The sequence below is a fragment of the Triticum urartu genome, chromosome 4, assembly GCF_003073215.2.
Source record: "Triticum urartu cultivar G1812 chromosome 4, Tu2.1, whole genome shotgun sequence".
Taxonomy (NCBI): Eukaryota; Viridiplantae; Streptophyta; class Magnoliopsida; order Poales; family Poaceae; genus Triticum; species Triticum urartu.
In genome coordinates, this window is record NC_053025.1 from 249,731,445 (window position 1) to 249,803,533 (window position 72,089).

Below are 72,089 nucleotides of genomic sequence, written 5' to 3' on the forward strand. Positions count from 1 at the left end.
ATTCCCTTTGTCATCGGTATGTTACTTGCCCGAGATTCGATCGTTAGTATCTTTATACCTAGTTCAATATCGTTACCGGCAAGTCTCTTTACTTGTTCCATAATGCGTCATCCCGCAACTAACTCATTAATGCTTGCAAGGCTTATTATGATGTGCATTACCGAGAGGGCCCAGAGATACCTCTCCGATACTCGGAGTGAGAAATCCTAATCTCGATCTATGCCAACCCAACAAACACCTTCGGAGATACCTATAGAGCATCTTTATAATCACCCAGTTATGTTGTGACATTTGATAGCACACAAGGTATTCCCCTGGTATCCGGGAGTTGCATAATCTCATAGTCAAAGGAATATGTATATGACATGAAGAAAGCAATCGCAAGAAACTGAACGATCAACATGCTAAGCTAACGGATGGGTCTTGTCCATCACATCATTCTCCTAATGATGTGATCCCGTTCATCAAATTACAACACATGTCTATGGTTAGGAAACTTAACCATCTTTGATTAACGAGCTAGTCTAGTAGACGCTTACTAGGGACACTGTGTTTTGTCTATGTATCCACATATGTATCAAGTTTCTGGTTAGTATAGTTCTAGGATGAATAATAAACATTTATCATGATATAAGTAAATATAAATAATAACTTTATCACTGCCTCTAGGACATATTTCCTTTAGTCTCCCACTTGCACTAGAGTCAATAATCTAGTTCACATCGTCATGTGAATTAACACCAATAGTTCACATCTTTATGTGATTAGTTGACATCGCCATGTGACTAACACCCAAAGGGTTTACTAGAGTTGATAATCTAGTTCACATCACTATGTGATTGACACCCAAAGAGTACTAAGGTGTGATCATGTTTTGCTTATGAGAGAAGTTTAGTCAACGGGTTTGCCACATTTAGAGCCATATGTATTTCACAAATTTTCTGTGTCTACAATGCTCTGCATTGATCTACTCTAGCTAATTGCTCCCACTTTCAATATGTATCCAGATTGAGACTCAGAGTCATCCAGATCGGTGTAAAAGCTTGCATCGATGTAACTCTTTATGATGAACTCTTTATCACATCCATAACCGAGAAATATTTCCTTAGTCCTCTTAGGTAACTAAGGATAACTTTGACCATTGTCCAGTGATCCACTCCTGGATCACTGTCGCACCCCCTTGCCAAACTCATGGCAAGGTACACAATAGGTCCGGTACACAACATAGCATACTTTATAGAACCTATGGCTGAGGCATAGGGAATGACTTTCATTTTATTTCTATTTTCTATCGTGGTCGTGTTTTGAGTCTTACTCAACTTTACACCTTGCAATACAGGCAAGAACTCCTTTGAATGTTCCATTTTGAACTACTTCAAAATCTTGTCAAGGTATGTACTCATTGAAAAATCTTATCAAGCGTCTTGATCTATCTCTATAGATCTTGATGTCAGGACCCCGATCCTAAGTCACACCAATCTAGCATGTTACAAAGCATATCACTTTGCGGCTTCACGCATGGTATTCCCACGGGTGCCACCTTACCTGGCCTGGGACCGTTTGCGCCTTTTGGCTCACGTATATGATAGTGTCGGTAGCATCCATATGATAGAGAACCCGGGCCGACATGACTAGTCGTAAATCCAAAGTGGCACTAACTTACAGGGACAGACATACATGACCCAGCAACGAACGTGTCGGTCATCAAGTATGAACCCAAGTCATAGCAAGCTACAAGGACTTAAAGGAACAACACATGACATTTCCCCGAAGGGACAGACACAAGAACGAAGAGGGACACATACCGGCCAGCCTAAGTGTTCCGGAGCAGTAGCAAGCTACCATGGCTCATGGAAGCACTAGGAGACATTTCCCGGTAAGAGATGCTACCAAGAATAAACAACTAGGTTGTCGGATCCCACACATACCAAGCATTTCAATAACATACACACAACATGCTCGATATGTGCAAATACAACATGGCATCACAACAAAACTCTACGACTCAAAGTATTTATTCATTAGGCTTCGAGGAGCCAGATATTACAAACATGGGTCTGATGACCCAGCATTCAAGTCATACAAGCAACAAGCACATGCAGAAGCTTAACTTGTTTGAGTACAGACAACAACAAATGAAAAAGGCTGAGAAGCCTGACTATCTACAAGACCCTGTCGAGGGCACAAGATCGTAGCTGAGGTAACAAGCTAAACATCAAAGTCCACGCGGAACTACTAGTGAGACTGAAGTATCTCCGCAAAAACATAAATTAAGCAAACGTGAGTACATATGTACCCAGTAAGACTTACATCAGAACTAGCTACGTATGCATCGGTATCAACGATGGGGTGGTGGAGTTTAATTGTAGCAAGCCATCTTTGACTCAGTGGCTATCCTGAACTACGACTGCAAGTAACTCCTTTGGGGTGGCGCACATGAGTCCACATATTCACCAATCAATACACCACTATTGGATCCGCTCCCGTCTCCCTACGAGAACGCCATCCATAGCACTCATGCTTATCTTGCACATTTTAGAGTATCCACTTTCACTTGTCTATGAACTGCATAGGCAACCCAGAAGTCCTTTACGGCAGACGCGGCTATTCGAATAGATCATGTTAACCCTACAGGGGTGTACTTCTTCACACACGCTCTCGCCACTTACCGCCATGTACATGTTATGTATCTCGGCAACCTTCAAGCGGAAGCCTGGCGAGGGTGTCGGCCATGACCTGACTAACCACACAAGTCCCTAGTCCAGGTTTATCGCCTATTCAGGTTCCATCCATAGGGAGTCCGGCCGAGGTTTCCACATACGGCCCCGAACGATGTGTGTAGGGTTCCCGAGGCACCAAACGGGCGTCCCGGTACACCGTGCAACATGCCTACCGCATCACAGTCCACCCCTTGGGTCAGCGTTGCGCACGACCTCGAGCATACTACAAACTCCAGAAACTACTTGCAACTCTCGGACAGAGGACATGGGCGGTTAATAAGTCGAGAGGGTCCATTGGTTTCGGGCCCAACGCGTGGTAGTAGCTATTCATGGATCACAAACACATGACTCATTTCCTGAGGACGGTTTCAATGAGACAACCCACCATGTACTCCTACATGGCCTCTCACCGCTACCTTTACCAAATCGTGTCCACACACTTAGCTCACACACAGTAGGACATGTTCATCACCATTCCAATTCATCCCCTATGAATCAGACCTGACTCAACTCTAAGCAGTAGTAGGCATGACAAACAAGCATGAATGAGTAGGCACATCAGGGCTCAAACAACTCTTACTCATGCTAGTGGGTTCCATCTATTTATTGTGGCAATGACATGTCATGCAGAGGAAAGGGGGTTCAACTACCGCAGCATGTAACAGATGAATCATTGTTGTCCCAATGCAATAAAAGAGAGCAGGAGCGAGAGAGTGGGATTGTATCGGAATGAACAAGGGGGTTTTTCTTGCCTGGCACTTCTAAAGATAGTATAGCTCTTCATCGGTGTCATCGAACTCATCGTCAAAACACGTCTATCGAGAGGGGACAAATACCGGCAGCAGAGAAGAAACACAACTAATGCAATGCAACAATATGATGCATGATCATGACATGGCAATATGCTGTGGTTTGAGCTAATGCAGCTAGCAACGATTTAAATGAAGTTGGTTTCAACCCAAGGTTCAAATTCAAACTCCACATGTGGTTATTTAAATGTCAATTAATTGATTTGACCTGATCAGCAGGTATAAGTTGTTCAAACATGCATAAAATGGTACAGATGGAAAGATTGGATTTTTCTAATCACTTTTCATATATAAATCTTTTCATTCTGAGCTATAGATTATTTTCTATGATTTATTGAAGTTTAGGCCTTTTTCTCGAATTTCTTGGATTATTTTTAATCCAGAAAATGATTAACTGTGTCAGCACTGCGTCATTGTGATGTCAGCAGGTACGAGGCGGTCCAAGTCAAACCTGACCGGCGGGTCCCACATGTCAGTGTCACAACTAATTAACAGAGTTAATTAGTGCTAAGTTAAATACTAACCCGAGTTAATTAGGGCCTGGGCCCGCATGTCAGTGACTTAGTGGGTTAACTAAAAGTTAATTAGCACTAAGCTAAAATTAGCAGGGCTCTGGGCCCACCTGTCATTGACCCATGGGAGGTCAAACCCCTGGTCAAACGAGTCAATCCCGCCGGCGTTGAGTCGTCGGCGAGGCCGAGACGACGGTGAGACTCGGAAATGCGCTACATGGCCTCGTTTGAAGCGTGCCTGGGTGCGTTGGAAAGCCCTTGCTCCCATGCGTCGAACGGGGCAGGTGCTGGGTCGCAGGGAGGCCGGAGCTCGCCGGAGTGGAGCCCGTGGCTGCTGCCGGAGCTCGGGTTCGAGCGGCGCAGCGCTATGGTGCATGGGAAGATGAGCTGGTGGCGGCGTTAGCTTGTTGCGGAGCTGCTGAGCACGTAGTCGTGCTCAGGCACGAGCTTTGCTAGCTCTGGTTACAACGGCGACAAGAACGGTGACGACCGGCTCTCGGCTCCGGTGGGCATCGGCGTTAGACGAAGCAAACGCGCCAGGGAAGGGGGATCGACGTAGAGGCTCATAGTGGATCCGATGGCGTTGTCAGAGAGCTTGGGGATGCGCTGGAGTCGGCGAATCGACGACGACAATCTCCGATGGCCACAGCTTCAAGACAAGGTCGGGGACGACGATACGGGGCTTCCGGCGTCGCTTGGCTTGGTGAGGAGGTCGAGGACGAGGTAGCCGAGCTACTGGGCACGCCGAGAGGTCGAGGGGGAGGCTCTGGGTGCGGCAACGGCGAGCGATGGTGACGGAGGCGTCCGGCTGCGGTTGTGCAGAGGCGAGGAAGAGAGCAGGGGGTGGGGGTGTCGGCTAGATCAGGACGGCTCTGGAGCGTACACCCAAGCATCCAGGGGCTCAGCGGCAAGCAGGAGGAGGCGTGGCGCCTCGCGCGCACGTGCGCTGTCCCGCCTCTGCCTACTGGCAGAGGTTAGGGATGACTCGCACCAGGCCAGGTGGGCTGGGCCAGCACAGGTGAGTGGGTCTGGTCCTTTCTCTCTCTCTCCTTTTTTGTTTTTGTTTTTCTTTTGTTTTTCTGCTGTTGTTTTTGATTTAGCATAAATGCCAAACCATTTTATAAAATGCTGAAAATGTTTATGGGCACCTCTGAAATTAAATTTTTTTGATGGGAAGGACAGTAGGAGAGGCTCCTACTGTGTTTTCATATATAATGGAGGTGTTTACACAGTTACATCATATGTACAAGTAGCCCAACCCTACCAAACCAAGGTGTTAGGTCTGGTTAGAGGCTAAAAGCAAGACACAAACCAAGTAAGCATAAATGGAAACTACTAATGTGTCAAAGATCAGCTAGGAAGGAACTTATGAGGGCAGAGTGAGCCCTCTTGGTTCTGTGCTGTAGTAGTCCAAAGTCTTCCTTGAACCTCCGAAACCAGGAGTTGATGGAAGGATCCACCCTTCTAAAATGCTTGTTGTTTCTTTCCTTCCATAAGCTCCAAGCTGCCACGAGGAAAATGTCAAGGAATAGGGGGCCGCTCCAGGAGTCTTTGGTGATTTGCAAAACTTGTAGTCGGCATTCAAACGTCGGCCAGAGGATCCCTAGTTGACTCCAACACGCTTGACTGAAGGGGCATGTAAAAATCATATGATCCACCATCTCTTCATCTGGGCCCCCACAAAGAAGGCAGCTGTAATCATTACCGATGTCATAGTGGCGCCGTTTGAGCATGTTACGTGTGTTGAGTCTGTCATGGAATAATAGCCAGCCGAAGACCTTAATCCTCATGATGCAATGAGAGCGCCAGAGACTTTTGAAGATGGGGTGGGCATGGGCGTCTCTGAATAAGTACTGATAGTAGTCTGTTGATCTGTATTCTGTCTTGCCCCAGATATAGTGCCAAACATCGTTGATGGAAGTGCTCGGGCTCATGTGCATGGAGAGCTTTTGGATATCTCGTACCTCAGATAAGGCCTGTGGCGAGAGCGGTAGGTGAAACGCCGCCGATAGGGACGTGGTCTCCAAAAAACCCTTAATGGAAATACCCTCATGCATGGCAAAGGAGCAAGCATGGGGGTGCGTGTTTTGGAGTTCATCGTGTCCCCAAAGATCTTTCCAAAGTAACGACGCGCCAGACACCACTTGTACCTGCGAGATGCCGCGGAAGATGGGGGTAAGCTTCAAGATGTCGCGCCACCAGAAAGAGCCGACCAATGGCACATCATGTGGTATCTTGTCGGTATAGTAGGCGTCCCATAGAAGTTGCACCCAAGGTATATCCATCTTGTTGTAAAACTTATGTAGGAATTTCATTAGTAAGGCTTCATTTTGCAGCTTGATGTTAATGACCCCGAGACCTCCATGCTTCTTTGGCTTACAGACCATTTCCCATGCAGCAAGGGAGTTGCATTTTTCACCTTGTTCAGATTTCTTGGTCCAAAGACATCTCCTCCTGATCTTGTCTAGCATCTCAATTAGTTTTGGCGGGAACTTAAGTGTGCACATGGCGTAAATGAGGAGCGAGGTGACCGTAGCATTGAGCCAAGATAGCTTACCGCCATACGACATCATTGCAATAGTGGAGGTGAGACATCGTTCAGCACTGCAAACAAGTGGCATGAGATCTAGGATCGTAGGTTTGGATGTGCCAAGGGGTAGTCTGAGGTAAGTGAATGGCATCGTCCCAACAGAGCAACCAAATAGATTTGCAAAGGTAGTGGCTGCAGCAGCAGAGAGGTTGATTGGTATGAGTGTGGACTTATGAAAGTTGATTTGCAAACTAATCGAGGAAGCGTAGTCAGTGAGCATCTCTTTCATGGTGGCCGCTTGTTGCAGGCAGGCTGGCATTATTAGAATCGTATCATCGGCGTATTGTATCACCGGGTATTCCTTTTGACCTGGGCACAGGAAGGGCAGTTGGATTCCTCCTTGTCTGAAAGCATCATTGATGGCCGCCTGGAGGAGGTCAGCAGCCAGGACAAAGATTAGGGGGGACAGTGGTCACCCTGGCGTACACCCGTACGGCAATGAAACCCCGTTAAGCAGCACAGAAGATCTGCCAGTGGAAAAGATACAGTCAATCCACGACAGCCACTTGTCGTTGACGCCCATGTGTTTCATGATGTTAAGCATGGGGGCGTGTTCGATCATGTCGAAGGCTTTGGCGAAGTCCAATTTCAGAAGAATAATCTCTCGCTTTGAGGCTTGGCACTGATGAATGTACTGGAAGGCCCAGGCGAGGCAGTCTTGGATCATGCGACCTTTGATGAAACCGTATTGGTTTGTGTGAACTATTTGTAAGATGACACGCTGTAAGCGATTGGCCAGAAGTTTAGTAATGAGCTTGAGACAACAGTTTAGGAGTGTGATCGTCCTGTAATCATTAACCGTCTCAGGAGAAGTCGTTTTTGGGATGAGAGTGATCAAGCCATCATTTATGCTTGTGAGGTTCAGGCTGCCCTCATAGAACTGTTCGCACAGAGAGTAGAAGTCATGTTTGATCAAGGGCCAGCAAGCTTTAAGGAATGCACCACTAAACCCATCCGGACCAGGTGCTCTATCCGAAGGCATATCTTTAATTACTTCATCAATCTCCGCATGTGTGAATGGAACAGTCAGTTGGTCCAGGTTTGCATGAGGCTGTATGATGTCAGGTAGATTGAACTTCATTTCAGTTGGTTGAGAGGTGCCCAGACGATCAGTATAAGTTTGAAAAAGTAGAGCCTCCTTCTCAGCGTGTTCATCTACAATTTCACCCACGTCATTTCTGAAGCTGGCAATGTTGTTGCGTCTATATTGTTCAGTGGCGACAACTTGGAAGAACTTAGTATTTTCATCTCCAAATTTGACCCAACGGATTGTACACCGTTTCTTCCAGTATATGTTTTGATAAATGAGGAGACGCAAGAGATGCTTCTTAAGTATGTTGCGGAAGTTCATCTCTGGGATTGTCAGAACTCTATTGTTTTCAAGCTCGTCTAATTGTGCCAAGGTCTCATTACAGTTGACGATGGCAACAGAGATGCGAGAAATGGTTTTGCTCCAATTCTTCAGGGCATATCTTAGTGCCTTGAACTTACGGCAGAGGACAATGGCAGCATTATGGGAACGAACTGGTCTATTCCAAACCTCCTGCACTATGTCAGTGAATCTAGGGTGTAGAATCCAGTACGGTTCAAATCTAAAGACTTTGCTTCGAGGGATAGTGGTCTGGATGGATACTAGGCAAGGTACATGGTCAGAGACGGGCTTACCGAGGGGTTTAACCATGGTGTTAGGGTAAGCGTTAGTCCAATGTAATGAAGTGAAAAACCAGTCTAATTGCTCGAGGAGGGGCTCCTGCTGCATATTACTCCAGGTAAACATTCGGCCTTTTATGGGCAGTTCAATTAAGCTCAGTTTGCGGATGATATCGTTGAACGTGCACATGTCATTCGGGCAGCCCCCAGGTTTGTTACGGTTTTCAGGTGCTCTGATATAATTAAAGGCGTCGAGCAAAAGCCAGTCTTGCGTAGGGGGGATGTCAAGAACATAAAGCCAATTTGTAAATGCCAGACAAGCATCACCAGAGCAAGGCCCGTAAATGTTGGCCAGAGTCCACGAATGAGCTGATAAGGTACTCGTGAAAGAAACAACCAGAGCGAAATCAGAAGAAAAAATGACATCGCCAGAAAAGACAGAACTTTTCCAAATAGTAACTAGGCCCCCTGAAGCCCCTTGGGAGGGAACAAAAGCAAATTTATCGAATTGTCTGGGACAACACGACTTAATAAACGCTAGATCAAAAGAAGTCTTTTTGGTCTCTTGCAAACATATAACCGAACAACCACTAGATCGGATTGCATTGTTCAGAGCAAGTTGCTTGTCATCGGAGTTCAAACCATGGATATTCCAACAGAGAACTTTCCGGTAGATGGGCGGAGGCATGAGGAAAGCGGGGAATTAGGCCCTGGAAACAGCAGACTCATCCTGAGGCTCTGAAGAATCAGTGGCCGTCTCGTGAGACGTACTCTGAACCGGCATTGGTGGGGCATTGAGAATTTCTTCAGACAATTCCACCGGAGGGATCGCGCATCTGTTGATGCCAATGTCTTGGAGCAGTGTAATTGGTGTGGGTGGTAAGATCTCATCCTGGGGAACCGCTGCAGAGGATGATCCAATCGAGGGAACCAGCCTGGGTTTGACCCGAGAGATCACAGGGCGAGTGTCAGTTACCTGCTGCGTCTTGAAGCCGTTGTACTTGTTAGAGCGTGTGCTCCGGCGCACCTCGGTAGTGGAGATGGGAGCTGCTGGACGGTTGCGACGGCCACGAGTGAGCACAGAACCGGACGGCAAAGATACAGTGTTAACAGCAGCCAGGTCAGGTGGATCAAAGGCAATTCTGTCAGCAAGCGGATTGGGCACAGGTCCTGGGCTAGCAGGCGCGGCAGGCACAAGTTCCATCTGGTTCTGTTGGATGTCCAAGTTGTGCTGTGAGGTCTCGCCTTGGATTTCTTCGATCATCACAGAAGAAGTAACAGTAGGTGCAGTATGGCAGTGAGTGAATGTGAGCCCAGATTCAGCAGATGACACAGTGACCTCAATCTCCATGTTGTTAGGCCTTAAGCCATAACCAGCACTCCACGGACCAATGGCAGCAATCATGGGGCGAAGAGCATGAAATATGTAGGTGTTGAGCTGTTGATGGGGGATAGGATCATGCAGGAGTAGGTTGATGAGGTCAGATCCTTCCGCAGACAGTCCAAACTGAATACCATTTTGGTGTAGAGCGACAGAGATGGTAACGGATTCAGGTTCAGTATGCTGCTAAAAAACTGGTGCAGACAGTGGGACCAAAACCAGAGCAGAGTCGTCGGAGCTATCCTCAGAAGCAGAGAAGGTGTCGTGCCAAGCATCCATAGCATTATTAGTCAAGTTATCTTCAGGCACCATACCATGTTGGACAGTCAATCCCTGTGCAGCTAGCCAGGCCTAATAGTTCATCAGGTGAGGAGGGAGTGGCGGCAATGGTGGTGCAGGTGGAGCAGGCCAGGCATCCCAGGCAGCATTGTTCTGACCATGCCCAGCTCCCTGATTAGCATGGCTAGCACCAGGAGCACCGTTCTGAACCAACCAGTTGTGGACCTGCTGCTGGTAAAGTTGCTCTGCCGTGAGCTCGGGTCCAAAAAGAGGACGGGGGTTGCCGTCAGGTGGCGGTGGTTCTTCACCAGGAGCAAGAACTTCAGGGATCAGCCCATTCCAGTCATTGCTGCGTAAGATTGTAACTTGCACTGTCCAACAGTCACGCGCCCCACCCAATTGCCAGACAACAAAACTCTTGGGAATCAAACGGAGACGAAGAACACGAGCTTTGAGCAGGATATACCTTCTGTCCTGGCGGGGATTGTACCAACTGACTAAGGAGCCATAACCACCCAGAGCTTTGGTGATGTAGTAGTCCGTCTGATAGTCATAAGGAAATCCAAAGAACATGAGCCAAACCTCAGGGCCAAAAGAAGTTGTGCGGCGATTCAGGGCTTCGTTGTGCGGCACGAAGGTGATGAGGAGATCCTCTTCCTCCAGCTCAATGGGGGTGGCGACCGCAGTATCATGCATGAATGAATCCACAAATCCAAAGATGCCAATGCCAAATGGATGATCAGATGACTCAGTTGTGAAGAGCTGGGATTCATGCAACAGACCTTCAACCATGGTGCGGATGGCCGCGCGATGATGCAGAGGAACGTAGTGGCTTGCTTCAGCGATGGCGAGGAAATCATGATTGAGCGGCGCAATGGGGCCGACAACCATCCCGCTGCGAACTAGGCGATCCGCCGGGCTGGGCTCGACGGCGAAGCCAGGAGGGAGGAACGGAACCGGATTTAGTGGATAGTTCGCCATGGGTAGGGGGTGGAGGTGGGCGGTGGCGACTGTAACTGTGACAGGACTGGACGCTGCAGCGGTGTGATGGAAACCGAGGCGGAAGATGGACCGTGAGGGGTAGGAAGGGAAGTCTGCGAATTCTTGGGCTTCCATTGCCATTTTTTCTTATACCGCAACTTAAGACAAAAACGTTCCACGTGTCCATAGAATCCACAGGCAGAGCATCGGACGGTTGCCCTCTTGCTGCGTGTATTTGGCATGTGAGAAATATTTGGAGCAGATCGATCATTACCAAATTGAACATGCAACTCAGGGCGGGTCTGAGATTTAGCTGCTAATGGGCAATCAACCGCCTTGTGCCCTGGAGATGAACAATTAATGCAAATCAATTGAGCATGGCAAGAATTCTTGTGGTGTCCCCATTGCAGACAGCGCAGGCAGAGCACTCCCCAATTATTTGATAATTCCAAAATTTCAACAGCCCAAAAATACTTTCAAGATTATTTGGACATTTAAAAATATTTATAGCATTTAAATGTCCAAATGCAAATACCTTAAGATTTAATTCAAAGATCCGAGGTGTCCTAGAAAAGTGAGCACCATTTTTGGCAGAGGTTCTGGACCAAGGCAAAGATGATGAACATTTTAGAAGGGCATTTCAGGTTCATTGAAAAGATTTAATTTTGACCCTAGTTGAATTTCATTTGCTGCTAGGGTTTAACAGTCCCCATTTCAAATTCATTTGAATTTTAAACATGATGACATGATGATCATGCAAAGACAACAGGGGCTGAGCTAGGGCTGTGACACTTGATGCCCAATATGTAGGCAGCTTCACCGAGGTCTTTCTTTGAAAAACTCCTTTCAAACACTCCTTTATGCTTTCCAGAAAATTCTACATCATTTCCGATCAACAATATGTCATTCACATATACTTATCAGAAAGGCTGTAGTACTCCCACTCACTTTCTTGTAAATACAGGCTTCACAACAAGTCTGTATAAAACTATATGCTTTGATCAACTCATCAAAGCGTATATTCCAACTCCGAGATGCTTGCACCAGTCCATAGATGGATCGCTCGAGCTCGCACATTTTGTAAGCACCTTTAGGATTGACAAAATCTTCTGGTTGCATCATATACAAATCTTCTTTAATAAATCCGTTAAGGAATGTAGTTTTGATATCCATTTTCTATATTTCATAAAATGCGGCAATTGCTAACATGATTCAGACAGACTTAAGCATCGACACGAGTGAGAAAAACTCGTCGTAGCCAGCACCTTGAACGTGTCGAAAAACTTTTTGCGACAATTCGAGCTTTGTAGATAGTAATATTACCATCAGCATCCGCCTTCCTCTTGAAGATCCATTTATTCTCAATGTCCTCCCGATCACCGGGCAAGCCCACCAAAGTCCACACTTTGTTCTTATATATGGATCCTATCTCAGATTTCATGGCCTCAAGCCATTTATTGGAATCTGGACTCATCATCATTTCCTCATAGTTCGTAGGTTTGTCATGGTCTAGTAACATGACTTTCAGGACAGGATTACCATACCACTCTGGTGCAAAACGTGCTCTGGCTGACCTACGAGGTTTGGTAGTAACTTGATCTGAAGTTTCATGATCATTATCATTATCATTAGCTTCCTCTCTAGTTGGTGTAGGCATCACGGGAACAGTTTTTCTGTGATGAGATACTTTCCAATTTGAGAGAAGGTACAATTACCTCATCAAGTTCTACTTTCCTCCCACTCACTTCTTTCGAGATAAACTCTTTCTCTAGAAAGGATCCATTCTTAGCAACAAAGATCTTGCCTTTGGATCTGTGATAGAATGTGTACCCAACAGTTTCTTTTGGGTAACCTATGAAGACACACTTCTCCAATTTGGGTTCGAGCTTATCAGGCTGAAGCTTTTTCACATAAGCATTGCAACCCCAAACTTTAAGAAATGACATCTTAGGTTTCTTGCCAAACCATTGTTCATACGGTGTCATCTCAACGGATTTAGATGATGCCCTATTTAACGTGAATGCAGCTGTCTCTAATGCATAACCCCCAAAAAATAGTGGTAAATCGGTAAGAGACATCATAGATCGCACCATATCTAATAAAATATGGTTACGACGTTCGGACACACCATTAAGCTATGGTGTTCCAGGTGGCATGAGTTGTGAAACTATTCCACATTGTTTTAAATGAAGTCCAAAATCGTAACTCAAATATTCGCCTCCGTGATCAGATCGTAGAAACTTTATTTTCTTGTTACAATGATTCTCCACTTCACTCTGAAATTCTTTGAACTTTTGAAATGTTTCAGACTTGTGTTTCATTAAGTAGATATACCCATATATGCTCACATCATCTGTGAAGGTCAGAAAATAATGATACCCGCCGCAAGCCTCAACACTCATCGGACCGCATACATCGGTATGTATTATTTCCAGTAAGTTAGTGGCTCACTCCATTGTTCTGGAGAATGGAGTTTTAGTCATCTTGCCCATGAGGCATGGTTTGCAAGCATCAAACGATTCATAATCAAGTGATTCCAAAAGTCCATCCATATGGAATTTCTTCATGCGCTTTACACCAATATGACCTAAACGGTAGTGCCAAAAATATGTTGCACTATCATTATCAACTTTGCATCTTTTGTCATCAATATTATGAGTATGTGTATCACCACGATTGAGATTCAACAAACCATTCACATTGGGTGTATGAGCATAGAAGGTTTTATTCATGTAAATAGAACAACAATTATTCTCTAACTTAAATGAATAACCGTATTGCAATAAACATGATCTAATCATATTAATGCTCAATGCAAACACCAAATAGTATTTATTTAGGTTCAATTCTAATCCCGAAGGTAGAGGGAGTGTGCAAGGGTGATAGTATCAACCTTGGAATTACTTCCAACACACATCATCACCTCATCCTTAACTAGTCTCTGTTTATTTTGCAACTCCTGTTTCGAGTTACTACTCTTAGCAACCGAACCGGTATCAAATACCGAGGGGTTGCTATAAACACTAGTAAAGTACACATCAATAACATGTATATCAAATATACTTTTGTTCACTTTTCCATCCTTCTTATGTGCCAAGTATCTAGGGCAGTTCCACTTCCAGTGACCATTTCCTTTGTAGTAGAAGCACTCAGTTTCAGGCTTAGGTCTAGCTTTGGGCTTCTTAATGGGAGTGACAACTTTCTTGCCATTTCCTTTTTTCCCTTGCCCTTTTTCTTGAAACTAGTGATCTTTTTAACCATCAACACATGATGCTATTTCTTGATTTCTACCTTCGCTGATTTCAGCATCGCGAAGAGCTTGGGAATCGTTTTCGTCATCCCTTGCATATTATAGTTCATCATGAAGTTCTAGTAACTTGGTGATAGTGACTGGAGAACTCTGTCAATCCCTATCTTATCTAGAAGATTAACTCCCACTTGATTCAAGCGATTGTAGTACCCAGACATTCTGAGCACATGCTCACTAGCTGAGCTATTCTCCTCCATCTTGTAGGCAAAGTACTTGTCAGAGGTCTCATACCTCTTAACACGGACATGAGTCTGAAGTATCATTTTCAGCTTCTTGGGACATCTCATATGCTCCATGGCATTCAAAACATTTTGAAGTCCCGGTTCTAAGCCGTAAAGCATGGTGCACTAAACTATCAAGTAGTCATCATACTGAGCTTGTAAAACATTCATAACGTCTGCATCTGCTCCTGCAATAGGTTCGTCACCTAGTGGTGCATCAAGGACATAATTCTTCTGTGCATCAATGAGGATAATCCTCAGATCACGGACCCAGTCCGCATCATTGCTACTATCATCTTTCAACTTAGTTTTCTCTAGGAACATATCAAAAATAAAACAGGGGAGCTATACGCGAGCTATTGATCTACAACATAGATATGCAAAAACCATCAGGACTAAGTTCATGATAAATTAAGTTCAATTAATCATATTACTTAAGAACTCCCACTTAGATAGACATCCCTCGAGTCATCTAAATGATCACATGATCCATATCAACTAAACCATGTCCGAATCATCATGTGAGATGGAGTAGTTTTCAATGGTGAACATCTCTATGTTGATCATATCTACTATATGATTCACGTTCAACCTTTTGGTCTCTAGTGTTCCAAGGCCATGTCTGTACATGCTAGGCTCGTCAAGTTTAACCCGAGTATTCCGCATGTGCAAAACTGTCTTGCACCCGTTGTATGTGAACGTAGAGCTTATCACACCTGATCATCACGTGGTGTCTCAGCACGACGAACTGTCGCAACGGTGCATACTCAGGGAGAACAGTTATACCTTGAAATTTTAGTGAGGGATCATCTTATAATGCTACCGCCGTATTAACAAAAACAAGATGCATAAAAGATAAAGATCACATGCAATCAAAATATGTGACATGATATGGCCATCATCATCTTGTGCCTTTGATCTCCATCTCCAAAGCACCATCACGATCTCCATCATCACTGGCTTGACACTTTGATCTCCATCGTAGCGTCGTGGTCGTCTCGCCAACTATTGCTTCTACAACTATCGCTAATGCATAGTGATAAAGTAAAGCAATTATATGGCGTTTGCATTTCATACAATAAAGCCACAACCATAAGGCTCCTGCCAGTTGCCGATAACTTTTACAAAACATGATCATCTCATACAATAACATATATCACATCATGCCTTGACCATATCACATCACAACATGCCCTGCAAAAACAAGTTAGACATCCTCTACTTTGTTGTTGCAAGTTTTACGTGGCTGCTACGGGCTTCTAGGAAGAATTGTTCTTACCTACGCATCAAAACCACATCGGTGATTTACCAAGTTTGCCGTTTTAACCTTCAACAAGGACCGGCCGTAGTCAAATCCGATTCAACTAAAGTTGGAGAAACAGACACCCGCCAACCACCTTTATGCAAAACTAGTTGCATGTCTGTCGGTGGAACCGGTCTCATGAACATGGTCGTGTAAGGTTGGTCTGGGCCGCTTCATCCAACAATACAGCCGAATCAAAATAAGACATTGGTGGTAAGCAGTATGATGATCACCACCCACAACTCTTAGTGTTCTACTTGTGCATATCATCTATGCATAGACCTGACTCTGATACCACTGAAGGGAAACGCATCATGCAATTTCAAAAATTATCCTATGCTCACGCAAGATCTATTTAGGAGATGCATAGGAACGAGAGGGGGAGAGTGTGTCCATGTACCCTCATAGACCAAAAGCGGAAGCGTTTGGCAACGCGGTTGATGTAGTCAAACTTCTTCTCGTTCCGACCAATCAAGCACCGAACATACGGCACCTCCGAGTTCTGCACACGTTCAGATCGATGATGTCCCTCGAACTCTTGATCCAACAAAGTGTTGAGCGAGAGTTTCGTCAGCTCGACGGCGTGGTCACGGTGATGGTGAAGTGATCCGGGCAGGGCTTCGCCTAAGCACTACGACAATATGACCGGAGGCGTAAACTGTGGAGGGGGGCACTTCACACGGCTAACAGATGTTTGTGTGTCTTCTAGGCGCCCCCTCCCCGCATATATATATATAGGTTGGAGGGGGGAAGAGGCAGCCAGGGGGGCGCCCAAGTAGGCCGAGTCCTACTTGGGCTCCCATCCCAATTCAGGCCCCCCTTCCTTGTTTTCCGGAGGGAGAAGGAAAGAGGAGGGGGGAGAGAAGGAAGGGGGAGGCCGAATCCCTCCCCTTCCTTTCTCTATTCCCCCTTTTCCTTCCTCTTCCTATTCGGCCTACATGGGGGGCGCAACAGCCCATGCTACCTGCTGCGTTTCCCCTCTTGGCCCAATAGGCCCAACTCTTTGCCGGGGGGGGGGGGGTGCCCGGAACCCCTTCCGGTGACCCGATATGTACCTGGTACCCTTGAACACTTCTGATGTCCGAATATCATTGTCCTATATATGAATCTTTACCTCTCGACCATTTCGAGACTCCTCGTCATGTCCGTGATTTCATCCGGGACTCCGAACAACATTCGGTCACCAAATCACATAACTCATATAATACAAAATCGTCATCGAACATTAAGCATGCGGACCCTACGGGTTCGAGAACTATGTAGACATGACCAAGAGACCTCTCCGGTCAATAACCAACAACGGAACCTGGATGCTCATATTGGTTCCTACATATTCTATGAAGATCTTTATTGGTCAAATCGTAATGACAACATATGTTATTCCCTTTGTCATCGGTGTGTCACTTGCCCGAGATTCGATCGTCGGTATCTTCATACCTAGTTCAATCTCGTTACCGGCAAGTCTCTTTACTCGTTCCTTAATACATCATCCCGCAACTAACTCATTAGTCACATTGCTTGCAAGGCTTATTATTATGTGCATTACCGAGAGGGCCCAGAGATACCACTCCGATACTCGGAGTGGCAAATCCTAATCTTGATCTATGCCAACCCAACAAACACCTTCGGAGATACCTGTAGAGCATCTTTATAATCACCCAGTTACGTTGTGACATTTGATAGCACACAAGGTATTCCTCCGGTATCCAGGAGTTGCATAACCTCATAGTCAAAGGAATATGTATATGACATGAAGAAAGCAATAGCAATAAAACTGAACGATCAACATGCTAAGCTAACGGATGGGTCTTGTCCATCACATCATTCTCCTAATGATGTGATCCCATTCATCAAATGACAACACATGTCTATGGTTAGGAAACTTAACCATCTTGGATTAACAAGCTAGTCTAGTAGAGGCTTACTAGGGACACTGTGTTTTGTCTATGTATCCGCACATGTATCAAGTTTCCGGTTAATACAGTTCTAGCATGAATAATAAACATTTATGATGATATAAGGAAATATAAACAATAACTTTATCATTGCCTCTAGGGCATATTTCCTTCATTCATTTGTAGTGCTTTTCAATTTCAGGGTCATTTAGCTCAAAATAAATCATTAAATGCATGAAAAAATAGCATATGAAGTCACAAAACGGTTGAAAATTGATGATGTGGCTTTGAATGGTGCCTTTTGAACACACAAAAAGTCTGGAGTTAAAATAAGTTAAAAAATGAAATCCCTTTGTAGTAGATGAGTTTTCGCGCAAAACCTTGATACTTCGAAAGAGATTGTCTAGTTTGTACACGAAGTGCATCTAGTTTCTGCCGTAATCCTCTCAACTTTTTAGCACATGCTATGTGGGTGAAATGATGATACCATGAAAACTTTCAACCTTTTCAGAGTTCATTTGTAGTGCTTTTCAATTTTAGGGTCATTTAGCTAAAAAATTAGTAAATGCATGAAAAATAGCAAATGAAGTCAAAAGGGTTGACAATTAATGATGTGGCTTTGAATGGTGCATGTTGAACGCACAAAAAGTCTGGAGTTGAAATAAGTTAAAAAATGAAATGCCTTAGTAACAGATGAGGTTTCGTCCGAAACCGTGATACTTCTAAAGAGATTGTCCATTTTGTACACGAATATCATCCAGTTTTTGCCGTAACCCTCTCAACATTTTAGCACATGCTATGTGGGTGAAATGATGATACCATGCCAACTTTCAACCTTTTTAGAGTTCATTTGTAGTGCTTTTCAATTTCAAGGTCATTTAGCTCAAAAAATGAACTAATAGCAAAAAGAAACTAAAAATCTTTTATAAAACTCTAATAGCAAAAAGAATGAACTAATAAAACTCTAATAGCAAAAAGAATGAAATAAAAAGAATCAATTAAATATAATATTCTTCAATAGGAAAAAGAATCAACTAAAAAGAATGAAATAATATTAACTAAAATTATCAAAGTATTTATTTGTTAAAAAATTTAATAGTAAAAATAATTTTCATAAAGTATTTTTGTTACAAACTTTAATAGAAAACTAAAAAGCTTTAATAAAACTCCAATAGCAAAAGGAATCAACTAGAAAGAATCAATAAAAAATAAAACTTATGCAACTAAAATCTTTCCCTATTCTTTCCCTAATAATAAAGTACGGATTGACTTTGTTGGGTTCACCGTCACAATACGCTTCTTCCCGTAGGTTCATGCTTTCACTTTGAATTTAAAACATATACATGAGGTGGTACTAAAGTAAAGTTCCCAGATATTGACTCTTTTTCCTCAAGCACCCACGATCGGTTTCCCAGGCACGATCGATCCTTCTTGACCGATGCCTGGTCAAATTGTTCTGGCCCATACGGCCCAATGAAGCCTGATGGCTCAGCTGAACAAGGATGGCCCAGTGCAGTCTGGAGGAGGCAAAAAAATAATGGTTGGTTTTGTGAATTGAATACGGGACCTGATGTGTAACACCCCGGATGTAACTTTCCCTATTTGTACTCCAACTCTTGCCGTTTCCGGCATTAAGTTATATTTATTTCCTCGGGTTCGGGTTTTGTCTCCGTGTGTTGTTGTCTTTGTCATGCATCTCATATCATATCATCATGTGCATTGCATTTGCATACGTGTTCGTCTCATGCATTCGAGCATTTTTTTCCCGTTGTCTGTTTTGCGTTCCGGCACTTCGTTCTCCTCCGGTGGTCATTTCTAGCTTTCTTTCGTGTGTGGGGATTAAACATTTCCGGATTGGACCGAGACTTGCCATGCGGCCTTGGTTTACTACCGGTAGACTGCCTGTCAAGTTTCGTATCATTTGGACTTCGTTTGATACTCCAACGGTTAACCGAGGGACCGAAAAGGCCTCGTATGTGTTGCAGCCCAACACCCCTCCTATTTGGCCCAAAACCCACCAAACTCTGCTCCATGTCCTAGAGCGTTCGATCACGATCGCGTGGCCGAAAACCGCACCTCATTTGGACTCTCCTAGCTTCCTCTAGGCCTATATATACACCCCTCCGTTTTCGGATCTTCGTCCTCCCCGAAACCCTAAAACTGCTCCTCCTGCCGACGGACACGTCCGTTTCGGGCCGGACGTGTCCGCCACCGCCCGCCGCCGCCACATGGCGCCGCCACGTTGGCTGCGCCCGCCGCCTCCACCGCCAGCCCGCCGCGGCCCGCGACCGGCCCTCCCCGGCCCGCGCCGCCCGCGCCCTCGCGCCTCCCTCGTCCCCGCGCCCGGTGGCCGGCGCCGCCGCGCGCCGTTGCCGGCCCCGCTGCACCGGCCGGCGACCGCCGCCTCGCCTCGCCGGCCCCGCCGCCAAGCTCGTCGCCGGACAGCCCCGCGGCCGCCGCCCCGCCTCCGTGAAGCTCCGCCGCCCCGCCTCCTCGTCGCCGGCGGCCTCTCCGGCGAAAGCTCCGGCCGCCGCGGCTCTTTTTCTTTCGGCGGTCCTCGAACAGCTACAGTGCCGCCCGTGCCTCGGTTTCCGTGCAAACCCTAGATCCAGATCCGGAGGTTGATTTTTTTCCAAAGTCCCCAGAATTTTTAGTTCAAGTGCTCATGTTCGAGCCTCCGTAACTTTGCATCTGTAGCTCCGATTTGGGCGTATAGCATATCAAAATGTTCATCTCAGAGAGTACATCATTTCATTCCATTGCATCGTTTTCATTTGAGCTCATCTTGATTCCCGAAATGCTATTAGAAGAGGGCTACTTGAGTTAATTGTCAGATCTGTTACTCCGTTTAGCACTTTTGTCATTTTTGCCATGATTATTGTGTGCATGCTATGCCTGTGAGTTCTTCATATGTTTTGTTAAGGATTTTGTCATCTATCCAGAGGTGCAACCCATGTATTTTTAGGATGTGTGTGGTGACTTGTGCAAGCTTGCAAAGTGGTGCACTTCCTAATTCTGTTTTCAGGGACTTAGTGATTTCACTAAGTCCTGGGATTGTTTAGTTCATGATGCCATATGTTCTTGTTGTTTCCTAGTGATCCGTGCCTCTTTTGAGGATGATCAGTAAGGAAGTTTTGTTAATCTTGTAGTGCTCTATCCATCCATATCTTTGTTTTCATTTATGGAGCAACCTAGCTTGAGTCAATCGAGCTCTACTTTTGCTTCATTGTGAATCTGGCCAGATCGTCAACTTGTTTGCGATTTTGCCGATGTTATTGTAGTTGATCCATGCATGCTATGCCATTGTTCTTGCCATGTCTAGCTTGTATTTTGTGCCTTATTGAGGGATGTATGCTTGTCTTTCCATGACTTGCACCGTGGTGAGTGCATCGAGCTCGTAAACATGCCTTCGTGAGTTATGTTTCAGCATGTCCCAGTTTTCACTAAGTCTGAAAACTGATTATGTTTTTGCTATGTTCGTGTGCTTGTTAGTATATTTTGTGATCCCTTTTGGCTCAAGGTCACTAAGGGACTTTTGTTAAGCTTGTTGAGTAGCTCCATGCCAAGTCTTTCTTTGTCACGTTCAGGTCCTGTAGCATGTTGTTTTGTTGCTCGGAAGAGGGCTATATGATCTGAAATTCCAGACAAGTGTTAATTTCACTAAGTCTGAGATTTGTTTGTCATTTGCGTTTTTGCCATGCTTGTTCGAACCTGTTAATGGATGATATGGCCGTAGCTCAGTGCTAGAATTTTGTTAAGCATCTTGTGTGCATACCTTCCATGTATTTTTATGCCATGTTTGGTGGCTATAGCATGTTCATCTCTTTGCTTTTAGATGCCTACTTGCTGTAAATTGTAGACCGGTGTCATTTTTGAAACGCTTGCCATTTCCAAACCGTAACTCCGATTCCGGCGTTCTTTATATCGTTTTCAAGCGATTTCATATCATCTTTCCAGTGGCACCCTTGGAATTCCAAGTTGAGGCCAGGTTCATGCATTTCCTGTCATATCTTGCATTTTGCATCCCGCATCGCATCCCGCATAGCATATCATCTTTGCATCTTGTTGTTTGAGTTTTGCACGTGGTTTATTGTATCCTTGTTTCTTGTTTGTCTTGTTTGGGTAGAGCTGGGAGACGAGTTCGCTAACGAGGAGCCCGTTGAGTTTGCTTTTGAGGATCCAGTCAACTCTGACAACTGTGCAGGCAAGATGATCATACCCTCGAAATCACTACTATCTTTGCTATGCTAGTTTGCTCGCTGTTTTGCTATGCCATTGCTACGATGCCTACCACTTGCTTGCAAGCCTCCCAAATTGCCATGTCAAACCTCTAACCCACCATTATCCTAGCAAACCGTTGATTGGCTATGTTACCGCTTTGCTCAGCCCCTCTTATAGCGTTGCTAGTTGCAGGTGAAGATTGGAGGCCGTTCCTTGTTGGAACATCTTTTATTTACTTGTTGGGATATCATTATATTGCCTTGTTATCTTAATGCATCTATATACTTGGTAAATGGTGGAAGGCTCGGCCTCTCGCCTAGTGTTTTGTTCCACTCTTGCCGCCCTAGTTTCCGTCATATCGGTGTTATGTTCCCGGATTTTGCGTTCCTTACGCGGCTGGGTTATAATGGGAACCCCTTGATAGTTCGCCTTGATTAAAGCTTTTCCAGCAATGCCCAACCTTGGTTTTACCATTCGCCACCTAGCCTCTTTTTCCCTTGGGTTACCGGAGCCCAAGGGTCATCTTATTTTAACCCCCCCCCCCCCGGGCCAGTGCTCCCTCTGAGTGTTGGTCCGAACCGGGCAGCCTGCGGGGCCACCTCAGGGAAACTTGAGGGTTGGTTTTACTCGTAGCTTGACCTATCTGAGTGTGCCCTGAGAACAAGATATGTGCAGCTCCTATCGGGATTTGTCGGCACATTCGGGCGGTGTTGCTGGTCTTGTTTTAACCTGTCGAAATGTCTTGAATTACCGAGATACCGAGTCTGATCGGAACGTCTTGGGAGGATGTCTATTCCTTCGTTGACCATGAGAGCTTGTCATGGGCTAAGTTGGGACTCCCCTGCAGGGATTGAACTTTCGAAAGCCGTGCCCGCGGTTATGGGCAGATGGGAATTTGTTAATGTCCGGTTGTAGATAACTTGAACCTTAATTCAATTAAAATGAATCAACTGAGTGTGTTACTGTGATGGCTCTTCTCGGCGGAGTCCGGGAAGTGTACACGGTGTTGGAGTAATGTTTGCGCAGATTGCTCTAGTTTCTCGCTCGTGCTTTGCCTCCTCTTCTCGCTCTCTTTTGCGAATGAGTTAGCCACCATACTTGCTAGTCGCTTGCTGCAGCTCCACTCATATTTTACCTTGCCTTACCTATAAGCTCAAATAGTCTTGATCGCGAGGGTGCGAGATTGCTGAGTCCATGTGGCTCACAGATTACTATTACACTAGATGCAGGGCCTGATGATTCCGCTCCAGAAGACGCGTATGAGCTCAAGTGGGAGTTCGACGAGGACTCTCAGCGATACTATGTTTCCTTTCCCGATGATTAGTAGTGGTGCCCAGTTGGGGGTGATTGGGACCGTGTCGCATGTTGGGTTCTCTTTTATTTTGGCGTCGTAGTCGGGCCATGAGTGTTTGGATGATGTAATGTTATTTATGTACTTGATTGACGTGGCGAGTGTAAGCCAACTATGCTATCTCCCCTTTTATTATCATATTACATGGGATGTTGTGAAGATTGGCTAACTTGCGACATATGCCTTCAATGCGATTATGTCTCTAAGTCGTGCCTCGACACGTGGGAGCTATAGTCGCATCGAGGATGTTACATGATGACAAACAAATACTGTCAATACCAGCTAAGGTACCACAAACTATGTGTTGTAAAGGAAGCCTGACCTGTATATTAGTCCCACCTCGGTCCCTTACGCGCAATCCTCTCAACTTAAATGCGTCTTTAAATTTTCAGGATATCAAGGAGCCTTCTCAGGAATCAAAAAGGAACGAAATAATTTGTCATGTTAAGATAAATAAGGAATGAAAGAGAATATAAAGAAGGAAAGGAGAATAAGCCGGTCCGTTCCTCCACATGATTGGAAAGAGAATAAGAAGATGAATCTTGCTCGTGAAATTAAGAAAGGAAGCAAAATTGAATCCTATCCATGATGGTCCTTAAAGGAAGTAAGCATAATTGATATTAATGAAAGGAAGGAAAGAGTCAAAGAGGCAGTCGGAATCGAATCTATTTAAGCCCCTCGCAACAGCCGCGACCACCGGCCATCGCCCCCGATATCGATGATGCCATGCGACCACTCCGACAACGAGTGCCGCTGATGCCACTGCACTTAATGCGCGACCATGGTGCGTCACATACTTGCCGAGTGCTGATTACTTCCAAGCCAATGCATGTAATCGAGAAACAGTACTATGTGATGACGCACGCATACAAAGCAAGTAGGGTCGACTCTTTCCTAGGTAAAAACACATGTACGCAGGAGCAGCAGCAAAAAATACAAGTTGCCGGCTAGTTTGGTTGATCTGTGTTAGCATAATGATGAATACACACGCACGCTACTTACGTATTATATTTACACAGCTGCATCGATCCGGCGGAGAGTAGATGGCTCGATATATTGCTACTGAGAACTCGCATGTAAGCCAACGGGACAAGTACATGCACCCTGTGAAATCAGTTTTCCATAGCTAAATTGATTGCACTGGAAGTTACTATTCTACAAGGAGTAGGAAATTGGTTTTTTTATGGTATGAAAGAGGAATTTCGTATTCCTATTATTCTGATTTTTTAGCTGTTGATTTATTTCTATCCGACTTTATATGTGTTTTTGCATAACTCGGAGAGTGCTAGAGAGATATTTTGCAAGAATTGGGATCCTCAACGCAATGCATACCCTAAAAGCATTCATGTTACCTTTTCTGTTCATCTCCAAGGTCAAAATCTTTTATTTTCATACTACTTTCGGTGTAGAAGAAAACCGACACTCACTTAGACTAATTTGCATATCAAGCTAGGTATGCGAAGGAGGAACTCAACAACTACATATGCAAGATCAATGTGAGCTCTTCTACAATATTAATTGTTGAATAGTTATGCAGAGGTGTAGCATTTTTGCAAAGATGGTTATGCTGAAAGTACATAATTCTTATTCATGGCCGGAATAATTGAAGTGCATCATAAATGAAAGAGTAAATTCGGTTTTTTACCCCTAAAGTTGATGCTTGTGACACAAAACATCACAAAAGGGTACATTTAGGTTTTTGCTTATGTTTTAGGCCAAGTTTTGGCTTAAATCATTAAATGCTTACTGGGATAGAAGAGTGAAGTGTTTTTGTTTCTTCCACAGCAATTGATGGGCATATTTCGGTGGTACCTTTCGAATGTTATTATGAGAGTTGGCGGTCAATAAACACAACAAAGTCTACGCTATTGGGAAATATGCCCGTGCGTTGCAACGGGAAAAAAAATACCACATCTCTAAGAATGATTCAAGACCCTTCACTCAGGTCCCGTTCTCTATTTTAACATAGCATCAACAATGTCGTCACTTATCCTCCCTCCCATCTTTCCCTTGCTTACGTGTGGTCTATAACTGCAATGCTTTAAGACTAAAGTAACATTGAAAATCCTATTATCCACAATATTCTCACGATATGCAAAAGTAATATTTGATTGTAATATTCATAATTTATTATCCATAATATTCTCACAATATCCAGGAGTTCAAAACATAAGAGCCAGTAGGTACCAAATATGAATATTTCTTAAAAACACGGGGGAAATTCCACTCAAACAACTTTTCAAGTGACAAAAAAAGCAGGGCAGCATTATTCAAACTATTTTGATTGAAAATATAGTAAACATGCCCGTGCGTTGCAACATGAAAAGAAAAATACCACATGTCTTTAATCCAATAACGACACCACATCTGTATTAATCTACACAGTGCTGGCATGGTTGAACGCAAAGCCTGGACGGATTTGAAACAGCCTTCGGCTGACATCACGTGAGCAGCCGCACCATGCGCAGGCCAACCCTGTCGACGTATTTCCCTTGCTAGATCTACATCAATTTCTTTGGCTCACTTTTTGTGTGACTCCTCCCTGCTTATAGCCATTGATCGATAAAGGCGAACTCCGGGAGTTGTTTGTCTAGTGATGTTGGTGATGATCACGACTACCGACGGAAGTGGAGGAATTTTGCCTTAACTTTTGAGCTTGGAGGAGCCAAACCAATTTATAACAGAAGCATGATAAATCACTTTACAAACCAATAAATCTGCCCATTGATTAACACAGTCGATATGGCATAATTTTAGTTACCCAATGGCTGCACCTGCCAATAGGAATTGAGCCCCCATTAAAATAAAGGAAGGACATGCATTATGCTGACTCACTCCAATTAAACGGCTGCTTGGTTGGTTTGTGTGTAACCCCGCGAAAGAGAATCAAGTCGTTGTGTGCCCTGCTAGCGCATTTTACTGAGTATCTTTTCGGTGCTGTTTTTTCATACTGTCCATATTTTTATTTCTCAACGATTTTGCTACGTCAAATGGAATTTGCTGCATATTTACCAAAAATATATCTGATTGATCTACATGCAGTTTTGATCGAGAGTCGACACACAACATTGCAAGCCCAGTTAATGTTGCTACAAGAAGTACGCAATGCTCCAAAGCTGGACCACCGTTGTTGCTGTAAGGCGGACCACATGCTGCAAAGCTCGACCACCATTGTTGTGAAGTCGGATGCCACTATTTCAACAACCTTCTTCTTTGGAGTCAATCACAAGTTACGCCTAGCGACAACTATGTCGTGGGTACAACTACATATAATTTAGTTTCAACAATAGAAGTTTTGGTGGATATGTTAATTTTTCTTCCGTTGTAACGCACGGGCATATGTGTTAGTAATAATAATAATAATAATAATAATAATAATAATAATAATAATAATAATAATCTCTAATAATAAAGCATGGATTGACTTTGTCGGATTCACCATCATAATAAGCTTTTTTTTCATGTCATAATACGCTTTTATAATTTATATGGACAAAATCGTAATATAAATAAGGTGATACTAATAGCATGTTCATCTGTGGCCAGGCCCAGCCAAATCCCCCTAGCCGCCGCCGCACCACTCCCCCACCGCGGCCGACCTCAACTCGCCCGTCGCCATGGCTGCACCTCTGCCCGCTCACGAGCCTCCACTCCGCGCTCAGCTCTACGACACCCGCGACGCAGCGCGCGCCGCCCTCCGCTGCCAAATCGGCGGCCACTGGGCCACGCTCTGCGCCGGCTACGCCGACCGCCGCGCGCCGCCGCCTTCCGGCGGTGGAGCCTCTCTCATGGAGGATTACACCGGCTGCCCCGCGCTAGCCGAGATCATCCGCATCCTCTCCGTGAAGCGCCATCGTCGCGGGAGGACTTCATTGCCTGGCTCGCCGACAACTTCATGACGAGGCCCGCGTCCGCGTCTTCCCGTGCAACCTCCTCGATGGCGCCGCCATGCTCGCCGCCGCGCGCGGCTGCTACGATATCTTCCACCTCGCCTTGCCCTGCACCGTCGACCGCGTCCTGGACCCCCAAGTACTGCTGCTCCATGACCGTCCTGCCGTTGTTCCTTTAGAGTTTAGACCTCTCAGTATGAGTACGGGGTGGCCTCTGTCTCATTTTGTGGCTGCAGAAGGAGCGGGTAGCGCCGGCCGTGGAAGGGACGCTCCACGTGCTGCGCGCCGCCAAGGATGTCGGGGGCGTGGGCCGGGTGGTGGTGACCTCGGCCATCTCCGCCGTCGTGCCTAGCCCGGGCCGGCCGGCCGGGGAGGTCCTCGATGAGAGCTGCTGGACCAACATCGACTACTACTGCGACAAGAACAGGGTGAGATGATACAACCACCTTGCCTAGCCCGGGCCGGCCGGCCGGGGAGGTCCTCGATGAGAGCTGCTGGATCAACATCGACTACTACTGCGACAAGAACAGGGTGAGATGATACAACCACCTTGTAAAAAGTGCAGTTACTAAACAAAAGCACTGCAGCTGTTAAGCAAGACAAGAATAGCAACTTACCCACCCCCCCTGGCACCGACCGGCCTCTGCCCCTCCCCGCTGCACAAAATTCGGTTCTTTGTCCCCACTTTGCTGCACAAACTCCGTGCCTCTCCTACGACCATTCTTCGCTCCATGGCCTCCCACGAATCTCAACCCTGGCAACTGGAGTATGTTACCTTAATTACTTGCTGTACAACTGCAGTATTTCTAAAACAATTTCCATGGCTAGCAGTCAGGTTGAATTACTAGCTGAGTTTTGCATATATGCAATCACTTTTGCCTGTTTTTGGCCTTTCACCCTTCACTTTTGAAGCAATGAAATGTTCAATCTTGAAGATGATCTTTAGTGTTCATGTTCAGTGTTAATGTTCAAGTGTTATAAACTCAGATTTCAGTGTTAATGTGCAAATGTTCATTAACACTATTTGAAATCTGAGAACTAGAAATGCAGAAATCTGAAAACTGGAATCTCTAGTTAGCTGAATTTTTGAACATTTAATCTTGTCTAACTATTTGTGAGGTTTATTGGTGTTTCCAGTAGATAAAACCTGACCCTATGTATTTATAAATGGAGCAGAACTGTATTTATAAAACTTCAGAGAATATATTGTTGTCTTCCTTATATTCTTTTATTACTAGAGCCACCATACAAAATTCTCTGGAGCAGAACTGTATTTCAATTATAAATGACAGGAACAAAACTTTTATATATTTGTTGTGAGTACAACTTGAGAGAGTTTCAGAGAAATAAAAGAAAGCAATTAAAACTTCAGAGAATATATTGTTGTTTATATAAACTGAATATTATGTACTGTCAATATTCAGAAGCACATAATATATTGTTGTTTAGATAAACAAAGCTGCTTGCTGGTATCTCCACTTTTCAGCTGGGCTTTGCAGTTATCTCAGTTTCTATCTTTTGTTGGCCAGATGATTCCGCCAAGGATCAATGCTAGCATAGCCATGTTTCTTCACTTGAAGGTACGTGTATTGCAATAATGTAATCTTGACAGTCGTAGTTTAAGATCTTTTTCATAATTTTGAATTTTCTAGATAGAGAAATTTATATAGTACCACTCTTTAATCATTGCTTAGTCCCTCTAGAATGTTTGCTGGTAGGTTAGCAATAATATCATGAGTAGCACACTGAAGCAGGGGCAATTCATGAACTTGTACAAACTGAACACATTCTTTTACTGATGAAACCTTCATATAACATCTAAATTAATCAGAAAACGGATGAGCAAATTAGTTTTATCAAGAGAGAACTGGCTGAAATGAAGCTAATACGGATATACTGAATATTCTGCAGTGGTTAGTATACTAGAGAGTTAAACTGCATGTTCTGTCATATCTGAAACCCTTTTCTACTCCATACTTTACCTAAACAATGTCTCTGCATTGGCATAAGAACCATAGATTGAAAAATCATCATCCATTGGCATTTGTCACCATGGCAATGAAATAACCCGCATTTGCTATTCAGAAGACTTTTCTTGTCTAGTTCTTTGTGTGATTTGTTACTATGATAAGGAAACATTTCCTCAACCCATCTTTCTATACACACACAGGTTGCCCAGAGGAGTATAAGGATTTCCTCATCGGGCCAGTCCACGTGGAACAGAACAAGATGAGTATAAGACAAACGCTGTTTGTTGATGCCATCATGCCTGGCTGTTTCGACTGCTCCTCCGCCCACAATTCGGCCAGGCTCACGTGGTGTCACGAGCGGGGAACAAAGGGACGTCTTCCGTTACAGAGAATTTCTAGAGGACTCAGATTTGATACCACAACTTCAATCTTCTGAAGTGGCCAAGGTTGGAACCAAGGAATAAGGCACCAGGTTGTGCAGGTTGTGTTTCGCTGTTTGTTGCAGAGAGCAGCCAATATGAATGATCCACACCGGGCTTCAAAGAGATAGTCCAGTTCATCTACGAGTTCATCCTACCATGCTTTCCTACTTCCAACTTCCAATGTATTTTGTGACTGAGATTGTGCACATAAGCTATTTGTGAGAATGTCAGCAAACGATGATATTAGATTATGCAAAGCTTTCCGGTGGTTGAATGGCTCTCACATGTTCTACTGCTGCAAATTTGTGTCATCAAGGTTACCCCCTTCAAATTTAAATATACTTCTGATTTTGCATTTTATGATGAATAACAGTGTGCCTGCAATTAGTTTGTAATCATCCTTTTCCGTTGCCGAGGGGTGTTCTCCATTGGCGATGATCCAACAACTGATGCTTCATTTTCGGATTAAAGATAGGTCAAACTGACTAAAAAATGTAAGGACTCAACATCTTTTCTTTCTCTATTATGAGAGCATACTGCATATGAACGACCAATAATTCCTTTCACGATTCAGGATCCTGTTCTTTTTTACTCTCTGCAGCCTTGAAGGTAGAGGATACACAATCTTTACTGCATTTTTATGGGTGTCTCCATTATTGCACACACTTTGATACCTCCTACTAATGGAATGTATTTCCAAGAAAAATATCTGTACGTACAAAGTACATATCTACAAGTAATTCACTCATTTTTAATGATACTTCACGCGCTGTTTGCTAAGTTCTATTTTTATTTTATCAAGCTTTACTATGCTTTAAATTATACCAATACTATATTTGAAGTGTGTTCAAGTTACCAGCCATGGTATTCATCTTCTTTCTCCTTTTTTTTGGTGGATTTTATTTTGATATGTAGAAACAGCCACCCTACTGTGTACTCAGGAAAGGAACATGCTTTGTTCTTTTATCTACATTGTTTCTATAGCTTATATACTTCAGATTTTCACTATCGTAGTGTTGTCTCCCTTTCTAGAAAGCCATGGAAACTATAATTTTACTCTCGTCGGTTTGTTTTTTTGTACTATGATTCGATGGCCATGGTCGAAGAACATGACGACATAGTTTACTGCCTGAAAAATGCCCAGGCTCATTGGCGACAGTGAAGTGTGTGTAGCTTATGTTCAGTCAAGAGTCGTACCTTAACATAATTTGCATTAAGAATTATTATTGTGTGCGATAAATAAGGAAATGCACTACATGATATGTAAAGACATGATTTATGTTGAACCACGTGAAGTGAATGTGATGGTTGTTGCAACACATGAGGAATTAGAAGTCGGTGCAGGGAGGGGCTTGAGTTTGTTTCTCCCGTTGCAACCCACGGGCATTTGTGGTAGTAATAATAAAGGACGGTTTGACTTTGTCGGGTTCACCGTCACGGATCTTTTGTGAAAAAGCCCCTGTGGTTTTTGATATTCAGTCTGCACTCCAAATCAAACCGGTACGAGGGGGAAAATAACGCAGCCATGCTCTGCCTCGTAGCGCTCCCCCCGTGCCGCCGGCCGCCTCCTCACTGCGTCGCGCCGCCGCTCCACAAAACTCCCGCCGAACCACACCTCCTATCCCCTGGCTACTGCCTCCCACCTCTAAAGCTCTCGCCATGAGCTATATCTGGCGCCACCACCCCTCATCGCCCTCGGCTGGGCTTCCCTCAATCCCCCACCGCTCCCAAAGCGCCGCCCGCGATAGATCTAAGCTGGCAACCGCCCCAGCATGCCTCCCGGCAGCGGATCCAGGCCGACAACTACTCCCCTCCTCCCCCGCGACTGATTGCCTCCACTACCCTCCCTTCCATCTTAGGGTCTGGAGAGCCCCAGCCGCCACGCTCCCTCTTTCCTCTCCTCTGCGTCAAGATCGACTGTGAGCTCACTGGTGCCTGCTCTCTGCCGACCTTCCCTTCCCAGCCGCCTCACGACATGCAGTACGGGGTGGCGAAGCCGTGCAGTTCATCGTGTCCGTCCCGTCATGTACCTTCTCGGTGTTGGCCCCCGATCCCCATGAGCATACCCTCCCCTATTTTCTCTGTGTCACCGACCATGGCAACCACGAGGCTGGAAGGGGTCTCATGGACCCGAGAGTGCGAGAGGAGTAACAGCGCTGGCGCTGACGCCTAGGAAGACCGTAGTGTGGTGCTCTGCTGTATGGATTCCTCTCCCATGGAGTTCAAAGTTTTTGCATTTTTGTTTCAGTTTTTTTATGTGCAAAAATACAGTTCAGTGCAGTTCTTTCTTCTCTTTGGGCTTAGGTTCTCTAGATGATGTTTGCATCTGGGTTGTAAAATGTTGCCCGCATCAAGTGCAATTCAGAACTTACAAGTTCCGTTGTCAGTCTCCTGTGCAGTTCATTACAGTAGAATTTTCATGTGTTTGATTCAGTTATCTTTGCTCTGTTCTATGTCATGAGGCTGCAGTCCCATGATCTCCTGTTTACCGGCGTCACCCCGGTCTATCTAAGTAGTTGGGTGGGGATTGGGGGTGTCACTGGGCATCCAAATGACGAGTTCCCGCCGTGAGCTGGTGCTGTGCTCCTCGCCGCTGGTGGTCGTGCTACAACAACGTGCAGTTCACCGGGCTGTGTCATGTGGTTCACCAGGCCGTGGAGTGTGGTTTACCGGCCGACAGCGTGCGGTTTGCCGGGCTGTGTGTGTTCTTCTTTGGCTAGGAACTGGTTCACCAGATCACTCCTTCAACAAGAGCTAGCTATATGTTCATGAGTTTCATGCGTTTATGTTTCGGGCTGCAGAATTAATGAGCACTCACAAAGGACAAGCCATCAAGGTGTTTTTCTGCGCATATGTAGTTCAAGTGGAAGATGGGGCATTGTGCCTTCTCCAACTCCTTCCGATCTGTTGATCAAGTCAAGAGAATAAGAGCAGTGACGATTACCTTTTCTTGCTAAACTTTCCCGTCAATGCCTAATATGTGTGTTTTTCTTCCTAATGGTGTCATGCTTCGATTTGATTTCTTTCATGAGGAAGTGAATAGCACTGATTATTGCACGTGCTTATACATTTCAAATGGATTGCTAGGTTAAATGGTATAGTGTTCAAAGCTCTTAGTTTTTCTGAACGGTCTAATAATTATTCAGTTTACTAAACTACTGAACTACTTCTTTGGGTCTGAATTTGCTGAATTATCGAACGGTCTAAGAATTATTAAGTTTACTAAACTGCTTCTTTGGGTCTGAATTTTCTGAATTGCTTCTTTGTGTCAAAATTGCTAGGTACCCTGGAATATATGGAAGTGCGGAAACTCCAAGCTCTTTCAGGATGTTTTTGAGGAATTGCACATTACTGCTAGCAAGATTGCTGATGATCTTATGTTGTAGTCCAACATGTATTCAAATGAAATTAACAAAGGCATCCTTAGAGGTTGGAGCACTATGTTGTATCACCTATCTGTAAGATTGTGATTTTTTCCCTCCTTTTCTTTTCTATTAATCCTACTTTATCATTTTCCTTTGTATAGTTTTCATTTTATGAAGTGTTTTAGGCTGTGTAAGCCTGTTGTAGTCCCTATAATAAAAAGGTGGAAAGTGATGCATCACCCTCTCTTAACTGAATAGACACTGTGGCGTCGATGAGACGCTTCGACCCATGCTGGCCGTCATTCCCCACCACTGAGGTTTCGTTTCCCTGTCCTTTCCTTCTTCCAATCTTCAGTCCAATTGTATGAACAGAAACATACCTTCTCATATGTTTGTAGATGAAGAAGAAATGGTTGGCTTACCAATCACTTAAGCATCCAGAGCTTCGGCGCCCAACTGTTGAAGAAGGCTCAGACTGATGGAGTTGTCCCAAACAAGGCACAGACCTGACCCCTTTCCGCTGCTGGAGTCCTTGCATGCCTTTAAAGGATGTAATGTTATGTAACACCCACAATGCGGCCATATCTCCCACGTGTCGCGACACGACTTAGAGGCATAGCCGCATGGTAGTTTAGTCACAAGTGGAGTAATCTTCACACAATCCCATGTACTTAAAAAGAAAGGGATAAAGAGTTGGCTTACAATCGTCACTTCGCACAAATAACAAGTCAAACATACATCAACCAGAATACAATCAAGTTCCGACTACGGAACCAAAATAAAAGAAGACAACCCCAAATGCTAGATCCCTGATCGTCTCAACTGGGCTCCACTACTGATCAACCACAAAAGACGCAAAACAACGATCAAGATCTTCATCGAGCTCCCACTTAAGCTTGGTTGCATCACCTGCGTTGGTATCATCGGCACCTGCAACTGTTTGGAAGTATCTGTGAGTCACGAGGACTCAGCAATCTCACACCCACGAGATCAAGAGTATTTAAGCTTATGGATATGGTAAGGTAAGGAGGTGGAGCTGCAATAAGCACTAAGCATATATGGTGGCTAACATACGCAAATAAGAGCGAGAAGAGAAGCAACGCAATGGTCGTGATGCTAGAAGTGATCAAGAAGTGATCCTGAAACTACTTACGTTCAAGCATAACACAAGACCGTGTTCACTTCCCGGACTCCGCCGAAAAGAGACCATCACGGCTACACACGCGGTTGATGCATTTTAATTATGTCAAGTGTCAAGTTCTCTACAACCGGATATTAATAAATTCTCATCTGCCACATAACCGCGGGCACGGCTCTCGAAAGTTTAAACCCTGCAGGCGTGTCCCAACTTAGCCCATCACAAGCTCTCACGGTCAACAAAGGATATTCCTTCTCCCGGAAAGACCCGATCAGCCTTGGAATCCCGGTTACAAGACATTTCGACAATGGTAAAACAAGACCAGCAAAGCCGCCCGGATGTGCCGACAAATCCCGATAGGAGCTGCACATATCTCGTTCTCAAGGCACACCGGATGAACACTACATACAGCTAAAACCAACCCTCAAGTTTCCCCGAGGTGGCGCTGCAAGTGGCTCTGTTTTGGACCAACACTTAGAGGAGGACTGGCCCGGGGGGGGGGGTTAAAATAAAGATGACCCTCGGGCTCCGGAAACCCAAGGGAAAAAGGCTTAGGTTGCTAGGCAAATGTAAAACCAAGGTTGGGCCTTGCTGGAGGAGTTTTATTCAAAGCAAACTGTCAAGGGGTTTCCATAACACCCAATCGCGTAAGGAACGCAAAATCAAGGAACATAACACCGGTATGATGGAAACTAGGGCAGCAAGAGTGGAACAAAACACCAGACATAAGGCCGAGCCTTCCACCCTTTACCAAGTATATAGATGCATTAATTAAATAAGAGATATTGTGATATCCCAACATAACCATGTTCCAACATGGAACAAATTTCAACTTCACCTGCAACTAGCAACGCTATAAGAAGGGGCTGAGCAAAAGCGGTAACTTATCCAAGCAACGATTTGCTAGGAAGGTGGGTTAGAGGCTTGACATGGCAATATGGGAGGCATGATATAGCAAGTGGTAGGTAGCGCGACATAGCGATAGAGCGATCAACTAGCAAGCAAAGATAGAAGTGATTTCGAGGGTATGGTCATCTTGCCTGAGATCCCACAAGGAAGAAGAACTAGTCCATGAAGAAGACAAACGGACGTAGTCGAACGGATCCTCACAAACGCAATGTTACCGGAACTAACACGAAGAAGCAACACCAGAAAGAAAGAAACAACATGGTAAACACACAAGCATAAACATGGCAAGATGCACAATCAAGTATAATGCATGTCCGGTTTAAATATGCATGGCATGGCAAAGTGCACAAACAAAACTACAAGTTAAGTGGAGCTTAACATGTAACAAGATGCATGTTGACGAGACACCACATTTGATTATTTAGTTCACTCCCGGTTAGGTACTCAACAAAAATTAAAGTTATTAAACATGGCAAGGGGTGAAGCATAACAAAACTACCTATCTAGGCAAGTTTAAATGAGGCCGGAAACAACAAACAACATTTCCGGAAAATCCCCATATGTATTTAGCAATTTAAGGAAAAAAACAATTTAAACCATTTTAAATGTTGTTATCATGATGCGGATGGCATATGCAAGTTTATGCAATTTTATGAAAATGTTGATATGAACATGATATGGAGCATTTGTCGCCATGGCAGAAGGAAAAGGGGCCACGGCAACGAATCCGAAATGATGCCACGACAACATAACGGTTCCGATAGCTCATGAAGATACCGATGCAAAGGAAGTGTGGCGGGAGCATGCAAAAGATGGTGGAGTGATCCCGGTTACCCGGTTCCCACGGGTGGACGACATGGAAACGAGGAGGAACAACTAACGTTCACGGGCGAGTACCACATATAAACATGCGTCTCATACAACACACATGCATTCGACCACGGGTCATCGTCTCGGCGATTATACCTTCGAAGCGTGGCTTTTCAGAACGGAACAAGTTTGGAGCGGTGTAGGGGAAGCAGACGTTCTCGCGACCGTCGTAGTGGAAGTAGTCATTCTCGCTTCGTAGTTGTACACACTCCGTAGGTGTTCGGGGTCACAACGAGGAACTTGACATCCACGGGGTCTTCGAGGATCGACGGTGATGGTACTCGGTCGTTTCCAAGAGGTACTTGGGGTCTTCGAACTTGCCGGTCTCATCAACTCGAAGGGGTACTTGGCATTTCTGGTACCCGGGTCGTCGATGACGGTAGTTGTTCTATGCATCGGGCGTCAAGATACTTGTTGTTCTTAGCGATTCCGAAGACGGCGGTAGTGGTACACTTTCGAAAATGGACTTGACGCATCAAAGGTCTTCGGTGCCATGGTACTTGTCAGGTCATCATGTAGACGTACTTTCGAAGAGGAACTTATCGTGTCCCAAAATGAGCAAGGCAAAAGCCCTCGTTCAGCGGTGCTTGAACTTGAAGAAATCCACGAATGGGTCTTGGCGTATCCTGGTCTTGGGGAGGTCTCCGGAAAAGAACTTGGCGTCCACGGCGACATGGAGCCATGGTCTTGGCGTCGAGCAGGGGTCGAAGGCCAACGAGGGGCGAGGTGAACGCTGCTGTTGCCTACTAGGAGGCAAAGCAAGGCGATCACGAGCTCGAGGCGGCACTGGGAGGACGGCGACGAGGCGGACTAGGCCGGCGAAGCAGGAGGAAAAACAGAGGAGGTCGGGGTTGGTCGTGGTCACCGGCGAGAAGCAGGGCGTGGGAGGAGGAAGGCCATGGCGGAGAGCAGCCAAGGTCCTGCCGACGGCGTCGCTCACCAGCGACAGTAGGGTTGCCGGGCGGTGCGAGGGGCTGCGCTCCTCCCCTATCTGAGCAGGAGGGAGGTGGCCATGGCGCGGCCATCACGGGCACGCGGCTCGTGTCCCAGCGAGGAGATACAAGGCGCGCGAGGGCGGCGCCGGGGTGGCTTGCCGGAGCGGTGGCCTGGTTCTACGGTGGCTGGAGCGAGGCAGCAGGAGGTTGGCGGCGCGGAGGAGGAGGTGCGAGGGAGAGGGACGACGCCAGAGGAGGGTGAAGCGGCGCTTGAGGCTCGGGCGCGGGGCTCCTGCGTGCGAGGCGGCGGTGGAGGGAGATGGGATCGAGAAGAGGGCGAGGGGAGATCGAGTGAGGCAACACGCTCGCTGTCTCCTGACGGCGCGAGGGAGTTCGATGGGAGAGGGGAGATGGGATCGGGCGTGCTAGGGTTGAGACGGATGGATGGCCTGTTGGATGGGCCAAACAGGCTAACCTGATTGTGGGCTAAAGTGCAAAGAAAGGAAAAAAAACAGAGAAGGGGAGTTGGGCCAAGGGAGGCCTAGTCGGTCAGGCCTAAGAGGCCGCCCGGGCTGGCTCCTCTCTCCTCTCTTCTCTTAATTTACATAGCAGAAAAACAAATGCAAAGAAAGGAAAAGGAGTGAATTAAAGGTTAAAGAGTTTGGGCATGGGATTATTTTCCCGGACTCACAAAAATATGCTTGTTTCAAGAAAATAGAAAAGGTCATGATTGAAAGATGTAAATTCAAACTCATTTGAATTTATCTCAAATGGGTTTGAACTAGAACTTGGTAAAAGGAAGGTCCAAAAATGTTCAGATTTTTGGTGGAGCTCCGGAATATGATGAAAGAATATATGGCAAGGTTGGAGACCAAGAATTAAGATAACAAAGGCATTGGGATTTATTTGCAAGTGTGTCAACGGTAATTCCACATCCATGGAATACTTTATAATAGCTCCCTAATATTGGGAGGATAAGTTATAAAGAGAAGTCATCCTTTCCTCGATTTAAATGGATCGAAGATCCATATGATTTAATTTTTTGAATTTTAAGAAGAGGTGCAAGATGACATGATGCAATCCACATGATGCAAAAATGAAAGTAACAAACCAAACAAATCACATGATGAATCTCAGAAATCATGAAAGGCATCTGAAGCTCCGGTCTTGGGGCCTTACATCTTACTCGTTGGACTTTTTATACGGTTGATTCTAAATTCATGTGGTGGTTGCAGAATGTCATAGCGCATGTGTTTTTCATGTGTTGCCGTTGTCCTTCTCAATAAGTCCCTCACCGACGGTTACACACGTGTGCCCACAAACTGCTCGGCCAGGGGAGAAAACAGAGCAGTGGTGTTCGTTTAGAACAGAGGAGGACACATGGTCAGGTTTTAGGAACCAATGCCTTCATATTTTTTCCCTTTCTACTGAGTGCTGGCTAAATAAGCACAACCCTCTTATTACAAGGTTAGATCAACTCAACACCATCAATAACGGTTTGAAATGAGCTAGGTTGGCCAAGACTAGACACTATAGATTTGGTACTGTATATATACTGGAAAATGATAGGATGGTCTTTGTATGGTTATTTTTTGAGTTAGCAACACTGTATGGTCGTCCTCGGCAGTGCACATACTAATGATTACTGCTCAAGCACATAGATGATACATTTTTGGCAACTGGATCAATAACCATGTCATTACTATACTAAAAGGATGTAGATCCATAGACTAATACTCCTATATTGCTTTGGTTTCTGATGCATTTATTACCTGTTCACACATATAACTTGTGTCTCTTGCTTCTTAAGATTATTGCCCGGTATGGTGTCCGATAAATTCAGCGATTACCTCTGCAGTGGTCTGTAGCTACAAAGATGATAATTTGGAAAACATAGATGATGACTAGCTATCGAGAAGCATAATAATGTTTTTATTTCTTTTTCATGACAATCAAGGTCAAACAAATATCTTCATGTCTATCAGAATGAAATAAAATTGATGGACAGTGCCACTCCATTGATAACTAGAGCTAGCAGCGTGTTCATCTAGATGGTTACATTTTATTCTTAGAAGAATGTACAATGCTAGAATTAGTCTGTGCATTAGAATTATAATCATTAGTGACGAATTACCTCATAAAGTGTTAGATTATTATCTAACAATCATACATCAACTAGACGCGAGACAGTCAAAATCTTCATGCACTGAACACTCATTGTACTGAGTTTTTTTAGCAATACTCATTGTAATATGTGGTTAATACATAGTTTTGTTACCCCGTTGCAACACAGGGGCCCTTTTGCTAGTTATATAAAATTTATGCAACTAAAATTATGTAACTAAAAATAACATATGCAAAAAATAACATTAAAAATTTAAAACATAACATATGGAGAAAAAAGGCCCACCTAATAGCCACCACGGCCTGCATACGACTAGAAACCCTAGAAATGGGCCAAGATGCAGGCCCGCAGTGCAAGTAGGCCCAACAGGGCGTCAGGTAGGCATGTACTGCCTACATTAGAGAGGAGCTCGAGAGGGTAGCGGCAGCTGTGCTTATAAACCACTCCGAGCCCCTCTCAACTAGCAAAGTGGGACTAAACTTTTGGTTGCGGCAGCACAACCCTTTAGTCCTGGTTGGTGGCTCGCATTGGGACTAAAGGCCTCCTTTCATCCTAGTTCGAGCCACCAACCGGGACTAAAGGTCTGTGCTTCCCGCCCTTTGGGCTGCTGAAATTAACCTTTAGTCCCGGTTGGTGGCTCCAACCGGGACGAAAATGGGGCCTTTAATCCCGGTTGGAGCCACCAACTGGGAATAACGGGGCGGCTATATAACCGCACGCTTAGAGAAATTTCAAACACTTCTCCAGTTTTCTCCGACGACGACGAAGCAGAGCACGACGCCACCAGGCTGCCGGCTGGACCTCCCCGTCGCCTCCTCGAGCCCGCTCCTCGTCGCCGGCCCCAACGCCGCCCCCGACGCCATTCCCGTTCCCCGCCCCGACACCGTCCTCGAGCCCGCTCGCTCCTCGTCGCTGGCCGAACCTCCCCGAGCATCACTGCGCCCCTGTGAGCCACCCGTCCACATCGCCGACTGGACCTCATCGCGGACCGTCCTTGTCTGCTGCTACTAGCCTTCATGAGCTCCTCGGTGAGCACTCTCCCCCCTTCAAGTTCTTTGTTACTAATTTTTGGTTAGGGTAGTCACTCAACAAGTTTCTCTCAAAGTTTCTGTAAAAGTATTAATATGAAAAATTTGATGTGGCAAAGTAATGTTGTGGCAAGCATCTTTTGGGCAATTTGTGGTAAGTTGTGGCAAAGTTCTGAATTTTCTGATTTTTTTGACAGTGCACATCAAGTGTATGATGAAATGCCAGAGGGCTCTAGGAATTTTAGGAATTTTTGAGAATTTTTGTGGTGAGGTGTTGATGCAGAAAAGATAGTCTGGCAAAGTTTTAGAATTTTTTGAGCAATTTAAATTGGGCTTTGACCATGGATTTTGAATCTAGTTCAAATATTAACTGAATGAAATTTGAACTATGGAACCAATTTTTTTGGTGGAATGGGTTGTGGGTACTGTCAAATAGATGGAGTAATTTTTGTGGGTGCAAAAGAATTGGGGAGAATATAGCTCCTTTGCAAATCAAAGAACAAATTATATAGATGATATTATTACTTAGTGGTTACTCTTATTCTGTAGATGATATTATCCATGATTATATGGTGTGTTGGTTTTTTATGTCATGTTGTAGATTTATATTGCAACATATAGGTTATGCTTGTTGCATATAACCTACTCCCTCCGTTCAAAATTACTCGCCGCAGAAATGGATGTATCTAGAATTAAAATACATCTAGATACATCCATACCCGCGACAAGTAATTCGGGAAGGAGGGAGTACTTTATTACTTCTTGTTAATTATCCAAGTTGTTTCATTTACCTAGGATGGTAGCTATGCATATATACTTAGTTGATTGCCATTCCATGTTAGTACTTACTCAAATAAAAATGCATATTTGGGTGTATGCCTACCATGTGTTACATCATTGGTAGTTTGTACCTTATGTTCATATATCTGGTTAGACTTTACTTGGTAGATATACCGTAGTAGTTTGTTGATGTTGTACATTCTTCTATTGAGTAAATTGTTCTCTATCAATACTATGTCATGTTATTGCATACTAGGTTGCATATCTATGTACTTGCAAGTGTATGATGTGCTAGATAGGAAATGCATGGAATCATGTTATTCATACTAGTTTATAGTACTTAGCTTGAAATGATTGATGCCATGACTTAGATGTTTACTTGCTTAGTACGATTTTCCTTCTGTTTTTAAGTCAAAACTAGTATGATAATATTGTGTGCATGAGCTTCTTCATATCTAGTTTATCTAGTGGTTGCATTGTTATATGTCTAGGTGTCTTTCATGCAAGTGACCTTTGAATTATGAACATAGGAGATGTCTGACGACGATGATAGGATCCAAGAGTGTGAGCACTGCAGCGACGATCGGGGTCTATGTGACAGGCCTCACCTGGAAGGCGGTCGATGCTTCAGTATTAAGCTCGACGAGACCTTCGATGTTTATATGGTATGCAATGACGACAAGTCTTTTTCCGTAATTAAGCATGACTTATGTTTCTTCAATGTGTAATTTCCGGTTTCTACAATTCAACTAGTGCATCCCCTACCATGCAAGACGTTATGTCTTGGAGAAGATGGATTTTGAAGATCATGAGAATATGCAGATAAAGAGAGTTCACCTCAGGACCCATCATGGTTATGCTTTTAATGTAAAGCTATACAATGCGGTGACCTACTTCCATTTTGGTTACTCGAATTGGGCAACACTATGCAAGGCATATGGTTTTCAGGAGGGTATGTCTGTCACCTTCGATCTAGATGATGATCTTGAAGATGACATGGACGAAGATAATGTCGACGAAGCTAATATCGACATTTAGGTCGATGTTCATACGCTTCCACTTCTACCTATATGTGAGTTTCTCAAACATATTCCATAAGCAATTTATATTGTATTTATAAAAATAGCTGACAACTTATTTCTATTCTTCAAGAAATGTACAAAAAGTAGTAGACAAAACCTACTATAGTTATGGGTCTAATCTAAATTGCGAGGAGATACATCATTTTGTTTCATGGATTAAAGATGTTGAGACTCTTAAGATGAATTATCATATCTCTCCAAGTTATTCTTAGTACGTGCCACTAGTGCACGTGTTGAACTATGGTAACATCCATCGAGATATCATGGTAAGATTTTTCCTATTATGTCATTAGTGCATTTTTTGCATAGATTCTTTTAAAATAACCACAGTTAGCTAAGTCTGTTATTATGATGTTCTTCAACAGAAACTCCCGGCGGATTGTATACCTAGATTTATGGAAATGAAAGGTGACATGAGGATTGTTAGCTTACGGCCAAGTTGGCCTACATACCACCGCAGTGCATACACGATTCGTCGAAGCGATGACATCCTCACAATCAAAGATTGGAGAAAAGTTCTGAAAGATCATAGAGAACTACTTGGAGCAACATCAAGCGCAGCCCACAAATGGGAGATATGTTCATCTGTATTCTCCATAATGGAGAATCAGGGGTTTACCTGTTTTATGCTATTTTACCTTCGGGAGAGTAGGAGGTCTTAGGTTTTTAGGTGCTACATTGTGCTAGAATGATGAGCTAGTTCTTATATGTAATGCCGAAGATGCGATTCTATCCCAATCACGTAATGAATTCATGATTGGGGCACAATTGGATTTTGAGCGCATAGCAAGGTGGATATCATTACAACATACCACGTACTAAATAGATGAGAATACCAGATACAGGCTTACACTTGCCATAAGCTACAACATGAATACATGAATACATCAATACATAGCAACCATCATACAAAAGAGCAGGATCTGACTACGGATGAAATCAAACGAAAAAGAAGAACGACATCCACCCTGCTAATCCCAGGCTCCCGACCCAGAACCTATCCCTTGATCGAAGAAGAAGTAGAAGAACTCCAAAACAAGCAAGCAATGCTCTCACGTTAGATCATCGCATTACTTGTACCTGCAACTGTTGTTGTAGTAATCTATGAGCCACGAGGACTCAGCAATCCCATTACCATGGGTATCAACACTAACAAAGCTTAATGGGTAATTGGATAAGTGGTGAGGTTGCAGCAAGCACTAAGCATTTCATGGTGGCTAACTTACGAGTACAAGAATAAGAAGAGAGACTATGCATAACGGTCACAACTAGTAATGATCAAGAAGTGATCCTGAACTACTTATGAGTCAATCATAACCCCATCGTGTTCTCTTCTCGAACTCATTCCAGAAGAGACGGTCACTATTACACACGTGGTTGGTGTATTTTAATTCGGATTTGGTGTCAAGTTCTCTACAACCGGATATTACAAACTTCAAATCTGCCACATAACCACGGGCATGACTTTTGATAAGATTTAACCCTGCAGGGGTGTCCCAACTTAGTTCATCACAAACTCTCATGATCCACGGAGGAAAATCCTCCATTCTGGAACAACCCGATCAAGCTCGGAATCCCGGTTCATAAGACATTTCGACGATGGTAAAACATAACCAGCAAGACCTCCCGACGTGCAACACCCCGATAGGAGCCGTGCGTATCTCGTCTCAGGCCACGATCGGATAGGTCAGCCTACGAGTAAAACCAATTCTCGAGTTGCCCTGTGGTGGCCCCGTAGTCTCCCCATTTTGGACCAACGCTCATGAGGAGCACTGGCCCGGGTTGTTGATTAATTATCCTCGGGTACCGGTAAGTCCCTATGCAAGTTTTAGTTGTTATTAGGCAAATGGCAAAACCAAAGTTGGCCTTGCTGAAAGAGTTTTATTCAAAGTGAACTGTCAAGGGGGGCCCATAAACCCCAACCATGTTAGGAACGCAAAACCAAGGAACATAACATCGGTATGACGGAAACTAAGGCGGCAAGAGTGGAACAAAAAACCAAGCAAAAGGCCAAGCCTTCCACCCTTTACCAAGTATATAGATGCATTAATTAAATAAGAGATATTGTGATATCCCATGATACCCATGTCCCAACATGGAACAACCTGAAACTGCACCTGCAACTAGCACCGCTATAAGAGGGGCTGAGCAAAGCGGTAACGTAGCCAAACAACGGTTTGCTAGGGTGGTGGAAAAATGTTAGAGGCTTATGATGGTAACTTGGGAGGCTTGATAAACAAGTGGTAGGTAGCGCGACAAAGCGATAGCATCGAGACAACTAGCAAGCAAAGATAGTGGTATCCAAGGTAATGTTCATCTTGCTTGAAATTCCGCTAGAAAGAAGACCGAATCCATGAAGTAGACGAACGAGCGTAGTCAAACGAATCCTCACAATCGCAATGTAACCGGAACTATCATGAAGAAGCAACACCGGAAAGAAGCGAACAACATGGTAAACACACATATCATAACCATGGCATGGTGCATAATCAAGGATGATGCATGTCCGGTTTAATGAGTCATGGCATGGCAAAATGCAACAAACAATACTACAAATTAAGTGGAGCTCAATATGAAACGAGTTGCATATTGACGAATCACCACATACAATTATTTAGTTCGCTCTCATTCATGTAGACAACAATATTAAATGTTAATTAAAATGACAAGAGGTGAAGCATAATAAAACTATCTATCTAGGCAATTTAAAGGAGGCCGGAAATAACAAACAACAATTTCAAAAGATCATCATATGCAATTTTCGAATTTGGTACTATTCTGCCCTATACACAATTTTAATGTTGTTAAACAGCAAAATAAAGTGCACCATGTTAACCTATGCATTTTCTACCCCAATTACATATAAAGTTTATTTAATTCGCTGCTACGGTTATTTAGTTATGAAATAAATCATTTTAACATGTTATTTGTGCAAATTAATGCAAACAACAATTTAAACATTTTTATCACAGATGAAAGTTGGAAATTATTAACCTACATGAAATTCTAACCATTTTACATATTAAGTTTGTTTTAATCCGATGCACGGTTCTGGAGTTCTTAAATACATGAACATGGATGTTTTTTTGAAGATCTAGCATTCTCTGGATAATGTCTAAAATCGCAAGAGGGAAAAATGGTCTTGGGACAAAATTGATATCTGGCCCAGGGCACGGGGAAGCTACTCACATCGGGCCTTGAGGCCATGGAGAGGGGCGCATCCCACGTGAGCAGGGGAGGCCGTTCGGTCGATGTGGAGGTAGTCAACGTGAGCATGACCCGTTGCGCTCTGTCACTCGAAGCAGAGGATGTAGACATGATGGCTGTCGGTGCTGGGGCTGGGACTTGCGGTCGGCCGACGACGAGGCATGACATCGCAGGTGCGGGAAGTCAAGGGCGTTTGGGAGCTCTTCTCACTAGAGCATGGCGATGGATGGACTTGGGGAGGCGAGCCGAGTCCGAAGGCGGGCGAGGGGAACCGCATGGGGGTGTCGAGGAAGGCTGCAGCAACTGGAATCTCGCACGTGCGTCCATGGCATGGGACTTGGCGGGGCGGCGAAGGCGCAAGGAGGCCCGACGGGTCCCAGAAGGCGAGGCAGGAGACGGCAGCTTGGTGCGGTTCCGACGAAGGGCAACACCAGAATGGTGAGGGCGCGGGTCTCCAAGGCGGCGAGGAGACGGTCGACGGCTGGGGATCCATGGGGGTTGCTGCTACAGTTGTCCATGGGCGGCTCCCTTCTCATAGAAAGAGAGAAAAGGGAGGGAGATGAGAGATGGAAACGAGAGGAGCACAGGAAGATGTAAAAGAAGGGGGCGTCAACGCTCATCTCTGGTGAAGCTTGCCGGCGGCGAAGTGGCACGAGGCAATGGGGATCGAGTGCAGAGGCGCAAGAGGAGGAGACCGGGCTGCTCGGGCGCTGCGCTGCTGCTTGGGTGTCCGACAGAGGCGACAGGAGGAGGATGAGTGCTAGGGCTCGGTTGCTTGGGCTTGGGAGCATCGGTCGATGGGCGGCTCAACTAGTCTAGGGGATTGAGCAGACCCAGAGGAGAGCGCTGGTAGGGTAGAAGGACCGGGAGGGATCCCGAGGAATAAGGTGAGAGGTGGAGTGGCGGCGGGGATGGGACAAACGCCCTCGAATTTAGGGTTGCTCTGCTTATATGGTAGGTGGGTTAGCTTAGGGGCTATTTGGTCCCTCCGATCTTAATCGTACGGCTCGGAATAAATAGGTTAGGAAGTCCAACCAATGATCCGAAAATGTTTTAGGGTTGTTTGGGCATGATCCGTACTGAGCGGGTCGGGTTTGGGTAAGTTTTTGGACGCGCATGCGAGGGGGTCTGAGAGAGGTCGACAAAGACAAGGGGCCTGACAAAAGGTCAATGGAGACAAAGCAAGGAGCGGCGACTATGAATGACTACGAGTTTTATGAAAACATGCAGATGCAATACTCATGACACCATGATGAAATGCTACAAACAAATAAAACACACGACGATGATGAAATAGCTGGAAGGCATCTAGAGCGTCGGTTTCAGGTCGTTACAACACTCCCCCACTTACAAGAGATCTCGTCCCGAGATCTAAGGATGGCACCGGAGAGAAGCGAAAGAGTAAGAGGTAAAACAAAGTTGCTTATTTGAAAAACGAGTGAAACCATGAACCTTGAGAGGTTGAACAAATTGAAAGAAAGAATATAATGGAGATGAACAAGATTGCGAACACTCTGTTAGCAAAGATGAACAAGGAACATTACGAGAACCTTGTAGGTTGAAAGACATGAAACACACGCTTAACGAACCAAAAGAATATGAAACCGCAACAGTATAACGAGATACCCAAGGAACAAGATTGACAGAATTTGGAAAACACTCCGATTGACATGGAAGGAATTTGGGCATGAACTTGACAAGATGGGACGGTACTTGACGAGAGCAACAACACAATGCCTTCAGAACAAATGAAAGAATGGAATGAAAAGAATAGAGAAGACAACAACATCTTCTACCGTAAATGAATTTGAAAGAGCATCCTTAGGAGAAAGGCTTGAACGGAGTTGTTGAATGAATCAACAACCAAAGATATGCTTGTTGTGGGCTTATGGAAAACATCTCAAAACTAGAGGTGAAATTTTGGCAGTAATGATTTTTTTGCTTGGTTTAGATGAACGAAGAGATGAAAAACTTCTTTCGCCGAGAGGATAAGAGAAAACATGGATCATTGATAAGAACCACAATAGCTACATTCCTTAGGGAAGGCTTTAGGTGAAATATAACCCAAGATAACCCCAACAAAGAAATTGCTGGGTTGAAAAGATTTCATGAACGAAGAGAAAATGATAGTTTTAAAATATCTCATTCCTAACAACTTATGAATCATGTCACGAAGAGAAATTGTCAAGGATGGCATAACACCACCTCAAAAGATAAGGGAGAAGGGATTGCACTTCGAAATGCAAGGAGAAGAATGCTTGAACTCTTCCAACAAGAATCTTGATGAACACTCCGAGAATGAATTAGATCCTTGACGAACCACCATGTAGAGTCTCCATGAAGAACTCCGGTAAGAGAAAAAATGGTAGGAAGGAAGTGAAGGTTGCAAAATAACAAGATGAAACCTTGTAATGATTTAGATGGAGCTTCGCAATGAAATAACCGAGAGAACTTGGAACTCCGGAAAGAAAAGATGAACAACTTAGAACCGAGAAATTGATACTTTGATGAACTCCGGAAGAAGGAATTATTCAATTGAATGAATCAAGAATAAGAATTATTTTATGCGTATCCTTCACTAATTCAGATTGATGACAAGCAATGGATTTAGCATACTACTTATTCTCATTAACAAAGGATTAATATAGCAGAAACTTGATAAAGTCTTCAACAAATCACCGGTAGGACTTTGGAAAGAATGAATGAATTAATAAGATAACAAATGAAGAGTAATCTTGAAGGAACCAATGTACGGATATGAAAATGAACGAAGATAGAGTATGAATCGCCAGGAAGAATTAGAAAATGAACGAAGATACTTGAGGGAATTTAGATGCAAGAGAACGAAGAGATCACGACCTAACTGGAATACTTGAACAATGCACCGGTAGAGTATGGAGACGAGCGAAGAGGCATGAAATGAGAAGAATTGCGAACATGAAGTAGAAAGATGAGGATGAAGAAATCTTTTGAAATGGCAGCCTTCGGATGATCGAGAGAGAAAAGCAGCTCCTGAAATGCTTCGGATGGTTATGAAAAGAATTTCTCATGATCGGAAACAATCATGAGGATGTCATGAAGCTAGAACCATGAATATTCGAGAGAACAAACCAAGATTGAAGAGAAGCTTTTCTTCGGTCTTCAAAGCTGAGAATGTCGACGAGAAATACCGCCAAAATTGTTGAGACACTCTGGAACAAAGGAGAACATAAATGTTGAGCCAAAGATGAAACTAATCTGAAAGCAATCTCAGAGAAGGCAATTGACTGATGACAATTCATTCTTACATCACACTTTGAAAAGAATTTGAGATTAACTCTGAAAAAATTAGGATAGTCAGGAAAGATCCTGGGAAAGACATGTGGGTTATGGGCCCACTCAAAAGAAACATCGTTGGAACGAATGCTTAGAAAGAGATTATGCACCAGTTGAATTAAATGGCTTAAATGAGGCAACCACCTCAAAAATAGTTTGAATGGATCTAGAATGGAAACACGAATCTTATGAGATACCTTCAACACTCCAGAACAAAAGAATAGCGAGAGGTGAATGATTAAGAGGTGCACCGGCAATGAGAAAGAATTTTTAATGAGGAAAGGGATGTGATCAACACCGAAAGCTTTAATTGAGTCCACCAGAGAAGAAAAGAGATGGAGAATGACTAACTTGAAACTTCCTTAGCATCTTCATGAGAATCACTAGGTAAGAACATTGAAGGGAAAAAATGGAGAGACTTCTCATGAGTAAAATGGATACTTGAATAATATATATGAGTTCTGGAAGTAAATGGTGGGATGGTGGAAAAAACAAAGGCAACTTGGGACGGATGAAACGGACAATTCCCTAGGCTTCTCAATGGCGCCCGTATGGAATAACTTGAAGAGAAGTGAACTGGTTGAAAATGATTGACATGACAATCTTGATGATCAAGAAGGATTAGCACCCCCATAGAAATATGAGAACACCGCTTAGGAAAAGGTATGGAATCAACACTTGACTTCGAAGCAACTCGAATACCACAACTGAAAATGAAACAAAGGATTGGCTTGCAAAATAAACCGGAACAAACATATGATAGAGATTTTGTTTGAAATTTTTGTGGTGGGGCCCACACAGGCACGATCATACAGCACCATCATGTACAAGGAAGTGCACATGACATGCGAAGCGTCCCCAAGCCATAACAAAGCTACACAGGGCTCTTTAAGACACAATGAGACCACTTTAAAACCAACTGTGGACAGGTGGACCAGTAGACGTTGAACCCCAATCTCATATCATGCATTTGTCGGAAAGATAGCGTAGGTAACTACTTGAATTCCCACCTGAGAACTCCCAAAATTGCCGGTTATGCAATCCGGTACAACAAGTACAAGGAGCAAAATTTCATCACACAACTCCTAGCAGAATTCTAGGCTCCAAATGTACTGCCTCCATCAACACATAATCAAGAACCTCGGAAATTGTGTACCTCAGACCTTCGAAAAACGTCTGATATACTAGTTGTGGCAATACATCTGATCACTCCCTGCAGTACTGGGTGGCGCCAAACTACTCTCACCACAAAGAGGATAGAAGCGTTTTCGACGTCGACGTCCTCTGGTATTCTAGAACTGAAACAATAACAACTGTGACAAAAACACCTTCGAGCTCAACTCCTCGGGACATTGCCACAACCCCTAAATGATAGGAGGCACCAAGAACAGAGTTCCCGTCATAATGATATCAGACCGATTCCACAATACCCGCGTGATCCTAAAAAAAATTGAGTGAAAAAGGAGAGTGATGGATCCAAAACACCTACGTCATGAGTCCTCACCAGAGCAACGATGGGGATAAGGAGTAAAAATAATTCCTACTCTCCGATATAACTAGACTCAAATTAGTTTTTTTTCTAGACTCGACAACGGCAACGGTTCGATCAATCAAGGAGGATCCTAAGGTCGGTGAGGCTCTGATACCAACTTGTAGCATCCAAGATGTGATTCTATCCCAATCACGTGATGAATTCATGATTGGGCACAATCGCATTTCGAGCGCATAGCAAGGTGGATATCGTTAAAACATACCATGTACTGAATAGATGAGAATACCAGATATAGGCTTACACTCGCCACAAGCTACAACATGAATACATCAATACAGAGCAACCATCATACAGAAGAGCAGGATCCGACTACAGATGAAATCAAACGAAAAAGAAGAACGACATCCACCTTGCTAATCCCAGGCTCCCGACCCGGAACCTATCCCTTGATCGAAGAAGAAGAAGTAGAGGAACTCCAAAACAAGCAAGCAACGCTCTCACGTCAGATCCTCACATTACCTGTACCTGCAACTACTGTTGCAGTAATACATGAGCCACGAGGACTCAGTGTAACGCCCTCGATGCGGCTATATCTCCTACGTGTCGAGGCACGACTTAGAGGCATAACCGCATTGAAAGCAATGCCGCAAGTTAGGCAATCTTCACAACATCCCATGTAATATAGATAATAAAAGGGGAGAAACATAGTTGGCTTACACTCGCCACGTCAATCAAAGTACATAAATAGCATTACAACAATCAAACACTCATGGCCTGACTACGGCGCCAAAATAAAAGATAACCCAACATGCGACACGGTCCCGATCGCCCCAACTGGGCACCACTACTGATCATCAGGGAAAGACACATAGTAACGGCGTGAGTCCTCGTCGAACTCCCACTTGAGCTCAAGTGCGTCATCTGGAACGGAGTCATCAGGCCCTGCATCTGGTTTGGAAGTAATCCGTGAGCCACAGGGACTCAGCAATCTCGCACCCTCGTGATCAAGACTATTTAAGCTTATAGGTAAGGCAAGGTACAATATGTGGAGCTGCTGCAAGCGACTAGCATATATGGTGGCTAACCTGTTCGCAAAAGGGAGCGAGAAGAGAAGGCAAGGCACGAACGAATAACTAGAGGACAACCTGCGACAAGCATTACTCCAACACCGTGTTCGCTTCCCGGACCCCGCCGAGAAGAGACCATCACAGTTACTCTCACAGTTGATTCATTTTAATTAAGTTAAGGTTCAAGTTATCAGCAACCGGACATGAACAAATTCCCATCTGCCCATAACCGCGGGCACGGCTTTCGAAAGTTCAAATCCCTGCAGGGGAGTCCCAACTTAGCCCATGACAAGCTCTCACGGTCAACGAAGGAATATACCTCCTCCCGAGACATTCCGATCAGACTCGGTATCCCGGTTCTACAAGACACTTTGACAAGTTAAAACAAATCCAGCAACACCACCCAGATGTGCCGACAAATCCCGATAGGAGTTGCACATATCTCGTTCTCAGGGCACACCGGATGAGCAAGACGTTGGGTAGGCCAGCCCAGAGTTGCCCCTGGTAGCCCCGGACATCGCTCGGTTGGACCAACACTCAGAGGAGCACTGGCCCGGGGGGGGGGGGGTTAAATAAGATGACCCTCGGGCTCCGAAAACCCAAGGGAAAAGAGGCTAGGTGGCAAATGGTAAAACCAAGGTTGGGCATTGCTGGAAAGGCTTTAATCAAGGCGAACTATCAAGGGGTTCCCATTATAACCCAACCGCGTAAGGAACGCAAAATCCGGGAACATAACACCGATATGACGGAAACTAGGGCGGCAAGAGTGGAACAAAACACTAGGCGAGAGGCCGAGCCTTCCACGCTTTACCAAGTATATAGATGCATTAAGATAACAAGATAATATAATGATATCCCAACAAGTAAATAATGTTCCAACAAGGAACAGCCTCCAATATTGACCTGCAACTAGCAACGCTATAAGAGGGGCTGAGCAAAGCGGTAACATAGCCATTCAACGGTTTGCTAGGACATGGTGGGTTAGAGGTTTGACATGGCAATTTGGGAGGCATGATAAGCAAGTGGTAGGCATCGTAGCATAGGCATAGCAAAAGAGCGAGCATCTAGCAAAGCAAAGATAGTGGTGATTTCGAGGGTATGATCATCTTGCCTGCAAAGTTGTCAGAGTTGACTGCATCCTCGAAAGCAAACTCAACGGGCTCCTCGTTAGCGAACTCGTCTCCCGGCTCTACCCAAACAAGACAAACAAGCAACAAGGACACAATCAACCACGTGCAAAGCTCAAATAATATGATGCAAAGATGGTATGCTATGCGGGATGTGATATGTGATGCATATGCAAGATTTGACAAGGAATGAAGGAACCTGGCCTCAACATGGAAATCCAAGTGTTCCACTGGAAAGGTGAGGTGAAATCTCTTGAAAACGATATAAAGATCACCGGAATCGGAGTTACGGTTTAGAAATGGCAAGCAATTTAAATATGGCACCGGTCTGCGATATACAGCACGTAGCCATCTAAATGCAAACAGATGAACATGCTACAGCACTCAAACATGACCACAAAATACATGGAAGGGATCCACAAATGATGCTTAACAAAAGATGAACACTGAGCTACGGCCAATTCATCCATTAACAGGTTCAAACAAGCATGACAAAAATGCATTTGGCAAACAGATTTCAGACTTAGTGAAATTAACACTTGTCTGGAATTTCAGATCAGGTAGCACACTTTGGAGCATGAAAACTACATGCTACAGGACCTCAACATGGCAAAGTAAAGCATGGCATAGAGCTACTCAAATAGCTTAACAAAAGTCCCTTAGTGACCTTGAGCCAAAAGGGATCAGAAAATACATTTGCAAGCATGAGAACATGACAAAAACATAATCAGATCACAGACTTAGTGAAAAACTGGAGCATGCAAATCAGATATCAAGTAGGCATGTTTACAAGCTCGATGCACTCACTACAGAGCAAGTCATGACAATCTAAGCATACACCCATCAAGAATACACATTATACGAGCTAGGCATGGCAAGAACAATAACATAGCATGCACGGATCAACTAGAACATCCTCGGCAAAATCACTAACAAGTAGACAATCTGCCCAGATTCATGAAATGACAAAAGTAGAGCTCGATTGACTCAAGCTAGGGTGCTCCATAATTGCAAACAAAGACATGGATGGACAGAGCACTACAATATTAACAAAACATCCTTACTGATATCCTCAAAAGAGGCACGGATCACTAGGAAACAACATGAACATATGGCATATTGAGATAAACAGATCAAGGACTTAGTGGAAATGCTAAGTCCCTGAAATCAGCATTAACGAATGCACCACTTTGCAAGCTTGTGCTAGTTACCACACACATCACAAAAATACATGGGTTGCACCTCTGGATAGATGGAAAAACATATAGCAAAACACATGTAGAGCTCAGGGGCATATCATGCACACAATAATCATGGCAAAAATGACAAATATCTAATTGGAGCAGCAGATCTGACAATTATCTCAAATAGCACTCTCCCAACAGCATTTCGGGCATCAAGGTGAACTCAAATGAAAATGATGCAATGAGATGAAATGATGTACTCTCTGAGACGAACATTTTGATACGCTATATGCCCAAAACGGAGTTACGGGTGCAAAGTTAGGACATGATGAACATAGCCAAATGATTAGGGTTTCGGGCAAAAAGTCAACCGAGGCAAAATGGATCTGGATCTGGATCTCGCCGGAGCACGCAAAATGAGGTTCGCCGGGGTCGGTGCCGGAGCGTCGCTGGACTTGAAGGAGGCACGCCGGCCGGACTTGCCGGTCTTGGGGGGCGGCGCGGACGACGAGGGGGCGGCAGACGACGGTGGGCGGAGAGGCGCGCGGGCGGGGCGGCGCGCCGGAGCGGCGGCCGGTGGCGGAGGTGCGGCGGCTCGGCGCCGGAACTGGGGAAGAGGCGGCGCGGCGGGGCGCGCTGGCGCGACCCGGTCGGATGGAGGAGAGGGCCGGCCCCGGGCCCTCGCGGGCCGGCGGCGGCGGGCGGCGAAGTGGGCACGGGGGCGCCACGTGGCGAGCGGTTATTGGCGCGGGCCGGCGGACGGACGTGTTCGGCTAGACTTCAGACATGTCCGGCGGCTGTGGAGGATGGATCTAGGGTTAGGGGGAGAGTGGAACCACGAATTTCGGAGGCGGGGTGTATATATAGGCATAGAGGGAGCTAGGAGTGTCCAAATGAGGTGCGGCTTTCGGCCACGCGATCGTGATCGAACGCTCTAGATGATGGAGAGGGTTTTGGTGGGTTATGTGCCAAAATGGAGGGGTGTTGGGCTGCAACACACACGAGGCCTTCTCAGTCCCTCGGTTAACCGTTGGAGCATCAAACGAAGTCCAAATGGTACGAAACTTGACAGGCGGTCTACCGGTAGTAAACCAAGGCCGCTTGGCAAGTCTCGGTCCAATCCGGAAATGTTTAATCCCCACACACGAAAGAAAGGTAGAAATGACCACCGAAGGAGAACGGAGCGCCGGAATGCAAAACGGACAACGGGGAAAATGCTCGAATGCATGAGATGAACACGTATGCAAATGCAATGCACATGATGACATGATATGAGATGCATGACAACTACAACAACACACGGAGACAAAAACCCGAACCCGAGGAAATAAAATAACTTAATGCCAGAAACAGCAAGAGTTGGATTACATATTGGGGAAACCATATCCGGGGTGTTACACTCAGCAATCCCATTACCATGGGTATCAATACTAACAAAGCTTAATGGGTAAGGAATGGATAAGTGGTGAGGTTGCAGCAATCACTAAGCATTGTATGGTGGCTAACTTACGAGTACAAGAATAAGAAGAGAGACTACGCATAACGGTCACAACTAGTAATGATCAAGAAGTGATCCTAAACTACTTACGAGTCAATCATAACCCCACCATGTTCTCTTCTCGAACTCACTCGAAAAAAGACGGTCATCGTTACACACGCGCTTGGTGTATTTTAATTCGGATCTGCTGTCAAGTTCTCTACAACCGAATATTATAAATTTCCAATCTGCCACATAACCGCGGGCATGGCTTTTGATAATATTTAACCCTGCGAAGGTGTCCCAACTTAGTTGATCACAAACTCTCATGATCCACGGAGGAAAATCCTCCATTCCGGAACAACCCGATCAAGATCGGAATCCCGGTTCACAAAACATTTCGACGATGGTAAAACAAAACCAACAGGACCTCCTACTGGGGATATAACCACTGGGTATGAACCGCCCAGGAGGGGCGGGGTCTGTCGGATGTGGGGTTCCGGAAAAACCCTTAAGGTTCGAACACTGGGGTGCACGCAAAGTCTTTCCCTCCTACCAATCTACGCCCTAGCTCACTAAGATCTCGTGGACGAACTTGATGAACTCGCAACATAGAAAGACACGGGATTTATACTGGTTCAGGCCACCGTTGTGGTGTAATACACTAATCCAGTGTGGTGGTGGTGGATTGCCTCTTGGGCTGATGATGAACAGTACAAGGGGAAGAACAGCCTCCTGAGGTTGAGGTGTTCTTGTGCTTGGCTAACTTGTGCGGGTGAGAGTGATATGCCTCCCCCTATGGTGGTGGCTAGCTCTACTTATATAGGCCCTAGTCCTCTTCCCAAATATTGAGCGGGAAGGGAGCCAACAACGGCGGGCAAATTCGAAGGGGGACAACTAGTACAAGCTATCCTGACAAAAGTGGTCTTTGCCTGTGAAAGGCTCTGGTGGTGACGCTGTCTTGGGCTCCACGATGACCTCCGTCTTGCCGTCCTTCGGGTCTTGGTCTCATTACTCTTTGCCTGCGCCTGCTTCCTTAGCACCAAAGAGGAAACAAGGACGCTGCGCCCGCCTGGCGCCCGCCTGGTGCCGATCGTCATGGCTCATGTCGTCCGCCTCGCGATACTTGGCCCTTCGCGAGGGTCTTGGATGCCTTGTTGATGAAGATGCACCGTACAGCCTGCTGGCTTAGCCACGCCGTGGGCCTCATGCAGGCAAGTCTGGGACCCCCGTTCCCAGAACGCCGACAGTAGCCCCCGGGCCCAAGGTGCGCTCAGGCTTGGCTTCGCGGCGAAGCCAAGGGTCAAGTTCGGAGCGTCGTGGGCCCCAAAAGCCTACGGCCTCGGTAGACGCGTGGCGGTTGATTGGACGTGGGCGTCTCCGCTTCCCCACATTGCCTCGGCAACTGCACGACTTGACAAGTCCCTGCGACATGCAAGGAAAACCATCATTACCTGCGATCGTGGGAGGTGCCGGTTGGCCTTCTCTTGCTATAAATGGGGAGGGGGCGGAGCCCCCGTCGCCCATCTCTTCCTCGCTCGCTTGCTTCTTCCTTCTTGCTCCACTGCTAACAACAATGGCGCCTATCAGAAGGTACTCCACCGAAGAGAAGGGAAAGGCCCCCCGGGGTGATCCGGGGCCACTTCCGCCAAAGAAGAGGTCGATCCATCACCGTGATGAAGCGGCGATGCAGGTGGTGACGAGGCCTTGGTGCGAGCTGCCTCCTCTGGGGTATCCACTACCCTTGTATGCCCGAGCCGAGGGCTCAGGAGGACGAAGCGACGAGCAGCGTCGCCCGCGCCGCGCTCGGGGTCGCCGTGCCAGAGCGACGCGCGCTGTCACCCCGGAATCCATGCCAGGGACTCCTCACGCGAGCTGGTGCTGTGGGCGCCGATGCCTCCAAGCTCTTGGACCCGCTTTCCACGGTTCTTCTCCGACGTGATGCCGCCGAGGGGGCCTCTCAAGCTCTAGTTTCAGCAGGCGGACTGCAGCGCTCCGGCGACTAGAGCAGAGATCGAAGCGGTCCCCACCAGCAAGATCTTCATGACTCGTCGCTAGGGCTAGATCACGCGGGTCTGCCGTGCGAGGGGCGTCCTCATGATCCACTTTGAGTACGATGGCGTCTCCACGCTCTTCTTCAAGGTCTTCGATGTTGAGGGCCGCCGCCTGGAGTGCTGCTCCGGAGAGGAGCGCGAGGCTGACGCGTGTTCCGCTCGTGGCCACTCCAGCAGCAGCAGCCATTGGGAGTCCAGTAGCTCTCCTGAGCTCTACGAGACTCCGTAGACGAGTGATGACAGCTACGTGCCCCCGAGCTCTCGCCGCGCTCGGAGCAGAGCTGCGGTGTCCGACTGTCGCCGCTGATCTGGATGGGGTAGGCGTCGGCCTCCCGTGGCCCACTGTTGATGATGGCGTCCGCCGTGGGAGGGTGTAGATAGGAACCCCCTTAGTTTCTGCTTTTGTTCCCTGCGAAGAATCATGAAGTGCCCCGTGGGGGCATGTAAGGGTTTGCAATGTCTTTTGTGCTTATCTTCCTTGTTATGAAAATTTGGCGAACACGCGTCCCGTTTAGGCTCGGTCCCCCCTTTCTTTCCTCGCGATAGCTTGTTGCTCTACGCCAACAGGTCCCAGTCCCCAGGCAGGCTACAACCATTGCTGGTATGCCAGGTCGCGTGCTGTGGTCAAGGCCAGGATGTGTGCAGCCCGAGGTCCAGTAAGAGCCCCTAAGGCGCGATGCTCAGGAGGTCCCCCTTAGCGCTCAAGTGGACATGGTAAGGGAAGACAGGGAGTTGACGTGGCCGCAACGGGGTTGCGGCAAGGCGTGAGTGACCATTAGGCCCAAGCATTTAGCTGATCCGAGGGCGGAACTTATCTTGTTGACTTCGAGGCGATTCCTGACGTTGCGCTAGGGCTGCACGCCAACTTGTGCGGCATAGCTAGGCCAACCCACACGAGTTTCCCTCCCTGTCGTGGAATTGTCACGGCAGATGTCCTTAGTGTCAGGACTTAGTCGCGAGGCCAACGCATCTATGTGGTAGCTTGAGAGGGGTTGAGCGGGACGAGAGATGCGATGTTTTACCCAGGTTCGGCCCCTCATGGTGGAGGTAAAAGCCTACATCCTGCTTCATTGATATTGATGATGATGACCACGGTTACAAGAGTGCTCTATCCCGAGAGCTATTGTCTAAACCTAGCTTGTCCAACTCATGGAACTTGTGAATCTTGTCCCTTTTGGGGAGCCCTGCCCCTCCTTATATATGTTGGAGGGGTGGGTTACATGTAGAGTCCTATTAGGATTAGGACTAGTCTATCTCTAATACAAACTGGATACAAGTCCAGGTCTTAACTCCTTGTAAGATAAATGTTCCTCATGCCTTTCCTCTTAAACCGGCCCACCATTAACATAAACCGGCATGCTGAGCCTTGGCCTTGTCATCCATCTGGAACACGCGCCGGGTCACCAATGAGTCTTCAGGCTCGTGAACTGCCAGACATGTAAACCGCCAATCACGTAAACCGCCAATCCTCTGGCGGTTTACCAATGAAACGCCTAGTCCGGCCGGGTTATACTTCCGGCCGGTTTACGCCGTGGGGTATATCCCCGACACTCCCGCCATGCTCTACTTAGTGCTCTACGTCCTCAGTTCCCGGCCCTCGAGCAAGCTCAGCCGCCGCCGGTATGCCAGGTAGCGATGCCGTGGTCAAGGCCAGGGGGTGAGGGCTGGAGAGCCAGTAAGAGCTCGTGATTCACGATGCTCAGGAGCCCCCTTTCAATGCGCAAGCGAATTGTACGGGAGAAAAGGAGACTCGCGGTGCCGCCTGCTATCCTTCCCATGGGATCCCTGTGAACAGGCACAAGAAGAAACACTGTTTGCCGTTACAGCTGCCAGCCCGCTGCTGGTTGCTCTGGATGAAGTGAAGGCACTGAGGGCCTGGTGAGGTGACGTGCGCGAGGGCGTGCCGCGAGCCAGAGCTCGACCGCTCAGATTTGTCGACGTGGCAGGGACGGGCCCATGCACCAGCACCGTGCCTGTGAGGAGGCCCCGTGGGAGGCGATGATCGATCACGTGATAACTGTAGGCAGGTTAAGCAGGGAAGGAAAATCGACTTGGGTAAATGCAGGAAGATACATGCCACTGGGTCCGGCCCGAGCGGCTTGGGGATGATGCAGCCCGAGGGGCGCCCCCAGCAAGGTAGGCTAAAGACATAAGCAAAAGGGGTACATGCCGCAGGGACGGACCCACGCGGCCTGGCAATAATGCAGCCCGAGGGGCGCTCCCAGCTAAACAAGCTTGGAAGATGTCACCTGGTTCTGTAGAAGAAGAAGAGTTGGTGCAGCTGCAGGCGTGCATCGAAGAAATGACTCTTCATGAGCCACCGAAGCCCTGAGCCTCGGGAGGCTCTAGGGGCTCGGGAGGTTCCCTAAAGACCGTGTCCATTTCCTCCAGTACGACGTGGTACCGGGCCTCCTGAGCCGCCAGGACACGCCGCATGCTGCGCTGATAGGCTAATGCCACGCTCGGCAAGCCGAAGGGCATGCGAACGTAGCTGTGTGGCGGGTCCTCGCAGCAGCCCACATGCGAAGGCCAGAAGCGCTCCTGAGACGCGGCCCTGTTTAGCCCCGGGACATCGATGCAGACACGCAGCCCAGCATCCTCGCCAGGATGGGGCGCTACGCCTCGTGAATGGCCGTCACCGTGCATGGCTCTTGCGTCTTGCAGCTCCTGAGTGGTCTTGGTGATGAACTCCTGAGTGGTGGGTGTCAGTGTCAAAACCGGCGGATCTCGGGTAGGGGGTCTCGAACTGTGCGTCTAAGGCAGATGGTAACAGGAGGCGGGGGACATAATGTTTACCCAGGTTTGGGCCCTCTCGATGGAGGTAATACCCTACTTCCTGCTTGATTGATCTTGATGATATGAGTATTACAAGAGTTGATCTACCACGAGATCGGAGAGGCTAAACCCTAGAAGCTAGCCTATGGTATGATTGTTGTTGTCCTATGGACTAAAACCCTCCGGTTTATATAGACACCGGAGGGGGCTAGGGTTACACAGAGTCGGTTACAAGGGAGGAGATTTACATATCCGAATCGCCAAGCTTGCCTTCCACGCAAAGGAGAGTCCCACCCGGATATGGGACGAAGTCTTCAATCTTGTATCTTCATAGTCCAACAGTCCAGCCAAAGTATATAGTCCGGCTGTCCGAGGACCCCCAAATCCAGGACTCCCTCAGTAGCCCTTGAACTAGGCTTCAATGACGACGAGTCCGACGAGCAGATTGTCTTCGGCATTGTAAGGCGGGTTCCTCCTCCAAATACTCCATAGAAGATTTTGAACACAAGGATAGTGTCCGGCTCTGCAAAACAAATTCCACCTACCACCGTAGAGAGTATAATATTTCCACAAATCTAATCTGCTGACAACTTTTCATAACATGACATCACGACCTGGCCCCGGTTATTATTCGAACCATTTTTCTCAACCAGCCACTGCACGTGTTGTGAGGCGGTTTTATTGGCACGTCTTGTTGAAGCAGAGGTCGTGTCCCCTTATCACGTGATCCTCATCAATACGGGTGTGGGTAACCCAATCGTGCTCGTTAGTATGACTCCTCGATTTTAGGCAAGTTCCAAACGGTCACGTGGAGGACGCTTGATATTCGCCCCCTTTATAAAGGGGCCAAAGCCTGTCTTTTCCTCCCGCGCTCAATCCCTCCCTTCCCCCACCCCGAGTTCCAACACCCAAGGCTTAGGCGAAGCGCTTCGGACCTTCAATCATGTCCGGATCCAACCTTCAGGGCCGGCGGATAGCTTCCTCTGTCACAGAGGAGGACATCAAGAAGCTTAGGGAGGCTAGGTATCTGACCGCCGAAATCTCGCACAGGCTGCCTGCCCGAGGGTAGGTCATCCCTACTCCCGAACCCAATGAGAGTGTCGTATTTTTTTCCCACTTCCTCCAAGGGCTAGGCTTTAGACTTGATCCCTTCGTTAGTGGGCTCATGTTCTATTATGGGCTCGACTTTGTAGGATTGAAAGTATGTCTAGAGGGGGGGTGATTAGACTACTTGACCAAATAAAAGCTTAACCTTTTCCCAATTTTAGTTCTTGGCAGATTTTAGCTATTTTAGGACAAGTCAAGCAATCATCACATAATTCAAGCAAGCATGCAAAGAGTATATTGGCAGCGGAAAGTAAAGCATGCAACTTGCAAGAATGTAAAGGGAAGGGTTTGGAGAATTCAAACGCAATATGAGACACGGATGTTTTTCCCGTGGTTCGGATAGGTGGTGCTATCCTACATCCACGTTGATGGAGACTTCAACCCACAAAGGGTAACGGTTGCGAGAGTCCACACAGGGCTCCACCCACAAAGGGTAATGGTTGCACGAGTCCACACAGGGCTCCACCCACGAAGGGTCCACGAAGAAGCAACCACCCACAAAAGGGTCCACGAAGAAGCAACCTTGTCTATCCCACCATGGCCATCGCCCACACAGGACTTGCCTCACTAGCGGTAGATCTTCACGAAGTAGGCGATCTCCTTGCCCTTACAAACTCCTTGGTTCAACTCCACAATCTTGTCGGAGGCTCCCAAGTGACACCTAGCCAATCTAGGAGACACCACTCTCCAAGAAGTAACAAATGGTGTGTAGGTAATGAACTCCTTGCTCTTGTGCTTCAAATGATAGTCTCCCCAACACTCAACTCTCTCTCATAGGATTTGGATTTGGTGGAAAGAAGATTTTAGTGGAAAGCAACTTGGGAAGGCTAGAGATCAAGATTCATATGGTAGGAATGGAATATCTTGGTCTCAACACATGATTAGGTGGTTCTCTCTTAGAACATACGAGTTGGAATGGTGTATGTGTTCTGATGGCTCTCTCTTCGAATGAAGAGGAGGTGGAGGGGTATATATAGCCTCCACACAAAATCCAACCGTTACACACAGTTTTCTAATCTCGGTGGGACCGAATCAACAAACTCGGTCGGACCGAAAATGTAAACCTAGTGACCGTTAGAGATTTCGGTGGGACTGACATGCAACTCGGTAGGACCGATATGGTTAGGGTTTGGGCATAACGTAATCTCGGTGAGACCGATTACACAAACTCGGTGAGACCGAATTTGGTAATTAGCTAACCAGAGAGTTGGTCAGGCAAACTCGGTGGGACTGATTTGCTCTTTCGGTGAGATCGAAAAGTTACAAAGGGGAAACACTGAATTTACATTGCAATCTCGGTGGGACCGATTCGCTCTTTCGGTGAGACCGAAAAGTTACGAAAGGGAAACAGAGAGTTTGCAATCCCATCTCGGTGAGACCGAGATCCCTATCGGTAGAACCGAATTGCTAGGGTTTGGCAGTGGCTAATGACAAGTGAAACTCGGTGGCGCCGGATAGGAAGAATCGGTAGGACCGAGTTTGGCTTAGGGTTTAGGTCATATGTGGATATGGGAAAGTAGTTGAGGGTTTTTGGAGCATATCACTAAGCACATGAAGCAAGAGACTCATTAAGCAACACCTCATCCCTCCTTGATAGTATTGGCTTTTTCTAAAGACTCAATGTGATCTTGGATCACTAAAATATAAAATGAAGAGTCTTGAGCTTTTGAGCTTGAGCCAATCCTTTTTTCTTAGCATTTTGAGGGTTCCACTTTCACATCCATGCCATGCCAATCATTGAGCTTTCCTGAAATAATCATCTTGGAATAGCATTAGCTCAATGAGCTATATGTTGTTATGAATTACCAAAACCACCTAGGGATAGTTGCACTTTCAATCTCCCCCTTTTTGGTAATTGATGACAACATATAGATCAAAGCTTCGACAAATGATAATAAGCATGAAATATATCGTTGCTTTGAGAAGTATGTGATAAGTAAGAGCTCCCCCTAAATTTGTGCATATTTAAAATTTGCTTTGGACTGCAAATGCACAAGGAGTTAGAGTCTTGGGTTACTCTTCCATGTCACATACATCTTGGTGGAGCGCTTAAAAAGATAAGAATGAAATACATGCACTCATCACCAAGAATAGTGAAAGATCACATAAGATAGATAAGATAATAGCATTAAGCAAGCATTAAGTGTAGCTTATGATCAAACACATGATCATCAATGTCTCACAAATAATGACGTAGTATCTCAAGCACTCAAAAGCAAACAAGTTTGAAAAAACCACCAAATAAAGCAAGAGAGAAAAGCAACACTCTCTCTCTCGAAGCCTATGATCTATACATTTTTCTCCCCCTTTGGCAACAAGTTACCAAAAAGTTCCTAGAAAATGCATAGTACTAGATCGACGCTCAGGCTTGATCTTCTGGTGGTGGTGGAGTCCGGATCACTCCAAGGACGAAGGCTTCTGTAGACGCTGAAGTAGACGTTGGAGTTGGAGCTGAAGTAGATGCTGGAGCTGGTGGAACTGAGGCTGTAGCTGGTGCTGAGGTGGTGGCTCTTGTGTCAGCAACTGGCACGGCAGACGACCTCGGACCTCGTGGCACTCTGGCAAAGGCATGAGTGGTAGTCCTGCCTCTCCTCTCCTGCATATCATCTTGGAGCTGCTCCACTGCAGACTGAATCTCCGTTACCTTGACATCCAAGTCATAGAACTTTTGTTCCATGATTCTCTCTAGGCTTGCCTGGTTTTGAGTTAGGGTGGCTAGACCTTGCTCAATCCGCAGGGTGGATGCAATCAGGTAACCAAGCTGCTCTTGTTTGGTCTTCAAGAAATACTCAGATGCCTCCTCTTGAGTTGGCATCTTGGCAGCTTTCTCCTTCCTTGCCTTTTCCTTCTTTGCATATGCTTGGGCAGATGATGGCTCGTTCTCAGTCATGACAACTTGATTGTCCTCAAAATCTGGACGAATGGGCAGGTGTTCCTTGTCCAATAAATATATGCCCGTGCCCATCTTGGAGTTAATGAGCTCCTGGATCTGAGGGGCATATCCGCAACTCCTCTTCTGATCTGCTGCAGTCCTTTTGATAGTTTCCACTATGAGGCTCATCACCTTGAACTTCTGAGGCACATCAAATACATGTAGCAAGTTGATAGCATGGCCTCTGATCATCTTGTGATCTCTAGACTTGGGCAATAAGGTGTGCCTCAAGATCCAATTGATAGTTGGCAGCCCTGACAGAAGGTAATGCACAAACCCAAATTTGAACGTGTCAAGTGCTTCATTTGGAATTTCCTTGTACATATTAGACATAGAGTTATGGTCCATCTTCTTCTTGGCATATATGTCCAAGTCATCATCATGCTCCTCTGGGGCATTAATGATCTGTGCCCACTCAGCAACTGTGGATTGGTACCTTGTACCCTCAGACATCCATGTAATCCTCCCATCTGAATAAAAATGTGCTGTGGAGTAGAACTGCATTATAAGCTCCTCATTCCACTTTGTGAGCTTCTGCCCAACAAAGTCAGCTACTCCACAAGCTATGAAGCTGTCTTGCACTCCAGGATAGTGCTCCTCATTGTCCTTGATGTATTGCCAGTCAACCCATCTCATATCATAGACTATTGGCTTCTTATCAAGCAGTACTGTCTCATAGAAGTCTTGCTGTTCCTTAGTGTGGAACCTGTAGTCAACAGCAGTCCTCCTCCTTGAAGCATATGGGTCTGCTTCTCTCCACTTCCTCAGCCCTGAATCTCTCCTGAGCTTCATGTCCTCAGCCACAGGATGCGCATCGTTGTGGTCTGGGATCTTGGGCTTGAGCTTTCTCAGAACTTGCTCTTCATCCTCTTCTTCAGCAACAGTCTCAGGCACTGGGGCCTTGTTCTTCTCAGCTGCAGGAATGCTCCTTGTATTCCTCTTTGGTTTTGGCTTGGAGGCAGCTTTGGGCTTAGATGCAGTAGCCCCTGATCTTATGGCATCACCCATCAGCTTGGGTGCCTTGGGTGCTGGTGCAGCTACCTCTTCTTCCTCTTCCTCTTCCATGATGGAAGCCTTTCCTAGCACTCTGGCTACGGTCTTCTTGAACCTTTCCTTTCTTTTCTTTCCCTCAGCAGCAACTGGCTCTTTGGGTTCAGGCTTTTCAGTTGAGGCTCTTGCCTTTGACATGGGCTGCCTGCCTGCTGGCCTTTTGATTTTCAGCCCTGGCTTTGTGCCTTGAGCTGGCTCAACTCTCTTTGATGTGGCCTCTTCCTCTGCCACATAATCTTCGTCTTCGGAATTAGAAGTTCTCTTCTTCCTCTGTCTGGTGGCAGCTTTTGGCAAGTTGCTAGGGGTGCACCTGCTGCCCTCATCTGAAGAGCTGGAGGGACTAGTGCCCTCACTCATGTGCACCTGCTGCTCTGACATGTTCTGGCTGTCACTTTGATCAGACATGCTGCAAGCTCTGACTGCTGACCCTGTGAATAGGTTATAGATGAGGTAGAAAAGATGAGCATCACAAAATGGAGAGATTTTTGCAAAAGAATGATCCAAAAACTTAGTTTTAGTTTCCCACTGAAATCATCTCGGATCTACCGATTTTCAAACTCGGTGATACCGAAGTAGTTTTGGAACCTAAACTAGTGAACTCAGTAGGACCGAGTCACAATTCGGTGGCACCGAGACTGCTAGGGTTTCACAGAGTTCCAAAATTGGTCACACCGATAAGTAATTCTCGGTCAGACCGAGTCTCACTTGTGCAGTGGCATAAGCCAAATCGGTGGGACCGAGTTTTTCAACTCGGTGGGTCCGAGATGGTTTCGGCGAAAACCTAACCCTAAAATTTTTGAATCAAAGCTAATCTACGGGTGTATTGACTGGATAGGAGTGTTTCAATCGTGGCAAGAATCATGAAGAACACAATGTGCTAGGAATTGGACAGGGAATAGCACTGTGATCGAGTCCATACCCTAGTTCGGCGGAGACTCGCTACGGCGGCAACGGCGGGGCAGAATTCCCATTGACGGCGACGGAGACCAGCGACTGGAGGCGGCTGGCGGCGAGAAGACGATCCGGAGACCACGTTGGCAGAGCAGGCTATCGCGCGGGCGAAGGGGTTCGGAGAAATTTCCAAAATTTGCCCGTGACTATATATAGCCCGACCCTGTCGGTGTGACCGAGTGGAACAACTCGGTGGCACCGAGATTCATAACTGCAGGCAGTTACTGAAACTCGGTGTGACCGAAATGTTCAAATCGGTTGCACCGAGATCGAAAACCTAGATCAACTTGATGATCTCGGTAGGACCGAAAGTGGGGTATCGGTCAGACCGAGAATCATAAAGAGGTTTTGGAAGTTTAAGTCTATGACGAATCGGGGACTCCGAGCGCTCCTCACACAGAGTGGTTCGAATCTGACTTGATCAAATTTTGTGATGCAGCATGAATAGAGATTGAGACGAGAAAAGCATAGATAGCTAGAGGAGGTACTTAGGCATTCTTGTCCATCCACTTGGCAAAAGAAAATAAAACCAAACAATCAAAACAACAAGTGGATGTCCTCGAATGAGTAAAATATGCAACCAGCATGCTCACACAATAAGATGGCAAATGAAATATGTGGCAAGGCATGCACAACCAATTCTAGCATCTATCAAGCAATTTGCGATGACAAGGTCATCTATATATGAGTATATTGACTTAGGAGTGAAGTGAGAGCACTTGATCATAGGTCATACTCATCGTTTAAGCTCAAGTGGGGTTACCACTTTTACATAAAGCATTGTTGTGTTCACATCTTTAGAGTTTCTTTAGCTCAAGTCTTAGAGTAAAGCTCCCCCTAGATGTGATATCCCCCCCTAAGAGGGATGAACTAACCTTGGGTTTTGTCGATGATGACTTCATGTAGATGTTGAAAATGTGGATGCTCAATGTTGATGTAGATCACTTGGAGCTATCCATTTGAGTGAATTGCACTTTCAATACCTACATGGGTTAGTCCCACAAGGAACAAACAAGGATATCCATAGACATAGGGTGATGCACAAAAAGGATGATGTCCATGAAAACTTTTAGGTTACCTTGTCCCTTGTCTTACCAACAAGAGGGTTTGTGACTCCTTGAACTAGTGCAAGATGTGGAAGTTGATTGCACTTGTTCTTGCCAAAATGATAAGAGTGAAGTATGTTGGCGGAGTCACCCTCAAGAACTCTCTAGTTCTTCTTCTTTTGGATCCACATCATCTTGATGGGAATCCTTGGAGTTGTAGTCGTACTTGATGAAGTGGAACTTGAAGTAGTCTTGGGAATCCACTTGACCAAGGTCTTAGGAGCTTCTTCAAATGCGTCAATGTCCTCTTGAAGCTTGTCCTTGCCTTTTTGCTTGTAGTCTTGTGGTGGAAGATCATCTTGAGCTTGTGTCCCCTTGAAAGAAGTATACTTCTCTTGTTGAGGAACAAACTTTGTCTTGGGGTATTGATCTTCTTCCCACTCAACTCCATTGGCATTGAACTTTTGTTCAAAATCAACACCTTGATTCTTCCGGTGCATTCCTTGCTTGCGCATAATTTCCTCGAATTGCTTACTCCCGGCAAGGCTTTTGTACACTCCTTTCTCTATAATTCCCTTCAATAAACTATTTTCTTGCTCAAGTGTAACTTGGCTAAGAGAATCATTAGTGGAATCAAGAGAACTACTAGAAGCAACAATATTGGATTTAGCATGATCATTGTTACTGCTAGAGGAAGAATCTTTCTTGTTCTTGTTACTAGACTTGACTTGAGGCATGTAAGTGGATAAGAGTAAACGCTTGGCAATGTAAGAAGAGCTTTTCTTGCGGATATCATCATTGATTGCTTTTAAGAACTCATGCTCTTGCTCAAGATTGAGCTTTTCAAAGCGTAATTTCTCATGAGCTCTTAAAAGTTCTCGATGATCTTCGAAGATAGTTTCATGAGCTAACTTAAGAGTGGTTAGTTCTTTAGTTAGAGCCTCAATCTTCTCCTTATCATTGTCATTCGTTTTATCTTGATTAGCATGTTTAATTGACGTTTCATCATAGTATTCATCACTAGAGTTGTCAACAAGCAAATCATCACCTAACAAGTCATCTTCATCACTATTGAAATCAACATACTCGGGGTGTGTTACCTTAGGACCTTTGGCCATGAAGCATCTTCCAATTCCTTCATTTGGTGAGTCAAATATGTCGTAGGAGTTGGTTGACACAAGTTCTAGACCGGCAACACCTTCATCTTGAGTATCTTCGGAGTCGGAGTGATAACTTCTCTCGGAGTGGCTGTCGGAGTCGGAGCCGGATACCCATTGACCAACATGAGCTTGATGTCTTCGTCTTGTGTAGCTCCTTGATGATTTTTCCTTCCTTTCCGAATCCTTGCTTCTTCATGAGTATCTTCGTTCATAACGATCATCTCTACTCCTCCTCTCTCTTGGTGGTGATTCTTTGCTTCTTCTTTTTGGAGAATCTTCTCTTCTTTTGTAGGGAGCCGTACACTCATTGGAATAGTGTCCGGGTCTTCCACAACTGTAGCAGTTTCGCTCTCGACTAGAAGATCTTTTTTCATTGTAGGACCTTGACTTGAAGCTTCTATCTTTGCTTCTACTCTTGTAGAACTTGTTGAAGTTCTTCACCATTAAGCTCAATTATTCATTGAAGTCTTGTTTCTCACTTGATGATGTAGGGGCTTCACATGAGGCTTTATAGGCACCACTTGATTTGTTGTGAAGTTCCTCTTTATCCTTAAGTGACATCTCATGAGCAACAGTTCTTCCAATCACCTCTGTTGGCTTGAGATCTTTGTAATTGGGCATCATTTGGATCAATGTGCACACGGTATCATATTTTCCATCCAAGGCTCTTAGAATCTTCTTGATGATGAATCTATCGGTCATCTCTTCACTTCCTAAGCCGGCAATCTCATTTGTGATGAGAGCAAGCCTAGAGTACATTTCAGCGACACCCTCACCATCCTTCATCTTGAACTTGTCAAGTTGGCTTTGAAGCACATCCAACTTGGATTCCTTGACGGAGTCGGTACCTTCGTGCATATCAATCAAAGTGTCCCAAATTTCCTTCGCATTCTCAAGATGGCTGATTTTGTTGAATTCTTCGGGGCACAATCCGTTGAAGAGAATATCACAAGCTTGAGCATTGTATTGCAACATCTTCAACTCATCCGCGGTAGCTTCACGGTTTGGTTCTCTCCCATCAAAGAAGTCACCTTGCAAACCAACACACACAATAGCCCAAACGGCGGGGTTATGTCCAAGAATATGCATTTTCATTTTATGCTTCCAACTAGCAAAATTAGTACCATCAAAGTAGGGACCTCTACGGTGGTAATTTCCCTCGCTAGACGCCATACTCTCCTAGGTTGTCAAACCAAGGCTATGACCACCAAAGCTATAGAGATCAAAGCAAATGGAGACCAAAGCTCTGATACCACTTGTAGGATCGAAAGTATGTCTAGAGGGGGGGTGATTAGACTACTTGACCAAATAAAAGCTTAACCTTTTCCCAATTTTAGTTCTTGGCAGATTTTAGCTATTTTAGGACAAGTCAAGCAATCATCACATAATTCAAGCAAGCATGCAAAGAGTATATTGGCAGCGGAAAGTAAAGCATGCAACTTGCAAGAATGTAAAGGGAAGGGTTTGGAGAATTCAAACGCAATATGAGACACAGATGTTTTTCCCGTGGTTCAGATAGGTGGTGCTATCCTACATCCACGTTGATGGAGACTTCAACCCACAAAGGGTAACGGTTGCGAGAGTCCACACAGGGCTCCACCCACAAAGGGTAATGGTTGCACGAGTCCACACAGGGCTCCACCCACGAAGGGTCCACGAAGAAGCAACCACCCACAAAGGGTCCACGAAGAAGCAACCTTGTCTATCCCACCATGGCCATCGCCCACACAGGACTTGCCTCACTAGCGGTAGATCTTCACGAAGTAGGCGATCTCCTTGCCCTTACAAACTCCTTGGTTCAACTCCACAATCTTGTCGGAGGCTCCCAAGTGACACCTAGCCAATCTAGGAGACACCACTCTCCAAGAAGTAACAAATGGTGTGTAGGTAATGAACTCCTTGCTCTTGTGCTTCAAATGATAGTCTCCCCAACACTCAACTCTCTCTCATAGGATTTGGATTTGGTGGAAAGAAGATTTGAGTGGAAAGCAACTTGGGAAGGCTAGAGATCAAGATTCATATGGTAGGAATGGAATATCTTGGTCTCAACACATGAGTAGGTGGTTCTCTCTCAGAACATACGAGTTGGAATGGTGTATGTGTTCTGATGGCTCTCTCTTCGAATGAAGAGGAGGTGGAGGGGTATATATAGCCTCCACACAAAATCCAACCGTTACACACAGTTTTCTAATCTCGGTGGGACCGAATCAACAAACTCGGTCGGACCGAAAATGTAAACCTAGTGACCGTTAGAGATTTCGGTGGGACTGACATGCAACTCGGTAGGACCGATATGGTTAGGGTTTGGGCATAACGTAATCTCGGTGAGACCGATTACACAAACTTGGTGAGACCAAATTTGGTAATTAGCTAACCAGAGAGTTGGTCAGGCAAACTCGGTGGGACCGATTTGCTCTTTCGGTGAGATCAAAAAGTTACAAAGGGGAAACACTAAATTTACATTGCAATCTCGGTGGGACCGATTCACTCTTTCGGTGAGACCGAAAAGTTACGAAAGGGAAACAGAGAGTTTGCAATCCCATCTCGGTGAGACCGAGATCCCTATCGGTAGAACCGAATTGCTAGGGTTTGGCAGTGGCTAATGACAAGTGAAACTCGGTGGCGCCGGATAGGAAGAATCGGTAGGACCGAGTTTGTCTTAGGGTTTAGGTCATATGTGGATATGGGAAAGTAGTTGAGGGTTTTTGGAGCATATCACTAAGCACATGAAGCAAGAGACTCATTAAGAAACACCTCATCCCTCCTTGATAGTATTGGCTTTTCCTAAAGACTCAATGTGATCTTGGATCACTAAAATACAAAATGAAGAGTCTTGAGCTTTTGAGCTTGAGCCAATCCTTTTTCGTTAGCATTTTGAGGGTTCCACGTTCACATCCATGCCATGCCAATCATTGAGCTTTCCTGAAATAATCATCTTGGAATAGCATTAGCTCAATGAGCTATATGTTGTTATGAATTACCAAAACCACCTAGGGATAGTTGCACTTTCAGACTTCCACGATCTAGCTCTGGATTCGATTCTCCACATCTCGTCGTTTATCGTCGTATGTGAGGCCTTCCTCCGCATCACCCCACACTTCGGCTTATGGCTCAAGACCTTCAATGTGAAGCCGTAGATGATCGATGGGCGACACGCAGAATGCGGAGGTGCCACAATAAGCAAAGGCGTCGATGCCCCATGGCCAAAGGGTTCCTTCCCAGAGATATCCAACTTATGGCAGCGTGAGTGGTTTTACATCACAGCTCCCCGAAGTACTAAGTGGGTGGCTACCCCCGCCTTCCATTCGGGCCCCCACCACAACTGGCATCATGGGTCAACAAGGGGCTAGACTGGGGGCCAGTTAATGACGTGCCGACACTGCAAAGTCACATCTGAGATCTCCTCAAGAGGGATGTCGGTCTTGTCAAAGTAATGCAAGTTATGCTAGTTCGTCGGGTCCTGCCATGCCAACATCGAACTCTCCGTATGTGGGAGTTCAACCCGGAAGGACAGCGAACTATTGAGCAGTTCTTCGGCGTGATGCTCGAAGAGATGTATGGATTGTTCTTCGGATCACGAATAAAGTGTCCGGACACCACCAAGGATGCGGGTCTCAACTGTAATCGTTCAAATACCCCGGTAAGTATTTCCACGACCGAACACACTGTCTTTTCATTTGCCATAACATAATTCTGAAAGAATTGCTCTTGGCCAGGATTGGGTAAGAAAGGCAAAGATGATCAGGTGTTCGGCCCCCCTTCCCGAGGGCTCGCCGGATCCTGTGTTAGCCAGGATGCTGGAGTACGCACCTTATCAAGTGCCCTCGGGGGAAGATAAAGGGAGAGACGAAGAAGCCGAAAGCGAGCCTCACGTATGTCTTGCAGTCCGGATCGTAGCTCTTCCCGATAGAGTTCGTCTTCGGGGGATCTTCTTCTGGAGATGATGGAGAGCGAAACTCCTCCCCTTGTCTCCCCGCCTCCTAGGGTGGATGACCCTGAGGTGTCATCACAGAGGATTTCTCCTGATCCGCCAAGGCCAGAAGGTAACCCTTCGGCCACTTTAAGTCCAGAGTATTCGGCTCCTAAAGGGAGTAACAAAAAGAGTCCGGGATTGTCCGGTGTGCAACCGGACGTACTGATGGGCTTTTGGAGAAAGCGGCTATCTCGGAGGAGCATCGTACTTTAATGGGTATGGTGGTTGAGATCTCATCCGCCAAAAGTGGGTTGCATGAAGCTTTTACGAGCCTGCTAAAAGGCTTTGAGGTACGCAAATTTTTTTTGACGATACCGCACACGCTAGGTGTGCTCTATACAGATAGTAGCCCCTGAGACTCTGGTTGCTGTCCCGAGGTGGCAAACAGAGGATCATAGTCCCTGGTAATGATCGCGCTGCTTTCATGTGCAGGCA

At 45.8% G+C, this 72,089-nt stretch overlaps 1 protein-coding gene across 2 annotated transcripts; it reads left to right on the forward strand.

Moving 5' to 3' along the window:
• Nucleotides 1-26,742: 26,742 nt before the first annotated feature.
• LOC125551406 (putative anthocyanidin reductase) lies at nt 26,743-32,943 on the forward strand. Of its 2 annotated transcripts, none has more exons than XM_048714632.1 (5): nt 26,743-27,252; nt 27,350-27,541; nt 28,643-28,693; nt 29,284-29,999; nt 30,107-32,943. In XM_048714632.1, exons 1-4 carry the CDS (start codon nt 27,172-27,174, stop codon nt 29,344-29,346), a joined length of 387 nt encoding a protein of 128 aa, XP_048570589.1. In that variant the 5' UTR covers nt 26,743-27,171; the 3' UTR covers nt 29,347-29,999; nt 30,107-32,943. The 2 variants fall into 2 exon arrangements, with proteins under 2 accessions (XP_048570589.1, XP_048570590.1); XM_048714633.1 differs by having other exon boundaries at nt 32,787-32,943.
• The last annotated feature ends 39,146 nt before the right edge of the window (nt 32,944-72,089 follow it).

Coding starts and splice junctions, on each gene's coding strand:
- LOC125551406 (XM_048714632.1), top strand. CDS start 27,172: ATGCTCGCCGCCGCGCGCGGCTGCTACGATATCTTCCACCTCGCCTTG. Junction 27,542..28,642: donor ACTACTGCGACAAGAACAGG/GTGAGATGATAC, acceptor TTTGTTGGCCAG/ATGATTCCGCCAAGGATCAA. Junction 28,694..29,283: donor CCATGTTTCTTCACTTGAAG/GTACGTGTATTG, acceptor ATACACACACAG/GTTGCCCAGAGGAGTATAAG.